The sequence below is a fragment of the Anomaloglossus baeobatrachus genome, chromosome 6 (assembly GCF_048569485.1).
Source record: "Anomaloglossus baeobatrachus isolate aAnoBae1 chromosome 6, aAnoBae1.hap1, whole genome shotgun sequence".
NCBI lineage: Eukaryota > Metazoa > Chordata > Amphibia > Anura > Aromobatidae > Anomaloglossus > Anomaloglossus baeobatrachus.
The window spans coordinates 101,529,155-101,601,243 of NC_134358.1; the positions used below are offsets into that span (position 1 = coordinate 101,529,155).

The 72,089-nt window shown below is 47.7% G+C and overlaps 1 protein-coding gene across 1 annotated transcript; it reads left to right on the top strand.

The window, feature by feature from the left end:
* Nucleotides 1–5,816: 5,816 nt before the first annotated feature.
* Nucleotides 5,817–50,969, top strand: ZBTB10 (zinc finger and BTB domain containing 10). The gene is made up of 5 exons (XM_075353145.1): nucleotides 5,817–6,792; nucleotides 12,225–13,116; nucleotides 40,487–40,552; nucleotides 42,857–43,029; nucleotides 45,522–50,969. The coding sequence occupies exons 1-5, from the start codon at nucleotides 6,073–6,075 to the stop codon at nucleotides 45,918–45,920; spliced, it is 2,250 nt and encodes a 749-aa protein (XP_075209260.1). The 5' UTR covers nucleotides 5,817–6,072; the 3' UTR covers nucleotides 45,921–50,969.
* The last annotated feature ends 21,120 nt before the right edge of the window (nucleotides 50,970–72,089 follow it).

Genomic DNA, 72,089 nt, shown 5'->3' on the forward strand with positions numbered 1-72,089 from the left:
TTCATCATGCCCTGTCTGTTCTGCCAGGAATCAAGCTACTGCCAATTGTCTGCCAACTCGTCTGCCTTACCCCAATACTCAAAATATAATCCCTGGGCCAATAAGTTATCCCCGATGTGCTGTGAATAACTTATACAATCCCCATATCACTACTCCCATTTGCCTCAAAACTCCTGGAACAGCACGTCCATGCTGAACTCTCCTCCCACCTCTCCTCTAACTCTCTCTTTGACAACCTGCAGTCCGGCTTCCATCCACATCATTCCACTGAAACTGCCCTGACTAAACTCACAAATGACTTGCTTACTGCCAAAGCTAACAACCACTTCTCTATACTCCTACTTCTAGACCTATCCTCAGCTTTTAACACTGTTGACCACTCCCTCCTACTACAGATCCTCTCTTCCCTTGGTGTCAGAGACCTCGCCCTCTATTGGATCTCTTCATACCTCTCCAACCGCACTTTTAGTGTCTCCCACTCCCACACAACCTCTTCATCCCGCCATCTCTCTGTTGGCGTTCCTCAAGGCTCTGTCCTGGGACCCTTTCTTTTTTCTATCTATACATTTGGCCTGGGACAACTCATAAAGTCCCATGGCTTCCAGTACCACCTATATGCCGATGACACTCAGATCTACCTTTCTGGCCCAGATGTCACTTCTCTGCTGTCCAGAATCCCAGAGTGCCTATCGGCTATATCTTCCTTCTTCTCCTCTCGCTTCCTAAAGCTCAATGTGGCCAAAACTGAACTGATCATCTTTCCTCCATCTCCCCTACACTCTCTACCTGATCTATCTATTACAATAAATAACATCACGATCTCCCCAGCACCCAAAGTTCGATGCCTCGGAGTGACCTTTGACTCAGCCTTGTCCTTCATACCGCACATCCAATCCCTCACCACCTCCTGCCGTCTTCAACTCAAAAATATTTCCAGAATCCGTCCCTTCCTCAATTCTCAATCTACAAAAATGCTAGAGCACGCTCTCATAATCTCCCACCTCGACTACTGCAACATCCTCCTCTGTGGCCTCCTTGCTAACACGCTCGTCCCTTTCCAGTCCATCCTTAATTCTGCTGCCCGACTGATCCTCCTCTCGCCTCAATACCACCCTGCTTCTCCTCTCTGCAAGTCCCTTCACTGGCTCACAATCTTCCACCGTATCCAATTCAAACTACTAACACTGACTTACAAAGCCATCCATAATCTGTCTCCTCCATATATCTCTGAACTAATCTCTCGCTACACTCCACAACGTAATCTCCGGTCCTCCCAAGATCTCCTTCTCTCTCATTCGCTCCTCATGCAACCGCCTCCAAGACTTCTCCCGAACATCCCCAGTCTTCTGGAACTCGCTGCCTCAACACGTCAGACTATCTACTACACTTGCAAGCTTCAAACGGAACCTGAAAACTCATCTGTTCAGAAATGCCTATAATCTCCAATAACCTTGCTGCCGACCGACCACCGTGCGGAGCCGCCGCCCGACCACCGTGCGGAGCTGCCGCCCGACCACCGTGCGGAGCCGCCTCCCGACCACCGTGCGGAGCCGCCGCCCGACCACCGTGCGGAGCCGCCGCCCGACCACCGTGCGGAGCCGCCGCCCGACCACCGTGCGGAGCCGCCGCCCGACCACCGTGTGGAGCTGCCGCCCGACCCCCACCCCACCTACTGTCTCCTCCCCACAATCCTATAAAATGTAAGCCTGCAAGGGCAGGGTCCTCTTCCCTCTGTACTAGTCTGTCTATTGTAACTTGTATATGTGTTCTGTATGTAACCTTCTTCTCATGTACAGCACCATGGAATCAATGGTGCTCTATAAATAATAATAATAATACAATGCTATGTACAGAGATTGATTCCATGAGCCACAACAGAGCGGGCTCACGTTTTCTCATGGCTCATTGATTGCACACTATCATTTTAATTATGTTTTTATTGTATTAAAATACCTCCAGCATATCGCACAGCGCTGCCCTCACTCCTGTCCCCACTGGGGCTCACATCTCTACCCCTAATGTAAGATTTTATAGGCTTTTGCTTTTTTCCTCTAATTCTAAAAGTCATGACATGTTGATCAGCATACCCATATAAAAGCTTCATTTTTGCGGGACGACTTGTATTTTTGCATAACACCATTCACATTACAATATAATGTACTGATAAAAAGGGAGAAATCTCCAAGTTGAGTGGCATTATGAAAACATGCCATTTCCACTGGTGTTTTGGGGGGTTTTGTGTTTACAGTGTTCAATGTGTGATAAACAGGACCAGGAACATTATTTTCCAGGTCAAAATGAAGACAGCAAAACTAAATTTGTTTGTAAAAAAAATGGAGAACTTTGTAAAAATTGTTGGTTTGTGTCACAGTTTTTGGAGACCCATGACTTTTTATCAGCCCTGTGTGAGGACGGGTTTTTTGTGCCGAGCTGAAGTTTAATTGGAACCATTTTTTTGAGTACATAAGATTTATTTTTTCAGGTTTGTTTGTTTTTGACACTTTTAAGCGGGCTTTACACGCTACGATATTGCTAGCAATTTCTAGCGATATCGAGCGTGTAAGTACCCGCCCCCGTCGCACATGCTATATCGTGTGATCCCAACATTATCGCTACGGCAGCGTCACACATACTTACCTGGTCGTCGTCGTCGCTGTGACTGCCGAACAATCCCTCCCTCAAGGGGGAGGGACGTTCGGCGTCACCGCAACGTCACTAAGTGGCCGGCCAATCAAAGCGGAGGGGCGGAGATGAGTGGGACGTAACATCCCGCCCACCTCCTTCCTCCTGCATTGCGGCCGGCGGCAGGTAAGGAGACGTTCCTCGCTCCTGCGGTGTCACACATAGCGATGTATGCTGCCGCATGAGCGATGAACAACATAGATAAACAACCCTTACCGATTTTTGAGTTTGGGACGACCTCTCCATGGTGTACGATTTTCACCATTTTTGAGGTCGCTTAAGGTCGCTGGTCAGTGTCACACGCTGCGATATCGTTAATGACGCCGGATGTGCGTCACTAACAACGTGACCCCGACGATAAAACATTAACGATATCGTAGCGTGTAAAGCCCCCTTTAGTCTTCTCAGAGGACTTGAATCTCTAACTGTATAGCACTAATGGCGCCCAAGATAGCAGCGGGGGAATCCTACAAATGGAGCAAAACATACGTGTTTATGAGGGGGGTGTCGTTGTGTGCGTGTCTATGGGGGGGTCACTGTGTGCCGTTGTGCACAGAGGTTGCTGTGCGCGCGTGTATACGTGGATTGCTAAGTACGTGTATACCGGGGTCACTGCATGCGTGTATAAGGGGGCGCTGTGTGCGTATATACAGAAGATGCTGCGTGCATGTATACGGGGGTCAATGTGCGTGCGTGTATATACGAGGATCAATGTGAGCGTATGTATCGCTGTGTGTGTGTGTGTGTCTATGGGGAGTCACTATGTATTATTATTATTATTTATTATTATAGCGCCATTTATTCCATGGCGCTTTACATGTGAAAGAGGGTATACGTATAACACTCATTAACAGTACCTAACAGACTGGTACAGGAGGAGAGAGAACCCTGCCCGCGAGGGCTCACAGTCTACAGGGAATGGGTGATGGTACAGTAGGTGAGGACAGAGCTGGCTGCGCAGTGGTCTACTGGACTGAGGGTTATTGTAGGTTGTAGGCTTGATGGAGGAGATGGGTCTTCAGGTTCCTCTTGAAGCTTTCCACGGTAGGGGAGAGTCTGATATGGTGTGGTAGAGCGTTCCAGAGTATGGGGGAGGCACGGGAGAAATCTTGTACGCGATTGTGGGAAGAGGAGATGAGAGAGGAGTAGAGAAGGAGATCTTGTGAGGATCTGAGGTTGCGTGCAGGTAGGTACCGGGAGACTAGGTCACAGATGTAGGGAGGAGACAGGTTGTGCATGGCTTTGTATGTTAGGGTCAATGTTTTGAATTGGAGTCGTTGGGTGATGGGAAGCCAGTGAAGGGATTGGCAGAGAGGAGAGGCTAGGGAATAGCGAGGGGAGAGGTGGATTAATCGGACCGCAGAGTTTAGGATAGATTGGAGGGGTGCAAGAGTGTTGGAAGGGAGGCCAGAGAGCAGGAGGTTGCAGTATGTGTATATACAGGGGTCGCTGTGCACAGGGGGTCACTGAGTACATGTATACGGAGATCGCGGAGTGCGTGTATACAGGGGTCACTGCATGTGTGTATACAGGGGTCAGTGAGTATGTGTATACGAGGGTCGCTGCGTGTGTGTATACGGGGGTCGCGGAGTGCATGTATACGGGGGTCGTTGCGTGCGTGTATACGGGGTCGCTGCGTGCGTGTATACGGGGTTTGCTGCGTGCGTGTATACGGGGGTCGCTGCGTGCGTGTATACGGGGGTCGCTGCGTGCGTGTATACGGGGGTCGCTGCGTGCGTGTATACGGGGTTCGCTGCGTGCGTGTATACGGGGGTCGCTGCGTGTGCGTGTATACGGGGTTCGCTGCGTGCGTGTATACGGGGGTCGCGTGCGTGTATACGGGGGTCGCGTGCGTGTATACGGGGGTCATTGCGTGTGTGTATACGGGGGTCGCTGCGTGTGTGTATACGGGGGTCGCTGCGTGCGTGTATACGGGGGTCGCTGCGTGCGTGTATACGGGGGTCGCTGCGTGCGTGTATACGGGGGTCGCTGCGTGCGTGTATACGGGGGTCGCTGCGTGCGTGTATACGGGGGTCGCTGCGTGCGTGTATACGGGGGTCGCGGAGTGCATGTATACGGGGGTCGTTGCGTGCGTGTATACGGGGTCGCTGCGTGCGTGTATACGGGGGTCGCGTGCGTGTATACGGGGGTTGCTGCGTGCGTGTATACGGGGGTCGCTGCGTGCGTGTATACGGGGGTCGCTGCGTGCGTGTATACGGGGGTCGCGTGCGTGTATACGGGGGTCGCTGCGTGCGTGTATACGGGGGTCGCTGCGTGCGTGTGTACGGGGGTCGCTGCGTGCGTGTATACGGGGGTCGCTGCGTGCGTGTATACGGGGGTCGCGGAGTGCATGTATACGGGGGTCGCGGAGTGCGTGTATACGGGGGTCGTTGCGTGCGTGTATACGGGGGTCGCTGCGTGCGTGTATACGGGGGTCGCTGCGTGCGTGTATACGGGGGTCGCTGCGTGCGTGTATACGGGGGTCGCTGCGTGCGTGTATACGGGGGTCGCTGCGTGCGTGTATACGGGGGTCGCTGCGTGCGTGTATACGGGGGTCGCTGCGTGCGTGTATACGGGGGTCGTTGCGTGCGTGTATACGGGGGTCGCTGCGTGCGTGTATACGGGGGTCGCTGCGTGCGTGTATACGGGGGTCGCTGCGTGCGTGTATACGGGGGTCGCTGCGTGCGTGTATACGGGGGTCGCTGCGTGCGTGTATACGGGGGTCGCTGCGTGCGTGTATACGGGGGTCGCTGCGTGCGTGTATACGGGGGTCGCTGTCAGCAGGGCCATCTGTATATGGAGGGGGCACAGATCACAGTAGGGTCGTGTATACTGCGGTCCCCAGGATGCTGTATACACTATATACATGTACACTGTGGGGCAGACGGCCTCCTGCCGTGTGTGTGCCCACTGCTGCTCTCCGTTATCAGCCAGCACTGTGCGCTCTGGGCCGGCAGTGACAGCACCTGCTGCAGGTGGCCGCGGTGAGATGGGGCGCGGGGCCTCGGGCGGCAGTGGGGTGAGGCGGGGTGTTGTGTGCGCACGGCCTCCCCTCCCTGCTCCCCCACCCCCACCCCCACCTCACCCGCCCCCCTGACTCCCCCTCTCCGGACAGCGCCCCGGTGCATTGTGGGCGCAGTCCGTTGTTCATTTGCCATCCGACCTCGGCCGTGCAGGAGCCGCCGCGTCTTGTGGCGCCATCCGTCCCGGAGCCGGTAGTGGCAGAAGCCGGAGCATTTCAGGGGCCTGAGTGAGCGGCTCTGAGGCGGCGGTACCCGGCATCCCCCGCGGCGGCACACAGCGGGCACGTCACGTCTTGTACCGGGGGCGGCAGCGCGTCCCCCACCGGAGCTCCCGGCCCCGGGCGGACTGTGTGCGAGCGGCGCGGACATGGCGGAGATGAACCGCAGGACCTTGGCCTTCCGGGGCGGCGGAGGCCTGGCGGCCGTGACGGGGGCCCTGGTGAACAATAACAACAATGGCGGCAGCTCGCACCCTGCGGACGACGCCGCGGCCTGGGCTATGGGCCGCCAGCTGAATGGCGGGGGCAGCGGAGCTCCTGCCGGGGACGAAGAGGAGGTGGAGGTGGAACTGGAGCCCGAAGGCCTGCTGGACGACGACGAGGAGGAGACCGAGGCCTACCCGGGGGTCGTGCTGGCCGGCCGGGCGGAGAGCCGGCAGAACGTGGCCGCCGGCAACGCGGTGACCGGGGCCTCAGGCAGCGGGGACAGCAGCGAGGACGACGACGAGGAAGAGGATGACGACGAGGAGGAGGACGAGGAGGCTGCGGGCGGCCGGGGGGAGGCGGCGGCTGCGGAGGACGAGGACTGCAGCATCCAGGGAGACGGGCCCCGGCGCTACGGCCTCCTGCCCGCCGCCCGCAGCCAGTCCCTGCTGCCCAGCCTGCACTGCTCCTTCCAGGGCTCCTGGCTGCACGAGTTCCCGTGGCTGCGCTTCTGCCAGGAGACCGGCCTCATGTCCTGCGCCTGGTGCCACAAGGAGGCGGGCGGCCACGACGAGCTGGCCAAGGGCACCCGCTCCTACAAGAGGGCGCTGCTGGTGCGGCACTGCCAGTCCGCGGAGCACCGCCAGGGGGACCCCGCCGCGCAGGTGAGCCGGCCGTGTGTGTCCTGGGGGTCAGGGGGTGGGAGGCCGGCCGTGTATGTGTCCTGGGGGTCAGGGGGGTGGGAGGCCGGCTGTGCAGGGTAGCCGGCCGTGTGTGTCCTGGGAGGGGTTTGGGGGACCCCGCCGCACTGGTGAGCCGGCTTTGTATGCACTAAGGGAGTGGGAGGCCGGCTGTGCAGATGAGCCGGCCCTGTATGTGTTCGGGGGGTGGGGGTCGGTTGTGTACGGGACACATGCACTGGGACTTGTGGTCCGCCTGGCAGTAATGGCGGCCCCAAACATTGTGATCACGTGTGTGCTCGTCCTTGGAGATCAGTGATCGGCGCCTCCCCGGGTGTAAGCTGATTACTGCTGCTGGGGGGGGTGACCTACATTCTCCAGAGGGGCCGGAAGTTGCTCCCCGCCCCCCTCCCGCGCCCCCTCCCTGCTGCCCTCAGGTGGGCGCCGCCTCGGACTTTCCCGGGTGAGAGGACGTGTGACTACGTGGCTGCTCCCCAATGTGTCCCCTGCCAGTGCTGCTGTCATGTGCTGCCCCCAGAGGTGATGCCCAGGGATGGGAGTACCCCCGATCTGCACATTACACTTCTGGCCATGTTGGAGCTCATCTGACTGTGGGAGGGGGTCTAACCTCTGAGACACCCCCTGATCCTGAGGACATCCCCCACCCTCCCCCCTGTGGGTGCTGGGGACCACTGAACCCTGCACAGCTGGGGGATGGGGCGTCGTGTGAAGGGCAGACATTGCTGGATCTCGTCCTTTCTCCCAGTCATATCATCCTATCTGATGGGAGTGCCCCTTTAATTCTGGGCAGGTTTTTGCCCAGGGCACCAGTCACGTTTGGTCACACACAGTTGTAGCAGTGCTGCGCTGTCTGCCGTGCCCCAGTGTTATAGGCAGCATCACCCTTTCACATACAAGATATTAAGGCTGCGGCAGTGCTGCTCTCCCCGGTGACTGACCGGCAGCTGTGCCCGGTGTGGAGCCCCCGGCTGGGGATATCACCAGGGTTTGCTTTTTCTGAATGAAATTGGATCCGAAAAATGTAGAGAAACTGAAAGAAAGCCTCTGATGCCCGATGGTTCATGTATGTGGACCGGCTGTCACCGGGGTTATGGAGCAGTTTTGTCAATGTCCATTTTCACAAGCTGATTTTCTTGTATGCAAAAATAAATATTGCAAAGCTTTTGTTACCCATTAGGCTTGTGCCCACAATCAATGATGGCAGCGTATTGGACCCAGCAAGCTTCACCTGCGTCCAAGACACTGCGATGTTCAGTACAAGCAGTGTGGATGGATTTCTAGAAATGCCATGCCTAATGTGCGTGTGCAGCCCACAGCAAAAACTGACCTGCGGTGCTGCTTTCCTGAGCCGCAGCATGTCAGTTCTTTGTTATGGAGTCGCATGCGTCCTCCGTGAGGAGACCACAGTGCACTGGACCCTGATCGTGGGTACGAGCAGCCGCGGTGAAGACTTGTGGCCCTTCGGTTTAGGACCCGCCGCTTCCAGGACGCTGCAAATCCTGATCGTGGGTACGAGCAGCCGCGGTGAAGACTTGTGGCCCTTCAGTTTAGGACCCGCCGCTTCCAGGACGCTGCAAATCCTGATCGTGGGTACGAGCAGCCGCGGTGAAGACTTGTGGCCCTTCGGTTTAGGACCCGCCGCGTCCAGGACGCAGCAAATCCTGATCGTGGACATGTATACTTAGGGTGCTGTCATACACAGCGACGATGACGACGACGTCGCTGCTACGTCACCATTTTCTGTGACGTAGCAGCGACGTCCCGTCGCTGTGTGTGACATCCAGCAACGAGCTGGCCCCTGCTGTGAGGTCGCTGGTAGTTGCTGAATGTCCAGCTTCATTTTTTGGACGTTGCTCTCCCGAAGTGACGAACACATCGCTGTGTGTGACAGCGAGAGCGCGACGAACTGAAGCGAGCAGGAGCTGGCAGCTGCAGTAAGCTGTAACCAGGGTAAACATCGGGTAACCAAGGGAAGACCTTTCCCTGGTTACCCGATATTTACCCTAGTTACCAGCGTCCGCCGCTCTCACTGTCAGTGCCGGCTCCCTGCTCTCTGCACATGTAGCTGCAGTACACATCGGGTAATTAACCCGATGTGTACTGTAGCTAGGAGTGCAGGGAGCCAGCTCTAAGCAGTGTGTACGGCTCCCTGCTCTCTGCACATGTAGCAAAGCGACGCGTGTCGTTATGATCGCTGCTGCTTCTGCTGTGTTTGACAGCTAAGCAGCGATCATAACAGCGACTTACAAGGTCGCTGGTGCGTCACAGAAAATGGTGACATAACGGCGACGTCGCTGTCGCTATGTGTGAACCCAGCTTCAGTGTTCACATCGGGCACCGCATGGACGTTGAGTGAAGGTCACAAAGTCATTAACTTATATGGATGGTTTTGATCTGTAACTTAACAAAAACTGACCTGTCTCCGTGATCTTTTTTTACAGGCGCATAATTCACTAGAATAGGAATTTCTATTCTGGGTTCTGTTGAATGTACCAGTTAGTCAGTATAGCTATGTAGTCAATGTCTGAGTCTTCATTTTGCTTAAATACAAGAAAATTGAGGAAACCGTTGGGGTGCGTGCCCACGATCAGTATTTGCAGCGTTTTGGATGCAGCCTGCTTCAGCTCCAAAGCGCTGCATTGTACAGTTCAAGCACAGTTGATGGATTTCTAGAAATCCCATGCCCACCGTGCTTCTTTTTTCCACAGCAAACACTGACCTGTGGTTTGTGTTTCCAGACCGCAGAATGTCAATTGTTTGCTGCGGGTTCCATGCGCCCTCCGTAGGGAGAACACAAGCGAGAGACCGCAGCACACTGAACCCCGTTCGTGGGCACAGTCAGTAGCGGTCTCCTGCCTTCTCCTGTGAAGGAGACTTGCGGCCCTGCAGGTCAGGACTCGCGTTCTGAACGCATATACCCTTACTGTAAAAAATGGACCAAACACTGATCATCTGTGTTTTGGATCAGATTTTAATGTTTCCATGTTTTGTTTTTCACGTACATGAAACAATCGGACACCTGAATAAGGAGCTTCCTCGCTGCATTTTGTCCCCTGTTCAGTGGTCCCGTTGAGGCTTGCATCAAAACCTCCAGCAAAACTGAATTGGCACATATGTGCTGATGGGGCCATTGACTATAATGGTGCAAATGAAGTCACTACGTACCTTGTCATCCACCATTTCGGGTGTATATTCCTGCTGAAGGGGGACGCCCAGATGCCATCTACGTCTGGGTGTGCGCCCCCAGTAGGTGTATATGTCTGAAAATCATGCACTACAAGGTATACGGTGATTCTGTCTATGCCATTAGTCACTAGCCCCCGCCGGTGCATGCGTCCAAATCCCATTTTGCGGGGGCTTTGGACATAAGTTCCGACGGGACCACTGACTGTGGGGAAGAACACAGTGTGAGCACCTAAGGCCTCGTACAGACAAGAGTATATTGTGTAAGGGCACCAAGCAGATTGCGTATGAACCAATGGAAGTGAATGGGTCGGTGCCCAGCTTGCATTAGAACTTGTTTTTTGGATCAGACTTGTCCATTAACCTCAGTGGATGATTAAAATAAAAAATGACATGTGGACACTGCCATAAAGATGTCAGACAGCTCGCACTGCAGCTCCTCTGAACGCAGGCTGAGAGGGATTTAGTAACACATTTGTTAGATTTCTGCAAATTTTGGCATTATTCGTAATTGTGGTAACATTTGGCAGCATTTTCCCTTCTCTCTACTACTGTAAAGTGCTGCTAATGAGCAGCGCCCTCCGGTGTAATGCTGCTGAACGCCGATTGTTGGTGCGCCTAAGTAAATTTCACTCTAGGATATAGTTTGGCTTGTGTCAGACGCCGGTCTGTGTAACAATCCCGGTAATGTGGCATTTGGGCATCCACAGCCTCTAACGCTGCTTTCACACATCCGGTTTTTGCTGAGCGGCACAATATGGCGCTTTGCAGCAAAAACACAACAGTTTTTTTTTTTTTGCCACCGATTGCTTTTTTTCCCCCCATAGACTTGCATTAGCGCCGTACTGTGCCGCATGGCCTTGCGTTGCGTCCGGTTTTTGCCGGATGCGGCATATTTAGCCCATGCGACGGCCGGATGGAACATTGCCTGGCATGTTTTTTGTTTTTTTTTTTTTGTGCAACGAAAAAACCGCATCGCGCCGGATTTGGCGCGATTCACAATGCAAGCCTAAGGACGCCAGATGCGGCGTCCTGCGGCAAAAACCGCATCCGGCCGCCAGATGCGTTTTTTTGCACTACGCATGCTCAGTATCAAGCCGCATCCGTCAAACGGACGGGCCGCATGGAAAAACTTATGCAACGGATCCGTTTTTTTTGCCATATCCGTTGCATAGGTTTTTGAGCCGGATTGAGCCGCACTGCAAAAAACCGGATGTGTGAAAGCAGCCTAACCGAGCACCGATCTGCTACATGGGGCCGCTCGCTAATGTCCTGTGTAGGCTGGCCCATTGCATCTCCATGTGCACACAGTGATTGGTAATGTTCTCTGAGCGCAGGTTATCAGCAGCACATCCTCCGCATGTCAGCTTGCTTAAAAATCAACTCTCCTAACAAGTGTTTTTCTTGCTCTTCAGCCGATAGGTGACGGCAGGTTCAGATGGGCCAATAGTTGGGAAACATGCGCCTCAGGAATACGCTTTCCCGATTTATTACCATGTTTAAGTGCATTATTTGTATTAGAGACTTAGAGCCAAATGATGACAAGGTCTCCGCTACATAATCCCCTTATAAATAACTGACCATCCGGCGTATATCAGATTTAAAGGGAATCTGTCACCAGGTTTCTGCTCTCCTCTTCTGAGAGCAGCATGAAGTAGAGACAGAGACCCGGATTCCAGTGATGTGTCACTTACTGAGCTGTTTTTTGTCATTTTGATTATCAGTGTTTTCTTTGCTGCAGATCTAGCTGTTATACAGGGATCATGAATATGTTGGACTACGTGCAGCATGCCAAGTAGTCCTGTTAATGATGATCTACTGTTCAAAAGCGCTGTGGAATTAATAGCGCTATATAAGTGAATAAATATTATATTATTATATTATATCAGTGATTTTATCAAAACTACATTAAGTAGCCCAGTAAGTGACACATCACTGGAATCAGAATCTTTACCCCTACATTATACTACTCTCAGATTAGGTAGCATAACCTGGTGACAGATTCCCTTTAAATAGAAATTTGGGGAGGAAGTGAAGATGGTCAGATGGTCAGTGACAAGTACCCTGCTTGCTTTATATTTCTTATAATCTATTTGCAGCGCTGCCCTCCTGGTCAATGTGCAGACCGTCTTATAAGATGGGTGGTGTATGTAGGAATTGTATGTTGCTGATGACTTTTTGCCCAAATCACTTACTTTTGCTTTTCTTTGCAGGAGCTGGAGCTGAAGCAGGAAGCGCCAGATACGTACAGTGACTATAGTATAAAGCCAAATGAGAATTCCTACTGTTACCAGCTTCTGCAGGAACTAAATGACCAGAGAAAGAAGGGCATTCTCTGCGATGTCAACATCGTGGTAAATGGCAAGGTTTTCCGAGCTCACAAGAACATCCTGGTTGCAGGCAGCCGCTTTTTTAAAACCTTATACTGTTTCACAAACAAAGACAGCCGTGACCAAACCACTGTTACGTACTTGGACATCGTCGCTGTTCATGGGTTTTCGGTCATCTTGGACTTCATGTACTCTGGTAATCTTGTACTCACAAGCCAAAACGCCATAGAGGTGATGACCGTGGCTAGCTACCTCCAGATGACCGAGGTGGTCCAGTCGTGTCGCAATTTCATCAAAGATGCCTTGAATATAAGCATAAAGTCTGAAGCTCCAGAGTCTGTCGTTGTCAGCTACAACAAAAGGAAAAACAGCGAGGGGAACTCTTCCCGGGAGCAGAAGTCTGGCAGCTTCTGGGCCACCCGCAACCTTACCAGTTTAGCCAGCAATGCAAAGCTAGATACAGAAGGGTTCAGCATTGAAGAAGCCTCCACCGAAAACTTCCAGGGCAATGATTCGACATGGATTCAGGATAGTTCTCCAGAGGTTACGGAAATCGAGCCCCCAGCTCAGGGAAAGGTGTTTGTATGGAATGAAATGGCTTCAAATGCAGTTAGCATGCAAGAGGCTAGTAAGCCAAGGAGGAAAAACCAAACTACAAAGAGATTTGTGTATAACATCCCTCCAAACAGTGAACTTCAGGTAGATGGTAACACAATGCTGCAGCAGCCGATCCCTTACCAAGAGGAGGATGTGCAATGCTTCCAGGACGGAGCGGGTAGGTACCGGGGACCTGGAGCTTTGACTGATGTTGTTTTTTTACATGTAGAGAATATATTGTCGTTTGTATATATTCATATAGAGACTGAATACATCTAATACATACTGTATTTTTCGGTTTATAAGATGTACTGGATTATAAGACACACCCTAAATTTAAAGAAAAAAATGGGGATCAGTCTTACAATCCGGTGGTATTTTACGTGACCCAGATGCTGTGACGTAGGCAACTTCCAGAAACTGAGCAGTGCGGGCTCCAAAGAATTGGCACCCAGAATCGACATGTGTGCAGCTTGAGCTGTTGGCTCACTGATAAGCTCAGGTGTCATCTGTGCACGCGCCACCTACAGGCGCCATTTTTCTTAAGTCAGCTGCTGTGAAATCAATGGGCCGGATGCGGCGCATGCGCAGATGAGATCTTGAGCCGAGAGCTCCATCTGCGCACACTCCACCTCCTGGAGCCATTATTTGAAGCCCGCACCGCTGACATTTTCAGGATGCCCCTGCCTCACAGCGCCCCGCAGGCCCCAGCACTGCCCCTGCCTCCTGCGACCGCTCTCCACCTTCTCCCGGTAAGGTGCATTCGGATTATAAGATGCACCCCTCATTTTCCTCCCAAATTTTGGGGAGGAAAGGTGTCTTCTAATCCGAAAAATACGGTATAGTAATCGGATTAAACGGGGATCCTTCAAATGTTAAAATTTGCACAAAGCGACCGATGTGATTTCAGCTCCAAATTCTCAAAGGTCTTTGGAGAAACGAGAGCAGCCTCAGGAGGTTTTGTCCAAGCAGAGATCTCAGGCAACATGTCAATGTATAGCCAAAAATATTCTTATTTACATCGTTCTCCATCATAAGAGCAGAAGAATGAAAGTGACAGGAGTACTGATTTATTCACGATGGATATCAACGATACAGAACTTATCCCAGTGGCTTAACGACCAGACAAGGCATTTCTAGGGACATGTTGCCAAGTTGGTTCATAGACTGGAATAGTGATGGAAAATACTAATATTAGGAAGGATCAAGTTCAAATATCACATTGTTACTGGTTACGTCTAGGTACATGTGGCATTCATAACTTTAACGGGAACCTGTCAGGAGCAATATACACCCAGAACCATGAGCAGTTCTGGGTGCATATTTCTAATCCCTGTCTAACCATCCCTGTATCTAGTAGCATAGATAGAAATACTTTTTCTGAATATCTCTAACGATCCTTTATGATATGTTAATGAGCGCAGGGACTAGTCTCAAGGGCGTTCGTTCCTGCGCACATTCTGCCCTCTTAGCATGTTAGTACATCCACAGGGGTGTGCTAACATACTTTTCAATGCCCATTGCCCAGCATCATCAGCGGCGATGTGCGGACCTGTGTCTTGGTCGCTTTCCAACATCGGGCTTAGGCTCAGTTCGCATGATCAGAATTACCCGACACTTCCAGTCATGCGCACTATTAAACCGGGTGTATGTGTCCCGACTTCTGGGAGGTGTAGTGCACATGACCGGAGGTGTTGGGTATTCTCATCATGCACACTGAGCCTAAGCCCGGTGTTCTGAAGCGATGATAACGGACACAGGTACGCGCGTCACCGCTGATGGCAGTGGACAAAGGGCATTGAATAGTATGTTGGCACACCCCTGTCGGCGTGCTAAGATATTAAGAGGTTGGACTAGTCAGGAGATATAACGTCCTTGCGACTAGTCCCTGTGCTCATTAGCATATCATAAAGGATCTTTAGAAACACTTTCTAATGATCTCCTTTATGTATGCTAATAGATGCAGGGATTAGCAATATGGTCCCAGAACTGCTCGTGGTTCTGGGTGTATTGCACCTTACCGGTTCCCTTTAGCCATAAAATCTCAAATCTTTCTAGATGGTTCATCAAAAAACGATTGCCCTGGTGGTGAGTGGATCAGAGGCCTGGCTGCTCCAGAGGAAATGCGGCATCTTCCAGTGAAGACAGTATCATTGTGTCCTCTGCAGTGCCACATCTCAGCAAATATTGAGTAGTTATAGCTTTCGTGTCTGTTACTTCCTTGGATGGCTGTTAAGGTGGTGTCACACATAGCGACGCAGCAGCGATCACGAACATCGATCTGACCTTATTAGGATCGCTGCTGCGTCGTTACATGGTCGCTGGTGAGCTGTCAAACAGGCAGATCTCACCAGTGACCAGCCCCCAGCCAGCAGTGACGCGGAAGCGTAACCAAGGTAAATATCGGGTAACCAAGGAAAGCACTTCTCTTGGTTACTTGATATTTACTTAGTTCCTAGCGTCCGCCGCTCTGACGCTGCCAGCGCCGGCTCCATGTTCCCTGCACTCCTAGCCAGAGTACACATCGGGTTAATTACCCGATGTGTACTCCAGCTACGTATGCAGGGAGCCGGCACTGGCAGTGTGAGAGCGGCGGACGCTAGTAACTAAGGTAAATATCGGGTAACAAAGGAAAGGGCTTCTTGGTTACCCAATGTTTACCGTGGTTACAGCTTACCGCAGGCTGCCGGACACCGGCTCCCTGCTCGCGTCAGAGCGTTGCTCTCTCGCTGTCACACACAGCGATGTATGCTTCACAGTGGGGGAGCAACGTCCAAAAAATAAAGCAGGACATTCAGCAACGACCGGCGACCTCACAGCAGGGGCCAGGTCGTTGCTGGATGTCACACACAGCGACGGGACGTCGCTGCTACGTCACAGAAAATAGTGACTTAGCAGCGTTGTCGTCGTCGCTATGTGTGACACCACCTTTAGACATTGTATTCCCACATTAGTTACTGTACGTCTCCATAAATCACTGCTCACCGTGATATAGCTATTGAAATGATATAAGTCGCACTTTTTAGGCTTTTGCTAACAGTAAATCTATCCAAATTTTCATATATTTGTAATAGTTTGTCCATCCTTATACCCAGTAGTCGGCGGGCCGGCCACTCCAGGAGTCTCCTAGAACTGCTGTGTGTGGCCACATGTATGAGGTCTCCCATTGGCACCTTGCTTCTGGGATTATCCAGCCCTGTGACCATACTACGGTGGCTGTAGTGTGAATGTGTCCTCTGTACGGAGTGCAATGCTCTGCAGGATGGTGCTCCTGTGTGGGGGAAAGCAACAAATAAGGCTTGTGTAAAAACAAGTGCAGGCAAAGTGTCCAGGTACATATGGCGAGAACACCGAATCCAGGGGGAAATCTGTATGAATACATATGTAGTGCAGGTGCTCTCCTCTTGCCCGGTGCCAGCTCCAGTCTGCCATCTTCTGGGTCACGTAACTGAGGTTGTGACTCCGCCGCTCACTCTGCACTAAGTCTATGGAGCCTCATTCTGACGCCAAAGACTTACATTTTATAGCGACTTCTGGGTCACATACAAACCCCGGTGTTTTCTGGATTGTTGCGTTGTTGTCACGAGAACCAGAAGATGGCGATTGGGGCATTTATTATAACGCCTACACTACAAGTGCATTCACACAGGGTTAGCCGATATAATTAAGTGCTTCTTTAATCCAAGACAGGCCTAAAAGTTAGTGCAAAGCAGAGACCTGGCCGATGTGGACCTGCCTTCACTGTGAACACCTTTTTTGTTGTGACTGTAGTATGTCGGGGCCTGATCACGTACCCTATAAAAATCTGTGTTTTGTGCCATTTTGTTGCAAAACACAAATGTATGCAGTTGAGGTTTGGTTGTAGGTACATGTGGCTTCTTCCATCCTCCGCAGTATGCATAGAGCTTAAGGCTCGTCAGTGGAGAGGAGTGACCCTGAGGGTCAGTGTTTGTACTGAACGCAGACTTGGCAAAGAACAGAGTTTTGGTTTGGAGTTTGGGAGCGTTACACATGAAAACCACTCTCTGGAGCATCGTGGTGCTCAGGTACGCTCAGTGACAGCCGCTTTGTAGTGTTTGTACGGCTCACACTGGGGGTAACGAATGTAATTGGGTGAAGTGTGTACAAAAAAAAATAATACTGGAAAAAGTCTGCCCCCAGAAGTGATCTGTTTGTCTGGCTGCTTGTAGGTGGAGACCTGAACTGCGGGTTCAGATTAGGTCAGGGTCCCGAAACGAACTTTATCCAAAGTGCAGCTGAACCAGCTGAGCCAAACATACACGGGTCCTATTCTACTGGTCATAGTAAGAATTAAATGGCACTTCCTCTGTGTAGTTGTTAGTGAGTGTCTGGGTGCACTTTAGGTTCCAAGGCCATATGTTACAAGAAGTAAACAAGGCACTCCCAAAATTGGCTGCAACGTGTATTTATTCAATGTGCAAAAAAAGAATGTTTTCAGTCCTACATGGACCTTCCTCAGTAGCACATTGGTGGAGTGGAAGTCAGCGTGGGATGGCTGGTGCGGTATCCACCGCCGCATGGGAGCCGCCATCAGCGGATCCATTGAAAAAAATGGAAAACATCAGGTTTTTTTTTTTTTTGTTTTTTTTTTTCCCTGATCAATTGCTAAGAGCCCATGGATAAAGGAAGTTCAGACTGACTGGTTTAAAAAATCAAAACCAAAAAAAGAGCTGGTTACATGGGGCAGCACGTACATAGCGGTATCCCGGAGCGGTGCTGCAGGTGAGGACCTAGGACAGTGGCTGCGATTACAGGACGGTCTGGTGGGGAGGCCTGTGACTGCTCGGGAAGTTGTAGGTCAGCTCTGACTAGAAATAAAGGGTAGTGTGAAGGACACAGCAGCACAGTCACTGCTGTGACTTGTACAGAGCTGTTCTGATTATTGGGGGAGGGGCAAATCACAGCGCTGGTCAGTTTATAAAGTCATCTGTCAGTTTGGAGGAAATTTCATAAACTCTCCTCCCCAGTGCTGGTACTGTAATAGGTGTCCATGCACACATGACAAATTTGTTGCAGAAATTTTGGTTCAATAAATCTGGTGGTTTTGATGTCGACATCTGCGGGAGCATGAATGGGACCGTCACACAAAATTGTTAAAATCTTTGTGTGTGAATTGACAGTTCTGCGCCTTTCTGCAGCAGGCGTGCAGTTTCCATTGTAGAGCAGGTGCTGCGTCACATTGTTGATTCTCACATTTACTTATCTTTTTGAACAGTGACCAGATGCGTAAAGGGCCTTTTTCAGCACAGGTTGACTATTCACACCAAGCACAGGCACTCTGTGCACCATGGCGGGGCTGATCATTTATATTCACCTTCCCACCTGTTGGTTTTCTATCTCTACCCTCCTCTCTTCTTTGACAGCTCTGGCTTCACAGAGCCAGAAAAAGGAGGTGATAGAGAACCAGCAGATGGCAAGGTTTATATACCATATTTTTTGCTTTGTAAGATGCATTTTTTTTTTCCCCCCAGTTTTAAATGCATCTTACAAAGCAAAAAATATGGTAAATGGGGGTGCGTCTTACAAAACTGATATGGCTTACTGGGCGGCGGTTTAGTGAGGTCATAGGAGACGGGCTCGCTGGACTGAACACGCTCAGGGTGTGTCTCGGTGAGTGGTGCATTGATCGGCGGGTTTCTGGCAGGCAGGCTGCGAGGGTGTCTCGGCGGCGTGTGCATTGAGCTGACTGCCGGCTCAATTGAATCGCCCGTGGTTCATACGATGAACTTCAAAAAAAATGGCCGTGAAGTGACGCTTGCGCAGATTGGCGCAATGGATTTCAAGAAAATGGCCGCGAAATCCTATCTGCACACGCCGCCTTCGCAGCCATTTTCATTAAGTCCATCTTGTCAACCACGGGCAATTCAATGGAGTCGGCAGTCAGTTCAATGAACCTGCCGCCGAGACACCTCCACAGTCCGCCCGCCGATCAATGGTGGCCTCCGCGACACCCTCTAGCCCATCTTTTGACCCTGCCTCCCATGACCCCGCTCCCCACCGTCGCCCTGGTAAGCCATACCCGGGGGATTCAAATGCGCCCGCCACTACACCGCAGCATTGCCGACCCTCCTGGGCTGCAACACCCCCTCCTCCGAGCCCATAGCATCGCCTACCTGGCCTCCTGTGTCCCACCTGAGCCGCTCCACCCCTGCTCCCCCTGGTGAGCATTAGGATTAAGGCGCACTAGGCTTATAAGACGGACCCTCTTTAACATCAAATTGAAACAGGTGATCGATAACAGGTGATCAAAACAGTGCTTCTGCCCAAAAATGGTTCAATTAAAAACGTCAGCTCAAGATGCAAAAAATAAGCTGTCATTGAGCCCCAGGTCCCAAAAAATATGAATCTCGGAAAATGACGCATAAAGTGTCTTTTTATTTTTTTTTATTTTTTTTTTTAACCCGTTAGCAAACCTGTATAAGTTTACTTTTATCGATCTATGAACTTGTACTGACCTGAGGCATCACACCAACACAACAGTTTTACCATATAGTGAACACTATGAATAAGGTATCCCAGAAACAATCATGCAATTTATTTTTTCCACTTGGAATTTATTTTTTGCTGTTTTCCAGTACACTCACTCTATGGTAAAGCTTTTATGTTTTCTTTTAAAAGTACAACTTGTTCTGCAAAAAATAAGCCCTCATGGTGATAAGGCCGTAATTTAGGTTGATGCAATCTAATCATGCATCCCTCTTAAACTGTCTGCAGTCCAAATTATGAGTCACTCGTGGTAGCATGCATTACCCTCTCTTTCACTCACACCAGAGAGACGTGCTCAGATATGAATAGAAAGTAAGACTGATTTATTTCCGGAAGTGTTACAAATATATATAACCTTATTGGCTAGGTGCCAAGAATACGTAACACGTCTCCTATTGGATAAAGTAGAACAGCTTTTCTTCAGCGCTCTATTGGGAGACCCAGACAATTGGGTGTATAGCTACTGCCTCCGGAGGTCACACAAAGTATTACACTAAAAAGTGTAAGGCCCCTCCCCTTCTGGCTATACACCCCCCGTGGGATCACGGGCTTACTCAGTTTTAGCTTTGTGTGCGAAGGAGGTCATACATCCACGCATAGCTCCACATTGTATAGTCAGCAGTAGCTGCTGACTATCTCGGATGGAAGAAAAGAGGACACATATAGTGTCCCCAGCATGCTCCCTTCTCACCAGATGGTGTTGCAAGGTTGAGGTACCTATTGCTGGTACAGAGGCCGGAGCCCCACATGCTGTTTTCCTTCCACATCCCCTTGGAGGGCCCTGTGGAAGTGGGATCTGTCGGCCTCCAAGCCCTGAGGCCGGGCTCCATCCACAGACCCAGAAGAACCTGATGGATGTGGAGCACGAGTACTATCAGGGACAAGGCCCTGCATCGGTCAGGTACTCGGTGTCCCCGGCAAGCACAGCACGCTCCGGGCTTGCTGGGCGTTATAGTGCGCCGGGGACATTAGTGATGGGCTTATGTTGCTGCAGCCATGGCTGAGCGACGGGTCATGTTTAGGAACTTGCGCCGACCGCTCATACGGCGGCGGCGCTGATGTGACTTGTAGTGCGCCGGGGACTTGGCGCCGGCCGCGCTTTTACGGCGGGGGCGCCTGTAACTTTAGTCCCCGGCTTCTGAGGCCTGGCACCGCTTCGTTCCCGCCCCCAGCCCTGCCAGTCAGAGGAGGGGCGGGACGCTGTACAGATCTCAGCGCAGGGAGCTGGAGTCTGCTTTGCATTCTCCAGCCCCCTCTCACTGAACACAGTGAGATGCCGGGTTCCCGCTCTTGGCTGGGGCTCGCCCACGGCCCGCCCCTCTGCACAGGACGTGGAAGAGAAGCCGGCAGCCATTATGGTTTCCACTCTGGGAGAACGGAACCAGGCACAGGTTTTTGAGCGACCTCATACTCGCGCTGGGCGGGCGATAGGCAGTACTGGTCCCACTAATACTGATGTGGGCTTTTGAACTGTGTGCGGATATGCGATGCAGCACTGTACTGTCGCTATTCTGGGCATACTCTCCTAGATGGCTAGACAAGTGTTCAATGATTAGTCTGCAGTGTTTGTTGGCAGATTTGGCAACAGCAAAGTGCCAAGGCACAAGCTTTCATTGCCGCTTCGTTTGCAGGTGCTGCAATTGGGTTTATTGTCATGCTATACATGCACTATATGTCGTTTTTCTTGGATAATGCACCTAGTTAAACAGACAATAGCAGCAGTAAGGCAAGGCTGCCAAGGCACAGGCTCTCAATGCTGCTTGATTTGCTTGTACTGCAGTGTTTTCTGTCATGCTTGTCTGCTATACATTTCCTGTATGTCGCTATCCTTGCCTCATGCTCCTAGTTAACTAGACAACAGCAGCAGTAGAGCAGTGGTGCCAAGGCACCAGCTTGCAAGGCTGCTTCATTTGCATGTGCTGGCAGTGTTTACTGTCATGTTTGTATGCGATACACTCACTGTATGTCGCTATCCTTGTCTCATACTCCTAGATATATAGACAATAGCAGCAGAAGGCCTAATGTGCTAAGCCACAAGTTTCAATGCTGCGTGTACTACATGTGCTGAAGTGTTTACTTGTACTTCAGGCTTGTATGCTATACATTCACTGTATGTCGCTATCCTTGTCTCATACTCCTAGATATATAGACAATAGCAGCAGAAGAGCTAATGTGCCAAGCCACAAGTTTTCAATGCTGCGGGTACTACAGGTGCTGAAGTGTTTACTTGTACTTCGTGCTTGTATGCTATACATTCACTGTATGTCGCTATCCTTGTCTCATGCTCCTGGATAAATAGACAACAGCAGCAGAAGAGCTAATGTGCCAAGCCACAAGTTTTCAATGCTGCGTGTACTACATGAGCTGAAGTGTTTATTTGTACTTCATGCTTGTATGACTATTCACTGTACGGTCGCTATCCTAGGCTATGCGCTTAGATAGCTAGACAACAACAGCAGAAAAAGAAAAGGCCAATGAGGACTTTATATGTTGCTTGTACTGCATGTAATACGAGTCTAGGACCCCAGTGCGGGCAATTGCTTGACCGGGGTTTTCGGCTATATGTGGTTAAAAGAACCACCTGTGCTTCCTGTCCAGAGACAGGGACGAAATTGCAGTTTCTTTCCGCTGTTATATTGGCTGTGACTATGGCTGACATCTTACAGTCTGGCAGCCCACGCAGACCTTGGGCAATATAGTTGCAATGCCCCTGGCCACCATGATTTGAGGAGCAGCTCAAGGCTCCAGGGTGGTTTTCACGCGTCCCAGGGGGCAGGCTCCGACACGGACGTCAGTTCAAGAGGGCCTAAGCAGGCTCGCTGGGAATAGCCCTCGACTCCATCAGTGAAAGAGTCAGCTTCACAGCAGGGGAGATCTCTTTTCTAATATCGCAAGCAATTGCGTACTCGTCTGGCCCTCTGATCCTAGAGATGCAGTCCAGAAACGCAACGCTTTTCAACGATAAGCGTTCTCCGACCGTATTAATGAGACACTCTCCTCCCTGATTGGACAAGCGCTAGCCCAGGTCCAAATGTGGATCTCCCGATCTCCAGGCTTGCAGCTGGATCTATAGTTGTAGTGGTGGATGGGGCTTCACGTCAAAATGCCATTGACAGATAGATAGGTTCTGGCCGCAATCTGTCTATGAAGCTATCGGCAGGTCGGTTGCTCCGGCAGTCGCAGCCGTGAAGGCACTCCAAGCTATTTCAGATAGTGTTGCGCAGAGGGACGCTGTCACCGGTACATCTCGGTCTCAGCAGCGTCTTTAATCTCGCAATCGCCGCATGGCGAACCATGCTGTTAAGGCTGTCCGAGACTCTACGAGCCGGACGTCGGTGGCATCGGCCATCTCCGTATTTTTTACGCAGAGCCTAGTGGTTAACAGATTGGATCAGATGCTTCTTCCAACAAAGTGCTTAACCAGGTTGCCTTTATCTAGTGATAGTCTGTTGGTAAGGGTTGAATGAATTCATTCAACTGTCCAAAACGACTCAAAAGGCCCAGAAGGGCATAGATTCCTAGCAGGCTCAAGTACGCCCGGGGAAGGCAGCCGGAGGAATCGCTACCAAAGCGTTTTTTTCTCATAATTTTCAGCCCTCTCACTCCGCAACCGCGGGGAGCAGACTCCCCCGCTTTAGCGACATTTACCTACCACAGGTCAAAGGCCTGTGAGAGAGAGTCAGTTTGTCTCAAACTACCTCTCCGACCGAGCCGAGGCTCTTCTGCAGGCAGGACGAGTGGTAATCCCTGTTCCTCTTCAGGAACCAGTTACGCCTTTTGCTTCGACCTGGTCGTGGTGCCAAGATAGGACGGCTCCTTCCGTCCCGTTCTGGAATTTAAACTGCTTAACAAGCACGTGACAACCAGGCGGTTCCGGAGGGAATCACTCCGCTCCGTCATTGCCTCACTGTCTCAAAGAGTTTTTCCTAACATCCATAGACATTAGGATGCTTATCTCCACGTGCCGATTGCTCCAAGGCACCGGCGTTGGCTACGGGCATATTTCGTTTTGTAGCCCTACCCTTCGGCTGGCGACAGCCCCACGGGTTTTCACCAAGTTCATGGCAGCAGTGGGAGCAGTCCCGCGCTCTTACGGTCACTCTGTGATCCCTTTCTTGGACAATCTACTTGTCAAGGCACTCTCTTTTAGAAGCATGCCAACACAACCTGAACATGGCGCTGGACCCTTCCCAGAGTTTCGGGGGGGTCTTTGACTTCTTCTAAGTTGAACCCAATCGCTGGCATATCTTGGCATAGAGTTTTCACACTCTCTCAGTGATAGTGAATTCCGCTGGACAAACAGCGTTCACTACAGACGAGGGTGCAGTCTCTCCTTCAAGGAGGCGCCTCATCCAGAGGCGAGCCTTTTCACGCAGTTTCATCTGCGTCCGCATCATTAGAAGATTCTTCGCTAAGGGGAAGGAAGTCGATGTTCCTACACAGTAACGTCCCCCTTTCACAGACGGTCAAAGACCGTCTTCAGAGGAGTCCACTCTTCAACTCAGTGGTCTAGAGCTCTGGGCAGTGTATCTTGCACTGCAAGCTTTCCTGCAGTGGCTGGAATGCAATCAGAACCGAATTCAGTCGGACTATCCACAGCGGTGGCGTACACATTCCGGACGTACAACACTAGGAAGCAAGTCTTCCTCAGTCGCGAGGACGTGGACGCAGGGGAATGGGCCCTGCTCCCGTTTGGCTTCAAGAAATCGGTAGCCGCGGGATGAGGACGGACGTCGACATCATGGCGTCTCGGCAACTACAAGGTCTCGATTTTCATGGCGGGAGCTCTGGCGACAGGCGCCTTGGCTCAAGATTGGTCGCAGTTCCAGCTTCCGATTGCTGCCGCACTATTCTCGTCGCCCCAGACTGGCCGAGGAGGTTGTGGTACCGAGATCTGTGGCATCTCACCGTCAGTCGACTGTGAGCATTACGTCAGGGTCATAATGAGACGGGCTCGCCAGCCGCGGTTTGCCAAAATATTCCACAACTCGTGGAAGATATTCTTATCTTGGTGTTTTGCTCAGGGAGTGTATCCCTGGCCATCGGCTTTGCCTACTTTGCCTGCCCTCCTGCACTCTGGTCGGGAAAACGGTTGGTCGCTCGGCTCCCTTTAAGGGCAAGTCTCGGCACTATCCGTGTTGTTTCAGAAGCGTCTAGCACGTCTTCCTAAGGTGCGCACGTTGCTACAGGGAGTGTCATATTGTGCCCCCGTACGAGCGGCCGTTAGATCCATGGGATCTGAACGAGGTACTCGTTGCTCTCCAGAAGCCGCCTTTCGAGCCTCTGATGGGAGTTTCCCCTTTCTCGCCTGTCACAGAAAGTGGCCTTTCTAGGGCGATCACGTTTCTTCGGCGAGTGTATGAGCTGGCAGCTCTGTCATATCAGGCTCCCTTCCTGGTGTTTCACCAGGACTAGGTAGTGTTGCGCTCCATTCAGGAGTTTCTCCCTAAGGTAGTATCCGCGTTTCAGCTTAATCAGGATATATCATTACCTTCATTTTGTCCTCATCCGACTCACCGGTTTGAAACGGGTTTACATTTGTTAGATCTGGTCAGAGGACTCAGAATCTACTTTTCCCGCACGGCGCCTATGCGCCGATCTGATGCACTGTTTGTCCTTGTCGCTGGTACGCGCAAGGGATTGCAGGCTTCTAAAGCCAACATGGCTCGATGGCTCAAAGAACCAATTCTTGAAGCCTACCGTTCTGCTGAGCTTCCGGTTCCATCAGGGCTGAAGGCCCATTCAACCAGAGCCGTGGGTGTGTCATGGGCATTAAGCCACCAGGCTACGGCTCAACAGGTGTGCCAGGCACCTACCTGGTCGAGTCTGCACATTTTCACCAAACATTATCAGGTGCATACCTATGCTTCGGCGGATGCCGGCCTAGGTAGAAGAGTACTGCAGGCGGCAGTGGCCTCCCCGTAGGGGAGCGCTGTCTTGCAGCCCTATCAAGAGGTATTTATTTACCCACCCAGGGACAGCTTTTGAACGTCCCAATTGTCTGGGTCTCCCAATAGAGCGCTGAAGAAGAAGGGAATTTTGTACTTACCGTAAATTCCTTTTCTTCTAGCTCTTATTGGGAGACCCAGCACCCGCCCTGTTGTCCTTCGGGATTCTTGGTTTGTTGCGGGTACACATGTTATTCATGTTGAACGGTTTGCAGTTCTCCGATGTTATTCGGAGTGAATTTGTTTAAACCAGTTATTGGCTTTCCTCCTTCTTGCTTTGGCACTAAAACTGAGTAAGCCCGTGATCCCACGGGGGGTGTATAGCCAGAAGGGGAGGGGCCTTACACTTTTTAGTGTAATACTTTGTGTGACCTCCGGAGGCAGTAGCTATACACCCAATTGTCTGGGTCTCCCAATAAGAGCTAGAAGAAAAGGAATTTACGGTAAGTACAAAATTCCCTTCATTCTGTGATATACAATTTACTGTAATGTGCTTGGTTCCTCATTTATATTAAGCAATGTCAGCATTATTCACTTGTCACAAGAATAGCCCAGACTGTCTGTCTGAGTCTTATGCCAAGAGATATGTGGGGTACAGTTCAAACAACATCTTAAATCTTGTTCTTTATGGATATCTCCATGTAACTCCTATATACTCATAATAATGATAATCACATCCCTAACAGTCCCCCCTTTGGAGATAGCCAAAAAGTCTTTCCTTACGTTTCCAGGTCTATTGATCTGTCCTAATGCTGATGGTTACCTCACTCACATACGAGATACCCCATCCCTTGTGGATGAATCTCCCCACCCAACAGACTATGCATAGGAAGCCAGATCCTGACCGTGTTCTCTAGACTGTCCTCATGGCTATGTTCCCCTGGCCCACGTTATTCAGGAAGGGGAACGTGGCACTAGTCCTTTAATTGGCTAATATTTATCAGGGTTGGGTTCACTCAGAGTCTCATGCTCCTCAGTCCTCAGGCGGTAATGGTGAGACATCAAAGGTGAGATGTAGAGTCGTCTTCCAGTCCACATGCTTAGATATCATCATCCTGGCACGAAGTATCGGGTAGAAGAGGGAAGACAGCCATCTCCTGGTCTCAGGCAGGTCCGACATCTCTTTGTAGTGGAATGCATGGATCTTCGTCCGAAAGAAAAAGAGTGAGAGAAGAGAGAGAGAAAGAGAGAGAGAAAGATTGAGAAGAGAGGGAGAGAGAGAGAGGAAAAGAGAAAAGAGAGAGAAAAAGAGAGAGGAAAAGAGGAGAGAGAAAACTAAAAGTTACAGCTCTCTGAAGGGGAGCAAAAAACCCCCCAAAAAATGGAAAATCACCCAGGGGTGAAGGGGTTAACTTTATCACAAGTGATGAGTGCTACATTTGGTCCAATTTCAGAAAACCTCCTTCCCCAGGAGCAGTTTGTTTTTGAGAGAAAAAACCCCTCACTCCCGGCTTTACTCTTTCCTTGGGTCCAGCACTTCGCCTCCGATGCTCCGGCTGTCTTACTGTCTGCAGCACTGACTCTGAGAGACACACATCGACAGCGCTGTTGCCTATCGGTGAGTTCAGTGGCTCTGCCCGTATAATTGGTACAAGTCACTCCGAGCTACTGAACAGATGAGACCCAGTGAGCAGCAGCTGGTTAGAGATGGACCTTTCCTTCCACCTCTTAGGGTACCTTCACACTTTAGCGATGCAGCAGCGATCTGACCTGGTCAGGATCGCTGCTGCATCGCTACATGGTCGCTGGTGAGCTGTCAAACAGGCAGATCTCACCAGTGACCAGCCCCCAGCCAGCAGCGACGTGCAAGCGACGCTGCGCTTGCACGGAGCCGGCGTCTGGAAGCTGCGGACACTGGTAACTAAGGTAAACATCGGGTATGGTTACCCGATGATTACCTTAGTTACCAGCTCACACCGCTTAACTTAGCGTGTGCAGGGAGCAGGAGCCGGCACTGGCAGCGTGAGAGCTGCGGAGGCTGGTAACGAAGGTAAATATCGGGTAACCACCTTGGTTACCCGATGCTTACCGCAGGCTGTCAGACGCCGGCTCCTACTCCCTGGACATTCAGGATTGTTGCTCTCCCGCTGATAAGCACACATCACTGTGTGTGACAGCGGGAGAGCAACAATAAAAAAACGAACCAGGGCTGTGTGTAACGAGCAGCGATCTCACAGCAGGGGCCAGATCGCTGCTCAGTGTCACACACAGCGAGATCGCTAATGAGGTCACAAACGTGACTCAGCAGCGATCTCAGTAGCGATCTCGCTGTGTGTGAAGCACCCCTTACCTAGATTATGCTTGGAGCAGTAGAAGTCTCCATTTCTTGTTACAATGTATAGTTCCTGTTTAAAAAAACAGTTCTCCGGTGATGGTGGAACTGGATAAATTTGCATTATTTAGCTTAATGTTTTTTTCTTAAGACTTGTAAATATACTTTTGCCTGTCTCCTTCCCAGTAACACCAGCTATTCTATTTTTATACTAAATTTTTGTTTGTGGTCTCTTTCGGTATTTTTTTTATTTTTTGTGCACATTTTAATATAAACTATTCAGCAGCTTCCAAGAGGGAAACCCTGTGTAGGGTGGTCCAGTCACGGCTGAAGCGGTTAAGAGGCGCAGAAAGCCTGAAGATGTGCGCAGGAAGTACCGTATGTTTTGCATTATAAGACGCACTTTTGTTCCCCCAAATTTGGGGGAAAGTATGGGGCGCGTCTTATAATCCGAATATACGGATTATATACTGCAGGGCCCAGGGGAGGTGGGTGCCGCTCTGGAGCGGTCCTGGTGGCTGAGGCAGGCTGGTGGAGGCTGCAGGAGGCAGCGGGAGATCTCCTGCTCCCACTCATATAATATGCACTGCCGCTGTCCATCACTGTGGTGCTGAAACCGCACCAGGGTGATGGGCTGGGGGAGCGGCGCATATTAGATGTGCCTGTGCCCCCTTTGATGGAACATGCCCCCCCTGTGTTAGATATGGCCCCCATGCTGCTGCCCATCCTAAAATAAAAAAAGCTTTACTTTCTGCCTCCAGCGCTGGTCTCCCGGTGTCTCCCCGGTCTCCCTGCTGCCGCTGTGATCAGGCACGCAGAGATGATGTAACTCTGCTGTGCCGATCACGACTGGCAATGAGAAGCAGAAAGTGCAGGAGCTCAGCAGCATGAAGGGAGACATGATGGAGGACAGCGCTGGAGAAGGTAAGTAAAAAGTTTATTTTACTATGGGCAGCAGCATGGGGGCCATAGCAAACATGGGGGGACGTGTGCCATCCATAGGGGGCCATGGGCAGTACGGGGGGACGTGTGCCATCCATAGGGGGCCATGGGCAGCACAGGGGGACGTGTGCCATCCATAGGGGGCCATGGGCAGCACAGGGGGACGTGTGCCATCCATAGGGGGCCATGGGCAGCACAGGGGGCCATATCCAGATTAAAGGGGCTAATTTTAGGATGGGGGAGCTATGAGGGACATATACCCTATATGATTTGTTAGACGGACACTGGCATTATAAGACGGACCCCGGCAACACCGTCTGAAAAGGTCAGTGTGCTTATCACCTTTAGTGTTTTGGTTTTGTTTTTTTTTCTCCTGAGGGGCAAAATCACAAGTCATTTTGGCATTTCTGTGCATATGTTTATTCATTTTAACATTTTAGTGCTTTAGGGTATGTGCGCACTAGGCGTTTTTTTCACGCTGCGTTTTTATGTGCGTTTTTGTCTAAAAAACGCACCCGCGGCTAAATAAACGCGGCAAAAACGCATGCGTTTTTGCCGCGATTTGGTGCGTTTTTTGCTGCGTTTTTGCTCACTGCGTTTTTAATCAGTGCACAATGCCATTAAAGATTGTTGATGAAAAAAAAAAAAAAAGGTCTGATGTCATTTCCTTCTTCAAAATGTTCATTGTATGCAGGAGAGCAGACAGCTGCAGAACTAGTGTATGCAGGAGAGCAGACAGCAGCTGCAGAACTACAAGTCTCAGCATCCTCCATTCACTAGTGTATGCAGGAGAGCAGACAGCAGCTGCAGAACTACAAGTCTCAGCATCCTCCATTCACTAGTGAATGCAGGAGAGCAGACAGCAGCTGCAGAACTACAAGGCTCAGCATCCTCCATTCACTAGTGTATGCAGGAGAGCAGACAGCAGCTGCAGAACTACAAGGCTCAGCATCCTCCATCCAGGACTGTATGCAGTTTTTTGCCCAAAAAGAAAAAAAAATGACATGGGCTTCGCCATATTTTTGTATGCTAGCCGGGTACAGCAGGCAGGTACGGGCTGCCCCCAACCCCCAGCTGCCTATTTGTACCCGGCTGGGAACCAAAAATATAGAGAAGCTCTTTTTTTTTTAAATTATTTCATGAATTTCATGAAATAATTTAAAAAAAAAATGACGTGAGCTCCGCCTAATTTTAGTGTCCAGCCGGGTACAACTAGGCAGCTGGGGATTGGAATCCACAGTGCAGGGTGCCCATGCTTTCTGGGCACCCCCACTGCGAATTGCAGTCCGCAGCCACCCCAGAAAATGGCGCTTTCATAGAAGCGCCATCTTCTGGCGCTGTATCCAACTCTTCCAGCTGCCCTGAAGCCGGGTGGCTAGCCGGGTAATAATGGAGTTAGGGCTAGCTGTATATTATCAGCTAGCCCTAAGCCCGAAATTCATGGTGTCACGCCAATATTAGACATGGCCACCATGAATTTCTAGTACAGATAAAAAAACCACAACACACAGAAAAATATTTTTATTAGAAATAAAACACAACACAATTAGTGACTCCATCTTTATTGAAATAAACCCCCCTCCGCAGTAATCCTGGGTTAGGGTCCCGCGCCGTCCAATCCGGATCCAATATCATCTGATCGGTTTGCTGGAAGGCAAAGCGATCAGATGATGTGTCAGGTTCAAGGATGTGAATCACATGACACATCAGCTGATTGTATAAAAGCCGATTATACAATCAGATGATGCATCAGTAGAAAAAAAAAAAAAAAATAATACTCACTTATGTGCTGTGCTGATTACCGGCAGCTCCTGGAGCGATCGATTGGACAGGAGTCTGATCCCGTCCGATCGCAGCAGGAGCTGCCGGTAATCAGCTGATGAAGTCTCCTGACGGCAGGATCAGCTGATAGCCGGCCGGGCGCGAAAAAGCCGGCGAGACTACGATCAGCTGATGCGTCAGGTGACTGCATCAGGTGATCCACCGCCAGGTCCTGCAAGCAAGGTCCTGCCCCGGGGAGACTGCACACAGCCAGAGCGGCGGGACCGGGAGGAGATGGGAGCGGGCATGGCACCGGGACCCTGCGGACAGGTGAGTATATATGACATTTTTTTTTTCTACTGTTCACTTTGGTTTTCGCCGCTGCCTCCACCTCCCGCCCGGACATGGCGCCGCACGGAGCTGACATGCACAGGACGGGAGGTGGACGCAGCGGTGACGGTACCGGGAGGATTCACGCTTCTGTGTTTACCAACAGAAGGAATCCTCTTCCTGTACACGTCACTGTAGTACCCACCCCTTGCGTTTTATAGCTGCGTTTTTAGTCATAGAAACGCGGCTATATGCATTTTTCATTGCGTTTTTAACATCTAATTGAATTCAATGGGTGAAAAACGCAGTGAAAAACGCAGAAATAATTGACATGCTGCGTTTTTGTGGTCACCACAAAAACGCAGCTAAAAAAAAATGCTGTGTGCGGACAGCACTTCTGAAAACCCATTGACATTGCTGGGGAAGCAATGTCACTGCGTTTTCAGCACAAAAACGCGGTAAACGCCGCTAAAAACGCGGCAAAAACGCCTAGTGCGCACAAGGCCTTAGGCAGAATCCACTGGTGTGCACATTCTTAGGCCTTGTGCACGCGTTGCATCTATCCCGTGATTTTTCCATACAATTGTCACAAAACCATAAGAACTTCCTAGTGCCAGCAAAGTCCATGAGAATCCTGAAGTCTCGTGCACATGTTGCTTATTTTCTCTTTGCAGAAGAATTAATCCTGCAGTGTCAATTCTCCGTGTTTTTAAAGGGAATGTCACCAGGTTTTTCCACCTAATCTGAGAGCAGCATAATATTGGGGCAGAGATCATGATTCCAGCGATGTCACTTACTGGGCTGCGTAGTGTAGTTTTGATAATCTACTGCTAATTAATCAGTGATTATCATTAGAGGACTACTTGGGGTGCTGCCAGGTAGTCCAGCATATTCATGAGCTCTGTATAACTGCTAGATCTGCAGCGGTGAAAACATTGATTTTTATCAAAATAACAGCTCAGTAAGTGACACATCGCTGGAATCAGGGTCTCTGGCTCTACATTATGCTGTCCTCAGCTGAGGGAGCAAAAACCTGGTGACAGATTCCCTTTAAGGCAGAGCTTAGCCATACTAAGTCTATGTTCACACGTTGCAGTTTTTGCATTTTTTTTCTTTGCTGTTTTTTAATGCAAAGTAAAAGCTGCTTATTACAGTATCTGCAAACCAGAGATTTCAGAAATCTTGAGCCCACAGTTGCATTTTCCTTCTAACTAAATTGGAAAACTGTAATATGAATTCTTCCCTGGTTTTTTTTTTTTTTTTTTTTTTTTTTTTGCATTCTTTGCTGTTTATTGGTGAATCAAGCTAACTATTAAAACTACTGTAGGCAAATAACACATCTGCACCAAAAAACTCAACCATAACACAACACAAAAAGCTGCAAAAAGTCAGCAAAACCTGTTTGCTTGGTATTTTTTTTTTTTTGAGAAGTTTCTTTACTGCCTAGAGTAGGTTTTGCCTGCAGGTAAAAAGAAACCTATGAATATGGCCTAAATTGGAAAACGAATGTCAATTCTTTAAGGTTTGTTTTTTCACCATAGAAAGCAATGAGAGAGTGCAAAAAATGTAACTACGCGTTTTATTTTTGGTGGATAAAACTACGTTTATTAAACATGTGGCCAGAAAATAATATCTTCACTCAAAAAGCAGAAAAACTTGTTTGGGTTTTTTTTGAAGGTGGGGGGGGGGGGTGTAAGCTACCTCTTTACTGCCAAGAGAGCAGGTTTTGCCAGCAGTAAAATGCAACATGTGAGCACAAATGTGTAGGGGAAAAAAATCTTTTACGAAAACATATGTAGAAATTGTGGCAAAAAATGTACAAATTTTAATTTCTATCCTTTACTATCAAGATGTTCAGATTTAGCTGCAGAAATTTCTGCGTGTGCACACATACCCTTTAGGCTATGTGCCCATGCTGCGGAAAATGCGCGGAATTTGCCGCGATTTTTTTCGCCGAAATTCCGCGGATTTTTCAAAAATCCGCAGTACAGCGAGTCCCCAGCCATTTCTATGGCATTTGGGGATTGCTGTGCCCATGCTGCGGTTTGTTCCGCAGCGGAAATAATGCGGATTTCCCTGCGGAAAAAACTGCAGCATGTGAATTATTCCTGCGGATTTCTCCGCAGGGTCCCATACTTACCTGCCTTGATAGCAGACACCGAAGTCACTTCCTCCAGTGAAGAAGAGCGCAGTGGCGCCAGGAAGCAGGAGGTGGGCGAGCTCCGGTCATGTGACAGCCAGAGCTAGTTCAGGCCTGCCCACCTTCTCCTGCAATGTGCAGACAGACACGGCCGGAGAGCGAAGTGCTGTGTGATGGAGGTAAGTATGAACCCCCGATCACTGCAGCACTTGTTCTGCATTGAGAATGCAGTGCCAAAGCCATGGTACTGTATCCTCAATGCATAATGCCTGCAGCATATCCACAGGACAATCCGCAATAAAATTGCAGCATGTAAGACAAACTTGTGCTGTGGTTTTCTGGGGGCCCCTGTGGAATGTCCTGCCGATATATCTGCAGGACACTTTCCCCGTGGGCACATAGCCTTAGGGTATGAACTACATTGCAAATCTGGGTGCAGATTTTCTGCACCAAAAACCACATCTCTTGGCAGGAAAAAAACGTGTAGTGTTTTTTTTTTTTGTTTTTTTTTTTTTTTTTTCATGGTGATAGGAAAAACGCTGGAAAACAAATGTAGAAATAATTAACATGTCAATTATTTGCAACGTGTGCACATCACTTCAGAAATCTCATAGACTTTGCTGGGATGTGGTTTCCTTTGCAGATTGAATCTGTAAGAAAAAAATGCATCAAATAATGACTCAAATAGTAGTGTGTGCGCAGAGCCAGATCACTGCTGGAGCAGAGGACCCCCTTGCGTCTAATAAATGTTTTGGTAATTACCTGAATGGTCAGTGGCCTTGTGTCATTGTGAATCATATACCGTATATGCTGGCGTATAAGACGACTGGGCGTATAAGACGACCCCCAACTTATGCCCTAAAAATATAGAATTTGGGATATACTCACTGTATAAGACTACCCCGCTCCCAAATGAAAAAAAGTCTGCTTTGATTGCAACATGTTAATTTTAATTCCGCGAGAGCCGTACAATATGTTTTTAAAGGGCCATTGACAGATCAATCGCTCCAATGTTCACTTAGTACAGCAAGGAATGCTCCTCCCTGCTGTATAAAGCCACAACTGGACTGAAACAATGGTACTACACTCTGCTACAAACAGACACACACAACTCTGCTACAAACAGACAAACACACACAACTCTGCTACATACAGACAAACACACACAACTCTGCTACATACATACAAACACATACAACTCTGCTACATACAGACAAACACATACAACTCTGCTACAAACAGACAAACACACACAACTCTGCTACAAACAGACAAACACACACAACTCTGCTACATACAGACAAACACACACAACTCTGCTACAAACAGACAAACACACACAACTCTGCTACATACATACAAACACATACAACTCTGCTACATACAGACAAACACATACAACTCTGCTACATACAGACAAACACATACAACTCTGCTACATACAGACAAATACACACAACTCTGCTGCTCTGTGGGGCCTGCACCCGCGGCTCGGCGGGTACAGCACCCGCGGCATCGGCGGGGGGGGGGGGATTGGCAGGGCATACATCTGGGGGGTTAGAAGCAGCTCACCGGGGCCCATAATGGGGAGGCGGGGAGGGCATTTACCCGATTAGGTCACGGTGGAGAGGGGGCCCACACAGCGCCGGACAGAAGCTCGCCTCCTTCATCTGTGGGACTGAGAAGGCGGTAGCTCCGCCCACAGATGAAATTCAAAACAGGATGTCTGCGCGCCTTAAAGTGACGGCGCCGCAGATTGCTGCCGAAGACTGCGGTACCCGGAACTCGGCCGGGGGCAGCAGAACTATAAAGGCAAGTGGGCCCCAGCCAAGGAACAGGAGAACTGACGAGGCCGAGTGGGCCCCCCCCGGCTCTCCGGGGCCCCGGCATTTGCCCATAGACAGGTAGGAGCCCTGTCTGCGAGCCAGATACGGCCATCAAAAGAGCCATATCTGGCTCGCGAGCCATAGGTTCCCGACCCCTGCTGTATGATATATACCGTATTTTTCGCTTTATAAGACGCACCTGATTATAAGACGCACCCCCAAATTTGGTTAAGGAAAAGAGAATTATTTTTTTTTTAATGTTAAATGGGGTCCATCTTATAATGCCAGTGTCCCTCTAACAAATCATATAGGGTATATGTCCCTCATAGCCCCCCATCCTAAAATTAGCCCCCTTAATCTGGATATGGCCCCCTTATATTGAATATAGCCCCCTTGTGATGGCACACGTTCCCCTGTGCTGCCTATGGTCCCCTATGGATTGCACACGTTCCCGTGTTAGATAACGCCCCCATGCTGCTGCCCATGGCCCCTATAGGTCGCACAAGTCCCCCTGTGTTATATATCGCCCCCATAGTGCTGCCCATGGTCCCTATAGATCGCACAAGTCCCCCTGTGTTGGATATCGCCCCCATAGTGCTGCCCATGGCCCCTATATAGATCGCACAAGTCCCCCTGTGTTAGATATCTCCCCCATAGTGCTGCCCATGGCCCCTATATAGATCGCACAAGTCCCCCTGTGTTAGATATCTCCCCCATAGTGCTGCCCATGGCCCCTATATAGATCGCACAAGTCCCCCTGTGTCAGATATCGCCCCCATAGTGCTGCCCATGGCCCCTATAGATCGCACAAGTCCTCCTGTGTTAGATATCGCCCCCATAGTGCTGCCCATGGCCCTTATATAGATCGCACAAGTCCCCCTGTGTTAGATATCTCCCCCATAGTGCTGCCCATGGCCCCTATATAGATCGCACAAGTCCCCCTGTGTCAGATATGGCCCCCATAGTGCTGCCCATGGCCCCTATATAGATCGCACAAGTCCCCCTGTGTCAGATATCTCCCCCATAGTGCTGCCCATGGCCCCTATATAGATTGCACAAGTCCCCCTGTGTCAGATATCGCCCCCATAGTGCTGCCCATGGTCCCTATAGATCGCACAAGTCCCCCTGTGTTGGATATCGCCCCCATAGTGCTGCCCATGGCCCCTATATAGATCGCACAAGTCCCCCTGTGTTAGATATCTCCCCCATAGTGCTGCCCATGGCCCCTATATAGATCGCACAAGTCCCCCTGTGTTAGATATCTCCCCCATAGTGCTGCCCATGGCCCCTATATAGATCGCACAAGTCCCCCTGTGTCAGATATCGCCCCCATAGTGCTGCCCATGGCCCCTATAGATCGCACAAGTCCTCCTGTGTTAGATATCGCCCCCATAGTGCTGCCCATGGCCCTTATATAGATCGCACAAGTCCCCCTGTGTTAGATATCTCCCCCATAGTGCTGCCCATGGCCCCTATATAGATCGCACAAGTCCCCCTGTGTCAGATATGGCCCCCATAGTGCTGCCCATGGCCCCTATATAGATCGCACAAGTCCCCCTGTGTCAGATATCTCCCCCATAGTGCTGCCCATGGCCCCTATATAGATCGCACAAGTCCCCCTGTGTCAGATATCGCCCCCATAGTGCTGCCCATGGCCCCTATAGATCGCACAAGTCCCCCTGTGTCAGATATGGCCCCTAGGCTGCTGCCCAAAGTAAAATAAAACCCTCTTTCCTTATCTCCTCCAGCGCTGAGCTCCCTCCTGTCTGGCTCCGTGCTTCTGTTCTTCCACTTCCTGGTTCAGTGCGGTCATGTGATCGGCACAGCAGACTGAGATCTCTGCCTGCCTGATCACAGTGGAAGCAGGGACACGGGGAGAAACGCTGCAGGGGTAAGTAAAGCTTTTTTATTTTAGAATGAGCAGCAGCCTGGGGGCCAAATCTAACACAGGGGTGGGCATGTGCGATCACACTGGGACGCAGGCTCATATAATATGCACCGCTGCCCCAGCCCCTCACTGCGTGCGATTTCAGCACCATTGGAGATGGACAGCGGCTGTGCATATTATATGAGCGGGTGCAGGAGATCAAAGGCTGCAGCCCGCAGCGTTCCCCTGTGCTCCAGAGCTGCTGCCCCCACCTCCCCTGGACGCTGCAGTGTACATATATATACACACACACCCCCCTTCCCGTATATCCGGCGTATAAGACGACCCCCCACTGTAGCCATTATTTTAAGGGGGTAAAAAGTCGTCTTATACGCCAGTATATACAGTACATCCTTCACTTTAATAGCGCCCAGGACGAGGTAACCTCCTTGTGCTTTGTTTCCAATTGTCCTTCATAACTAGTACAAATACACAGGGTTGGGGTCTCTGCGACTGAGATGAGGCTTGGATTTTCCTTTACCTACCCCTCTATAATGTATGAAATATGAGATGGAAGCACAAAGGCGCTGGTTTAAAATGCCAGTTCCATTTTCCCCCCCCAAAAAATTGCCCTCATTGTCAACTCAGAATTTTTGGTTGCTGTTAATATAAATTTTATTAAAGGAGTACTCCCATCTCCAAGATCCTATTCTAATATGTAGTAGGTATAATATTAGCACATACTTCCAATTACTAATGTAGTATAGTTCTGTTTCACTTTGTCACTTACCTCATTTGCAGGGCATTGCAGGACCTTCGTTATCCATGTTTATGACTATGCATGACCATAACGATAGATACCTAAGGTCCTGCAATGCCCTGCACCTGAGGTGAGTGGCATATTGAATTTGAAGAACTAAATTTCTAATTGGAAGTATTTGCTAATTATTATTAGGTTAGGGTCTTGTAGACGGGTGTACCCCTTCACTTCCAGGCGACTTTCAGTTTTTTGTTTTGTTTTTTTCCCTCCCCTTCTTCTGAGAGCCGTAACTTTTTTTTAGTTTTCCGTCAATCTTGCCATATAAGAGCTTATTTTTGCGGATTGGGTTGTACTTTTGAATAAAACAATTAGTTTTTACACATAGTGTACAGGAAAACTGCAAAAAAATGCCAAACAAAAGTGCGACTGCCTGAGTGTTTTGGGTAATTTTCTTCACTGTCTTCACTGTATGGTAAAACTGGTGTGTTGGTGTGATGCCTCAGGTTGGAACGAGTTTCTAGACACCAAACATGTATAGGTGTACTTTTATCCAAGGGGTAAAAAAAAAAAATTGCACTTTTTGTTCCATTTTCAGCGATCTGTGGCGTTCTCATTTTTCGGGGTCTATGGCTCAATTACGGCTTATTTTTTGCGTCTCGAGCTGTCGTTTTTAACTGTACCATTTTTGTACAGATGCTACATTTTGATCACCTGTTATCGCATCTTGTGCAAAATATGTGGCCACCAAAAAATGTAATTTTGTCATCTGTATTATTTTTTGCAGTTTACTGATCAGATTAATTTTATATTTTGATCGGGCATTTCTGAACGTGGCTATCAAATTTGGATATTTTTTTAACCCTTTTAATTTTCAATGGGGGGGGGGGTGATTTGAACTTTTAGGGTTTTTTTGTTTTTTTTTATTATTTTTCTAGTCCCCGTAGGGTCTATAAGGATCAGCAGTCTGATTGCTCATTCTTTCCTGTAGATTGAAGCAGCATTACTCAGATGTGCAGAAAAGCTCACCTCTTGTCACTGGCAGCAGTCTGCTGAGTGATAGTGGAAGTGACTCATGCTAGCTAGTGATCACATGACTCTGTGCTACCATAACCATCGGATCCACATGATCACATCACGTGACTTCCGATGGCGCCGTGTAAGTGAATGTTTACCGTGGCCGGCATGTACAGCGCGCTGTGATATTTTCACAGTGCGCTGTAAGAGGTTAACAGGCACAAGTGGAGAGCGAATCCACTCATGCCTGATAGCCGCACATGTCAGCTGTTCAAATCAACTGATGTGCAGAAGTCGGTGCCAGAGGTAGCAGGCAGGCATTAATCTGACACGATCCATGACGTACCCAGTACCTCATGTCATGAGGTTAAATAAGGAATCTGAATATTTTGGGTAAAGAGGATCTTTTATTAGTTTGAGCATTGCCACATCCTTGAATAGAGGCTGCAGAGCTTAAAAAAAAAAACCCCAAAAACAACAAAAAAAAAACCCCAAACAACTGAATTTTGTTAATTTTCTCCTCTCTGTTATGGAAAAATAACTTGTAAAGTTTAGGCTATCATTTTCCCTTCAACCAAGCGATTCGTTTCTAGGGACATGTATTTTATCCCCTGCATGATGTGGACCAATCGGAAAAAGGAAGTGTTACGGGAAAGAAAGGGACGTCTGCAAAGAATGTCAGACCCAACTTTCTGCGTGATATGGAAAGATTTGTCAGCCCTGCCGTCCTCACTGATCTTACAGCTGGCAACTACTAGTTCCAAGCAGAGCTGGGCGTCATTGCAAACACCTACATTTGCAGCTTTCATCTTGCAGAGCTGCCAGTGTGGGGAATGAGCACACAGAGCTTGACACTATGAGAGGACACCTGTAAGTCTTTTTGACGCTGCGTTTTTGGCCGCTAAAAACGCACCTGCGTCAAAAAAATTGCATCAAAACGCATGCGTTTTTGGCTGCGTTTTGCTGCGTTTTTGATCTCTGCGTTTTGCTGCGTTTTTCAAATGCATTGCATGGGTGGAAAACGCAGGAAAGAACTGACATGTCCATTTTTTTTTTTTTAACTCAAAAAACGCAAGTAAAAAAAACAGATGTGTGCGGACAGCAAAAATGAAAACTCATAGACTTTGCTGGGGAAGCAAAGTCCTGCAGTTTTGAGGCCAAAAACGCACCCGAAAAACGCCGCGAAAAACGCACTGTGCGCACATAGCCTAAGGCAGGTGCGTTTTTAGTGGCCAAAAACGCAGCGTCAAAAAGACGCAGTGTGCGAACCTAGCCTAAGAGGTGGTTGTAATTATACACTGCTCTGCTCCACTTCCCCTGCCCCATGTGTAATCACAGTAGATGCCGGCAGTGAGACAAGTGAGGAGAGCAGGGCTGTGTGTGGGGTCTCCACCCTCCCACATGACCCTTTTTCCTTATGATTGGTCAATGTCAAGTAGGGGTAAAAGTGAGCTCCCATAGAGATGGTCGTCTGTTACACCCCTTTTGGTTTAAGGGGAAATTTCGAATCTAATCTTTACAAGCAAATATCTCTACAACAGATTAAAAAATATTCCCCCTCCCCCCCCCCCCCATTGCCCCAGCTCTGCAGGCACTACTCCGCAATGTGACCAGTTTAACCATCTAAATCTGTTGAAATGTAACAGACAAGTTAGGCTGAGGCCACACGAGGATTTGTGCGAGTAGTCCCATGCACAGCGGGAGCAGAGTGTCATGCGACTGTGGTCCGATCGTGTGATCAGACCACAGCTGCGGAGGGGAAGGCAGGCTCTGAGGATGCGAGGAGGGATTTATCTCCCTATCTCCTCTGGTGCCGGCTGCTTTGAGAATCGCATTGCTCTCGTGTTATCACCGGTGTAACGCGAGAGCAATGCGATGTTTCTCTCGCCCCATAGACTTGCATGGGTGCGAGAGGAACAGGATCGCATTCCACCTGCAGCATGCTGCGACTGTTTCCTCGGTCCAATCAGGACTGAAAAAATAATTGCTCATGGGAGCGGCCCCATAGAGAGTAATATTGGTCCGAGTGGAATGCGATTTATTTTTTTTCTTTTCTCTAAATTGCATTCCACTTTCACCATTTTTCTCGCTGTGTCCTAGGCCTTAGAGTAAAAATATTAAATATTGAATCACAATCACAGAATGACTCCATTTTTCTAATGTTTCTCTTCTGTTTTTTAGGTACCTCAAATGAATTTAAATTCAGTATGTTTCCAGAGACCTGGCAACGGGAAACGTGGGAAAACGGTAATCGCTCTCCTTTCCTCTCACTTGGATTGCTCTAAATGTCGTGCTCATGGATGATGCTGCACAGACTTCAGTCGCAGTTGAAGACACAATGGCAGCTCCTGCTACAGCAGCGGTGTCTGAACGGCAGCGATCACACCAGCAGTTCGCCATTGCTCATCCCTGTTGCAGCGCACTTTCATGAAGGCTGAAAACCATCTTTTAAATAAAGTATCCAAAATGAATAGTAAAAATTAAAGTGCACCAATCACCAGGATTTTCGCATGTAACCTAAAGCCAGTGCTATACTGGCATTATGAGGCTGATTCTATACATACCTGTAGTGGTCAGCTCCGATGTATAGGTTTTGAAATCCAAGAAAGTAAAGTTTTTATAAAATCATCAGTTTGTTGAGTGACAGCAGCTGAGGAGCAGATAATATCTGGGGGTATTCATAGTTATCTCTTCCCTCTGTTAGAATTAGCATAAGTATGATACAAGTATTGTACAATCGACCTATCAGGACCTGTGGTTAGGTCATACCCAAGACCCACGAAAATCCTGGTGATTGGTGCCCTTTAAGGGGATTATCCACTATTGAATAACCCTGCTTAAAAGCAGCTCACGGTGTGTGTGTTTTTTTTTTTTTGTTGTTTTTTTTTTTTTGTTGTTTAACCACTGCAGCGCTTCATTAACACCTTCACCCCTTCACCCCCGGGCGATTTTTTTTTTTTTCTGGTTTTTTTTTTTTTTTTTTTTTTTGTTCACCACCCCCCCCCCCCTCCCTACCTTCTTCTGAGGCCATTACGTTTTTATTTTTATGTCAATCTTGCCATACTTTTTGCGGGACCAGTTTTACTTTTGAATAAAACCATTAGTTTTACTATATAGTGTACTGGAAAATAGCAAAAAAAATTCCAAAACAAGTGCGACTGCCTGTTTGTGTTTTGGGATATTTTATTCATCGTGTTCACTATATGGTAAAAGTGATGTGTTGGTGTGATGCCTCAGGTCGGTACAAGTTTCTAGACAACAAACATGTATAGGTGTACTTTTATCTAAGGGATTAAAAATAAATAAATTCACAAGTTTGTTGTAAAAAAAAAAAAAGCGCACTTTTTTTTTTGCGCCATTTTCTGAGATCCGTAATATTCTCTTTCAGAATCTATGGCTCAGTGACTGCTTATTTTTTTTTTTTGTGAACTGACGTTTTTAATGGTATCATTTTTGCACAGATGCTACATTTTAATCGCCTGTTTTCGCATCTTGCGCAAAATATGCGGCAAGCAATTTGGATTTTTTTTTTTTTTTTTTTTTTTGCCGCTACAGTTTACCAATCTGATTTGATTTTAGATTTTGATAGATCGGGCAATACTGAACGCGTAAATACGTGCATATTTTTTTAACCCTTTAATTTCCAATGGGATGAATGTAGTGATTTTAACTTTTAGGGTTTGGTTTTTTTACATTTTTTTTTTTTTTCTTCTATTTTACAAGTCCCCATAGGGGACTATAAGGAACAGCAGTCTGATTGCTTATTCTATTGATCAGAGCAGCATAAATCTGATTTGCAGAAAAGCTCCTCCTCTCTCACACACTGCCAGCTGAGAGAGGGACCGGACTCTTGACGGCTACAGGAGTCATCACATGACCCTGTGCTACCATGACAACCATCGGATCCACATGATCACCTCATGTGACTTCCGATGGCGCCGGGTAAGTGAATGCTTACCACGGCCGGCATGTATAGCGCACTGTGACATTTTCACAGCGCACTGTAAGGGGGTTAACGGGCATGAGTGGAGAGCAAATCCACTTGTGCCTGACAGCCGCACATGTCAGCTGTTCAAATCAGCTGACATGTGCAGAGATCGCTGCCCGCAGCAGCAGACAGGCATTACCCTGACCCATTAGCTTGTTTGACTGCCCTCCCTCCATCACAGGCACACTTTGCCCTTCTTATGTCTGCAGAGACACACAGGATCACAGAGTAGTGGGCGGCCGCACGGAGGAAAGGAGGAGGAATGCACACGTACCGAAACGGGAGCGCTGTCACTTAAGCTAAGGGCAGGAGTGGAGGGGCTGGTGCACGGGGTCTGTGGCACACCAATGGTCCACTGAGGACCCCTTATTTGCATATGCAATAAAACATTTGTGTGAAACTAAAGTAATTAAGTCTATATATTGAATGTGTGTATTTTAATATGGCTCAAGTGACCTACATGACTGTAAGTGGTTTAGAGTTTTAGGGCCAACAGACATAACATATGTAAAAAAAAAAGTGTAAAACTTGTCCTTAAACTTGCGATTTATCCTCTTCCTTAGGAGACGCATCGGCGGGGCTCAACAAACTAAAATGTCCTCACTGCAACTATGTAGCAAAATACAGAAGAACGCTGAAAAGACACTTACTCATTCACACAGGAGTGCGATCTTTTAGCTGTGATATCTGTGGAAAACTGTTTACTCGAAGAGAGCACGTCAAGAGACATTCCCTGGTATGTTCCTCCCCAGCCACCGCACTACAGCTATATTAACTATGAATTACTAGGTTTGACAGTTAAGTTTTATTATCTCTGCCTAACAGTCCCTGCTTTTACTAGCACACATAAGAGATGCTAATGAGGGCTGTGACTAGTCACAGGGGTGTTAGTTCCCTGGCTAGTCAGTCCACTTAGCATATCTCTGTAGGTGTGATAACATGCTTTACAACAGCCAGCCTCATAGCAGTATGATACAAAGCCGCACATGCACGCGACTTTGTACCCGCCAGCTTCTTTGACGTCGGGTGTATGCGTCCCGGCTTCAAAGATGCTCACAGCCCATGCTCAGAAGTCATCCACACGTCCACTCATGCGCATTACTCCTCTCTTAGGCTGCTTTCACACATCCGTTTTTTGCTGAGCGGCACAATACGGCGCTTTGCAGAAAAAACGCAACCGTGTTTTTTTGCCGCCGGTTGCGTCTTTTCCCATAGACTTGCATTAGCGCCATATTGTGCCGCATGGCCTTGCGTTGCGTCCGGTTTTTGCCGGATGCGGCATATTTAGCATTTGCGGCGGCCGGGTGGAATGTTGCCTGGCACGTTTTTTTGTGCGTCGAAAAAAACACACAATTTGCGATTTACGATGTGCTCGATTTACAATGTAACCCTATGGACGCTGGATGCGTTTTTTTTGCACTGCGCATGCTCAGTATCAAGCCGCATCCGTCAAAAAATGGACGGGCCGCATGGAAAAACTTATACAACGGATCCGTTTCTTCGCTGTATCCGTTGCATAGGTTTTTGAGCCGGATTAAGCCGCACTGCAAAAATCGGATGTGTGAAAGCAGCTTTAAGCTGAACACATACACCCGACATCTGAGTAGTGCGCATGACTGGAAGTGTGGACTACTTCCGATCATGGGCAGGGAGCATCTCTGAAGAAAAAGTTTGTTGTGTGTTTGGTGTTTTTTTTTTTCCCCCCCTTTGTATTTACTACTCCCCTTAGGGGACGTGAAACTGCCATCATTCGGTTGCTTTGTGCTGTACACAGCAGGGCATCAGCAGCACAATGGACGGCAGAAATCCCCTATGAATGCTGGTTCGCAGCTGGCGTTCACAGGAAGAGTGTCGCGGCCAACACACGGGTCATCATCTGCCCCCTGTCTGTCATGCCAGCCCCTCTGCGCCTTTCCATCATATTATTGGAGCCAGCGGGGAATGACTTGCTCCCCTCAGGTGCGGGTTAAATCCCACTGTCAGAGATTGACATCAGGATTTAGCTAATTAGTAGCAAATTGTGGATTTGTTTGAGGGATTTCTTAGAACTCCCTGATTGTCACCTCAGGTAAATAAGTCATCAGTGAGGGGCATAAATATTAAAATATAACCTAGCTATAAATCAATTTTGTTAAAAATTAGTGTAAAGTGCAAATAGTTTTAATATAGTCCCAAATAACTCCATGCTATACTGCGGACTAATTCTCTAGTCTATGCTTACAGTGTTCTTTTGGGCAATCTTTCCAAAACTTGGACGTTTGCCACCATCTGACCTGTAATACCTGAATGATTTGATTATAGGCCCCCCAGGTAGATAATAAGAAGTTGCTAGATCAGTTATAATTGAGGCACAAATAAGTGGGGGGTGGGCAGTGTGCTGTACGGGGAGCGCGACAGTGGGGAGGGCAGTGTGCTGGGGGGGCAGTGTGCTGTGGGGGGGGGGGGGGGGGACAGTGTGCTGTGGGGGGGGCAGTGTGCTGGGGAGGGGGCAGTGGGCTGGGCAGTGGGGGGGGGCAGTGTGCTGGGGAGGGGGCAGTGGGCTGGGCAGTGGGGGGGGGCAAGGTGCTGGGGGGGGCCGCAGTGTGCTGCGGGGGGGGGGGCAATGGGCGGGGGGGGGCAGTGTGCTGGGCGGCAGTGGGGTGGGCAGTGGGGGTGGGCGGCAGGTGGGGGGGGCAGTGTGCTGGGCGGCAGTGGGGGGGGGCAGTGTGCTGGGCGGCAGTGGGGGGGGGGGCAGTGTGCTGGGCGGGGGGGCAGTGTGCTGTACGGGGGGGGGGGCGGCAGTGGGGGGGGAGCAGTGTGCTGTACGGGGCGGGGGGGGGGGGGCAGTGGGGGGGCAGTGTGCTGTACGGGGCGGGGACGGCAGTGGGGGGGGGCAGTGTGCTGTACGGGGCGGGAGGGGGGTCAGTGTGCTGTACGGAAGCACAAAGTGGATTCTATACTTAGATTTAATTGATAACACAGTGAGGTTGGGCTCGTCATGATCACACAGGAGAGGGGGAGGTGTGCAGCACTAAAGAGAAGAAAGTGCTGCTGGGAAATTTTAGATTTAGCAGGTAAGAATACGATCACAACCCATTCTGCTTTGTGAGGCTGGATGCTCTGAGGGTCAGATAAAAATCGTTCCAAAGATGCAATAAAAAAATAATTTTGGGCTTTGTATATTAACTGTTATGGGAAAAAACTGTGTGAAAAATGGTGTCTAAACTACCTTTCTCTTTATTTGTCCAGGTGCATAAGAAAGACAAGAAATACAAGTGCATGGTATGTAAAAAGATCTTCATGCTGGCAGCAAGCGTTGGCATTCGGCATGGCTCCAGACGCTATGGAGTGTGTGTAGACTGTGTGGATAAATCCCAGCCGGGCTTTCAGGAGGCTGGTGTAGAACAAGTGACAGACCAAGACTTTCCCAGGGATGAAGAATACGACGATAATGACCCAGTGGAGACTGTTGATGCAGATGATGACCTAGGTGATGAAGGAGAAGATCAGAACGACCATTCTCGGTGGTCGGAGCAAAATGACCCATCACGCTGGGGAGAACAGAATGATCCATCACAGTGGGAGCGACAGAAACCTCAGCCGCGGTGGGACGAGTCGGGAGACGTTTGTATGACTATAGATGACTGACTGCCGCTTGGCATGTAAAACTCAAGGGTGCTGCAGCTGGACGGGACATTCACGTCACTTACTGAAACATTATTGGACTGAAGGCTTACAATACATGGTACCGTGCTGGACGATAGTTGTTGCTGTGAAAACTGTAGGGTCAAAGCCTTATAGCAAACAAAAAAAAAAGTTTTATTTTTATTTTATTTTTACTTTAATTTTTTTTTTTTTTTTGCACAGGACTGTACATAATACAACCATTTGGTTGACATTTACAGAGTCCTAACATCTCCAATCAGTTATCAAAGAAATGTATTTTTATTTATAGAATATAGCTACGTCGGTCCTATCGGAGCCTAAAAACTACTATTGTAATGTTACTGCGTGTCTCGGTTCCGTTTTGTTAGTATGAGGAGGGCTGATGAGTCGGGGTGTGTATGTGATGTTCCTTACACTACTAGGGTGTCAATAACGGTCACTTTTTTTTTTTTTTTTGGCGTTGCTAACCCTTCTTTCCCTGTAAGGACCCATCTGCACTGCTTTCAGCTAAACCGCAGGTCTCTATCCGATGGGTCCGGGGAAACTTATCAAATTTTTCACTGCAAATTTGTGATGAAAACCAGGCCATGATAGTGTTGGGTCACATTTCTGCCACGTAGAAAATATATATATATAATTTTTTTTAAATTTTTGTATAATTCACTGTGATTGTATTCACATTTTTCTTTTTAATTTATTGTCTGTAAAGTCAATCAATTTCATTACTGCTCTGTCCCCGGAGGTCGGGTCGAGTGCTGAAGTCACAAGCTCTACACTTCAGCAATATGCGTCTAAAGGGATTCCTGAACGGGGGAACGGCGAGCCGCTCAGGATTAGAGGATGCTTTCTATGTTGTCGTTCAGTGACTTGCTCCTGAATTGCTGCTTTTCTTATTCTCCAGGACACATGGCTGAATGTAATCTGTTCTAGTAAGGCAGTGCTCTCCATGTTGTCTTCGTCCTCTTTTATTGTGGCAATATTTTCCCATAATATGCCCTGACTTTAGCACTTGGCCGTTCACGCAGCTTTTAATTCTCACCCTTTTTAAATTTACATTTTGTTATTTTGATAAGCGAACGCTCCATGTCCCTGCGTCTCCCAAATAGTTATTTCAGATGAGGACACACACACACACACACACACACACACACACACACACACACACACACACACACACACACCTCTCCTCTCTGCAAAAATGGTTAAAACCGAATGTTCTTGCAGAGTACAGCTGCAAAAGGGAATATATTTCTGTATGTATCTGATGTCGGTGAGTGCCGAATTGCACAACTTGTCCTGAGGAGGGTAAAGCCCGCTTTACACGCTACTATATATCTTACGATGTGTTGGCGGCGTCACGTTGTAAGTGATGCACATCCAGCATTGTAGCATGTAACAACTACGTGCGATTGAACGGTAAAACGTTCATCGCATACACGTCGTTCATTTCCTAAAAATGGAACGTCAGGTTGTTCATCGTACCCAGTGTAGCACATATTGCAGTGTGTGACACCCCGGGAACGATGAGCAGATCTTACCTGCGTCCTGCGGCTTCCGGCCGGCAATGCGGAAGGAAGGAGGTGGGCGGGATGTTTACGTCCCGCTCATCTCCGCCCCTCCGCTTCTATTGGCCGGCTGCCGTGTGACGTCGATGTGACGCCGAACGTCCCTCCCACTCCAGGAAGTGGATGTTCGCCGCCCACATCAAGGTCGTATGGACGGGTAAGCACGTGTGACGGGGGGTTATTCGTTTGTGCGGCACATTTAACAAATTGAACGTGCCACACATACGATGAGGGCGGGTACGATCGCATACGATATCGTATGCTTAATTGCAAGGTGTAAAGCAGGCTTAATATTGCGCTCCACAGATGTGTCCTCATCCTGCCGTCTACGATCACGTAGTAGTTGTGCTGCAGCCTTCAGCTAAGAGCCAGAGCGAAGGCTAGCCTGAAGCTCGTGTGTGGTCCTTTGTTTCCCTCTGTATACATTTACTGTCTTTTTTTTCTTTTTTTTTTTTTGTTTTATAATTTTATTTTTCTTTTTTTTTATGGGTTGAAACTGAATTATCCTAGCTGTTTGGAGTTTTTATGTAGAGCGCCCGGCGATTCTTAGTTACTCAAACCAGTTTCCTATTTGTTTAAATAAATGCTTTATGATTGTCTTTTCTGTTAATAGGAATACCATGTCAGGTCGAGATTTCAGATGTGTACAAACTATTATCTTTACAGTTCTATTATTTATTTTCTATATATATATATTTTTTGGGGAGCAATATTGCATTGACTATCTACTAGAAGAACAATGAAGTCGGTTTTATTACATGCTACCATGTGTTTAATTCTTTTGATTCTTACTCCAGAACATCAGGTATTTCAATACAGCCCCAAGCAGTTTGCAGGTTTTTTACTTATATTCCTGCTGTGAAATTGGCATTAAAGGGGTTGTCCAGTCTTCTGCTGATAGTCTGCAGTTACGCCGCTGTGACTGCAGACCTCTGAATCCTTACAGACTATGCAACGGGCATTGTCCGCAAGGTTGATCACACGATTTGCATACTTCTGGCTTGGGCTACTTTCACACTTGCGTTAGTCGCAATCCACCGTGTTGAAAACTGCGTAATCCGTTAATGACTGGCACTGTCTCCCATAGACTTGTATTCACAACGCATTGCGACTAATGTCTCTGCGTCTCATCCTCCGCTTGACGGATCAGTCGTGGAACTACTGACCGTCAAGCGGCAGGAACGCAACATGGCAACGTGTTTTTTGAGCAGCAGAATCCTTTTTTTTTTTTTTTTTCACTGCGAATGCTCAGCTCTTATGTTTCTCTCTCAGCGGTCGAAAGATCAGCTGATCGGCCGGTGGCGGCTTTTGAGTGCGATCAGTTGAACGCCCGACTTTTGTGAAGGATCAGCTGATTAGCCGCCAGGTGATCAACTGATCGTTCACAATAGCCTGCCGCCTGTAAAACGGTAAAAAAAAAAAAAAAAAAGTTGATGTAGCATCAGTTGTGCCACTATCTGCAATGCATCTGTTGCATCAGTCACACAACTGATTGTGACAGATGCAAATCAACGCAAGTGTGAAAGTAGCCTAAGTCCGACTAGACGTGCACGGCCGCATTCCAACTAGACTTGCACAGCCTCGGTCAGTTCACTTACACTAAGCAACACTGAGCATGTCTAGTCGACATGTGACCGCATATATGCAAATCACATATATTACTAGAGAATCCTGACTGCATGCACTGTAAGGCTATGTGTCCACGGTAGAATGTTGCTGCGGATTTTTCTGCATGAAAATCCGCGACTTTCGCGGCAAATCCGCACCTTATTTTTGCCGCCAATTTACCGTGGATTTTGATGCAGATTTTTTTTTTTTTTTTTCCCCATTCTATAGCCAAAATCCGGATCAAAATCCGCAACAATAATTGACATGCTGCAGATTTTTCCGGATCAAAATCTGCCGCGGAAAAATCCGCAGCATGGACACAGCATTTCCAAAATGCCATTGAAATGGCTTGGAAGTGCTGCTGCTGCAGATTTTCGGAAAATCCGCGGCTTTTCCGCGAGAAATCCGCGGCAAAATCCGCGCATTTTCCGCAGCGTGGACACATGGCCTAAGGTTTCAGGAGTCTATTGTCATATGGTGACTGCAGACTTTTTTTAGGGGAAGACCGGGCAACCCCTTTAAAGGGAACCTGACAGCTGATTCATGCTGAAACTATGAGAAGAATGAATCCGAGTCCGATTCCATTATTTTAGCGAGGTATTCTTTTTTTTCTCTGAAACAGTGTTTGAGAGGAAATCTACTTTTTGAAATCCAGCTGGGAACTATGCAGCTAAGACAAGTCCAAGAAGCCTCTCCCCGATGGTTGTATGATGAAACACCCGTCAGTCAAGGTGACACGCTGGCTCCTGGACCAGGCTTCCAGTTGGATAGTTCCTAACCGGCTTGTCAAAATTATATATGTTTTTGGGGTTTTTTTTTTCTGTAAAGCTGCAGTGTTTCAGAGAGAGAATGTACATTTGAAAAATGACCGTCAGGTTCCCTTCGATCTCCCATCTCCGTACTGTCTACTTGCCTAAGGTCTATGCTGCTGCTATTGAGTGTTTTGTTGTAGTGGGTATTGTGGCCATTAGTTGGCGATCTCCGAGGTGCATAAAAAACATGTCATATACTATCGTAAGGGCAGCCAGCTAGTGCCGTGAGTACCCATTATCAATAAATCTTATTGTGGAAATCAATATGAAATGTCACCTGAATCTAGATGAGTTCCCCTTTAAGTATTTTATAAGCTACTATAAACTCTGTATAAAGGACAAAAAAAAAAACATTTTAGGCAATGTTCATTGTACCGTGTCACTGCATCCTGTAATGTCTCCTTAAAACAATATTGCTGTCTAAATTGGAATATATTTATTAAAAATCCCCCAGAATACTGGTCGATGGCGTATAATGGGATTCTGTAGTCAGTATATTTTCATTATATATTGGAAAGCTAATACCTCCTAAACGTTAAATGTTTTGTCATTTTTTCTTTTTTAAATCTTCTTTTGGTGGGGTCCAAAATAGATTTAGGTTACTGACAAGAGTATTTTTAAACATGAAAATGTATGTTTCGCTTTGTGAATATGTAAGTAGTGTATGTCTCATATTTTATTTTGGTTTTTTTTCCCCCTTCTATTTCTCATGTAGACTCCTATAAATAGTTTTAAAAATTGCTCCATATAGATCTGTCAATATATACATATATATATATAAAAAAATATAATATATACATTTCACAAAAATCTGCATTTATATTAGGAGCAAACTCACTCAGAAGCGTAGACCCTTGGACCTGGCTTTAAATTCTTGTATTTTTTATTTTTATTTTATTTTTTTCTTCCCCATTTCTCCCCACAAATTCTTATTCTATTGAAAATGAGTTTTTATTACTTCAATCATTTATGTATATTCGATAAATTATGACCAAATGTGATGTTAGATTGCATACAGTAAATTGAAATATACACTTGGTACACTACAGCATTGTTGTGGCATTTATTTCCCTTTTACATGACAGGTGCCTGCTTGATTCGTTGGAAGTTTTGGTCTTCATCAGTAGAAAACATTGTGTGCACCATAAAAGAGGCCAACACCTCACTGCATTGGCAAAATGAAGAATCTGCGCTCTCAATTCACCTATGATGAATTCTCTCCTGGTACTTTTTTGATAGTCTGGTCCATGTTGCAACTGGTTACTAAGAGGTCCCCCAAATGTGAACATCAGTCTTGTGTAGAATTTCTAGTTATGAATGTCTGATATTAAAACAAAAAAAACCAATCTAATATACTCTCCTCACCGCTAACTTCTTTGGATGCCAACCGGTCCTGTTTCTGCTGCCATGTGCCGCATCTCCGGCCCAGGACAAGTTCACGTAGTCGTCAACAATCTTATGACGTAAGCGGAGGGCACGATGTGGCCGGACGTCCTGCTCGATAGTAGAGATGTGGCTTGCCCGACAACAGAAAAATAAAAGAGGACTAGTCAACGAGGTGAGTATTCATTTGTTTTTCCCCACCAACACCCATCTCTGTCTGCCCTGCTGCTTGCTGTCTGGTCTTCTCTCTTAGGCCAGAGTCACACTTGCGAGTGCCTCGCGTGTAACTCGTGTGAGTCTCTCATTGAATCACCCGGCATGGACTCTCACTCTCAGGACAGGAGCATCTCAGCTGCATAGAAATACATGCAACCGACCCGCTCCTGTCAGGAGAGTGCGAGTCCGTGCCAGGTGATTCAATGAGAGACTCGCGCGAGTTACACGCGAGGCACTCGCAAGTGTGACTCTGGCCTTAGGACAAAAGTAGCAAAGGGGTGATCACAAAGTCCCAAAAAAACCAAAAAACTAAAATATAACTTTTTAATAAGTGTACCAAAAAAAAAAAAGACAGACGTCACTTAGTAAAAACGTGAATCTAAAAAGACACACTATCCACTATGCCACCAAACTCGCATGGGCCAGGGAAGTGTGTCAGGCACATAGAACAAAGCACATCCCACAAATACAAACTCCAAATAAATGGGTACAGGACCCCAAATCACCAGCGAAAAGGAACCGCCTTAGGATCAGGTGGTTGGGTTTCATGTATTGGGATTAAGTCGGTACCGAACCCTCTTATTAATATAGGATCCTACCCACCTCACAATTGAGTGGGTCCCAACAAAGAAAAGGAACGGTCTTACCGCATTCAGATGGGCATATACAGATTACAAGCCAAGGCTCCGCTCATTGGTTACCATCCAGTGGTTTCACAAATACCAAATGTCGCCTTATTCTTGCTTGTTAACAGCAGAATAAACGCATCCTCCCTAGTGGATAGTGTCTTTTTAGATTCATGATTTTACTAAGTGATGGGTTTTGTTTTAGGTACACTTATTAAAAGTTATATTTTAGGTCTTTTTTTTTTTTTTTTTTTTTGGACTTTGATCACCCCTTTGCTACTTTTGTCCTTACTCCTTGTTGGGGTGTATTTAAGGTATTTTTGCTACATATTGACTGGTCCTCTCTACCATTGGGTGCCACCACATCTCCAAGAACGTCCGGCTGTGACCAGGTCCCAACAGTAACTGTACATAATAAGGACACAAAATTTTAAGTTGCAACCTTATGACAATGTAACCTCCGAGGTCTGAATACATCTTATTCTGAATAGGCCAGAGATGTGGCACACCCAATGATGAAGAGACTAGGACTGGCGAGCAGCAGGGCAGGCAGAGCAATAAGGTAGGGCTTTATTTATTTTTCTGTGTTGTAACTTGCATGCATATCCGGGCTATGAGCAAAGCTACAGAACATATCTAGTTAGTATCCAGAGGACGGCCTGTAACTTTGTATGTTACGTGTAACTAAATTTCTCTCCATTTTCATTCTGGTCACTAGGTCTAATACTATAGGCTTTATATTTGATAGTATAGTTATTCTTCCTGACTCTACAAAACTTTGTACTTGCCTGGCTAAGGCTACTTTCACACATCAGTTTTTTGCCATCAGGTTCAATCCGGAAAAAAACGGGTAAAACGGATCCGGTACCGCATCCGTTTTTTTCCCCATAGACTTGCATTGTTACCGGATTGTACCGGATGGCTTTGCGTTGCATCCGTTTTTTTCCGGATGCGGCAAAATTAGTTAAAGCGGCGGCCGGAGACAACGTAGCTTGCAACGTTTTTTTGTCCGGCAAAAAAAACCGCATCGCGCCGGATCCGGCGCGATACGGCGTGTTTTACAATAGAAGCCTATGGACGCCGGATCTGGCGTAATGCGGTAAAAAACGGATGCGGCCGCCGGATCCGTTTTTCTAAACTGAGCATGCTCCAATGTAATTAACAAAACGGATCCAGCCAAAAAACGGACGAAAAGGATGCAAAAACGGATGCAAACCGTATCCACCGGATCCGTTTTTTAACGGATCCGGCATAACGGATCCGTTAAAAAACGGATCCGGTGGATACGGTTTTCACTTTTTTTTCAGGATCCGTTGGATCAGGAAAAAAAAGGACTGTGCCTGAATACAGAAAACTGATGTGTGAAAGTAGCCTTAGCCAAGTATATGTATGTGTTCCCAAGGGGTTGGGGAATAGCATACATACACATATAGCTGGTGGTAATTACCTACCATGAGAAAAAAAAGAGGATTTGGGAATGTTTGAATTCACCAAACCCAATCACTCTTTCCTCAGCATCTATCTGCTTTTGGAATAACATTGGAACATATTGGCGTGGTCAGCCAGGTTTTCGGCTGACATTCATCTGTTGTACACAGCCACCTTTTTAAAGTTTTTTTTTCACAGACTAGAAAAAGAAACTAAATAATGTCATTCTAAATGAATTCCTGAATACCAAATCCTAATTGTTTTGTCGAGGGAGGTAATGGCTAAACTAATGGGAACCTCTCACTAGAATGATTATAGTGGAGGTGCCTGTCTGTATGTGCAGTGGGAAACTTTGGTGTTGTGACCTTAAGAAACCTATACTATGCATAGACATTCGAAATGAAGAAGTGGACAGCAGTGTGAGCCGCCTCTGTCCTCAGCACTTCTGGTATTTGCAGTGTTGGAGACCATACGATTATTTAGAAAAGACGCTGTTCACACTGCTGTCCACACTATCTGATCTAGTATTGGCACGGTCAGTGTTAAAGGACTGGCAGGGCACAGCCCCACACTTTAAGAGTGACCGTGCCGGTTCAGGGTAAAGGGGTGCGGGGCTGCCTGGCACTGTCGCTGCCAAAGGGCTGGTGGGCTGGCATGGCCCCACACTGTAAGCCAGAGTCCAGTACTCAGGTCACAAGAGGTCATACCGTGGGAACCCAGGTATGACCTGTGGTGAACTGAATGATGTCACTGCTGCCAGCTGTGTCTCACTTGTCAGTCTTTCCCGGAGCCTGGAATGATCAAATGTGTTTTTGGTCAGTCTAGGCTCAGATGTAGAAAAGCCACATCATGTGTATTTGCGGTTACTTCAAGGTCTTTTTGAGGTTAATAAAGGTGGTGCTGTATTTTATTTCCAATAAAGGATTTTTTTTTGTTTGTGTTTTATTTACTTTCACTTACAGATTAGTAATGGGGAGATGGACTGAGACCCTCCCCATTACTAATATAGAGCTTTGTAGTAGCTGTGGGCTGTGATTAACCCCTTATTACCCTGATTGCCACCAGGGCTGTGGAGTTTGAGTTGGAGCTCATATTGGTGGAGTCGGTATAAAATGCACTGACTCAGACTCCTAAAATCTATATATATAATTGCCTTATTCTGTCTGTCTTGCTCCAAAATTGTGTCCTTACCGTGACATGTCCTTACGGTGACAAACAGCGGATTGGCCGCTGGCCTTGCCATGGCCCCGCCTCCCCCGCACGGATTGGCCGCTCGCCTCGGCTCCTCCCCCCGCACGGATTGGCTGCTCTCGGCTCCGCCTCCCGCACGGATTGGCCGCTCGCCTAGGCTCCGCCCCCACGGAATGGCTTCTCGCCCCGAGGTGAGCGCATCAAGGTCCTGCAGCAGCGGAACACACGAACACACATGAACACACACACGAACACACACACACACACGAACACACACACACAGCGTAACTGCATGTATTTACACAACGTGCGCACATAGCCTCACTCACACACACATCAGATCGCATCCACGTCCTGCAGTGGTGGAACACACACACACACACACACACGCACATCAGATCACACTCACTCTCACACACACCTCACACACACATCAGATCGCATCCACATCCTCACAACATCCTGTGATATCGCTTGCTTCTCGGCGGCGATATTGTGCTGTGATCTTCCAGGACCTGCCGGAGGATCACATGGCCGGAAGCCTGTGGTATCTCCGGATGTTGTGATTGTGTCAGCGCGTATGTGCGATATCGTCAGTGTGAGTGTATGCGATCGGGTGTGTGTGTGTGAGAGTGTATGCGATCGGGGTGTGTGTGTGATCAGATGTGTGTGGGTGTGTGTGTGATCAGATGTGTGTGAGTGTGTGTGTGTGTATGCGATCGGATGTGTGTGTATGCGATCGGATATGTGTGTGTGTGTGTGTGTGTGTGTATGCGATCGGATGTGTGTGTGTGTGTGAGTGTATGCGATCGGATCTGTGAGTCGGCAGAGGAGCACGGCGTGCAGCACAGCTGCTGGGACCGCCCACCGGTGTGTGTGTGTGAGTGTATGCGATCAGATGTGTGCGTGTTTACTGTCTGATGTGTGACTGTGGAGCACGTTTGGGAGTGCGCAGCGTGGGGGATGGAGCACGATGGGGAGTGCGCAGCGTGGGGGATGGAGCACGATGGGGAGTGCGCAGCATGGGTGATGGAGCACGTTTGGGAGTGCGCAGCGTGGGGGATGCAGCACGATGGGGAGTGCGCAGCGTGGGGGATGGAGCACGATGGGGAGTGCGCAGCGTGGGGGATGGAGCACGATGGGGAGTGCGCAGCGTGGGGGATGGAGCACGATGGGGAGTGCGCAGCGTGGGGGATGGAGCACGATGGGGGGTGCGCAGCATGGGGGGATGGAACACGATGGGGAGTGCGCAGCATAGGGGATGGAGCACGATGGGGAATGCGCAGCATGGGGGACGGCGCACGATGGGGAATGCGCAGCATGGGGGATGGAGCACGATGGGGGGTGCGCAGCATGGGGGATGGAGCACAATGGGGAGTGGGGATGGAGCACGATGGGGGGTGCGCAGCATGGGGGATGGAGCACGATGGGGGGTGCGCAGCATGGGGGATGGAGCACGATGGGGGGTGTGCAGCATGGGGGATGGAGCACGATGGGGGGTGCACACCTCCCCCCAAAACACACACACACTGCCACACACGCACTGCACAACACACCACACACACACTGGGAACCACAAACACTGCCCTACAGACACCCACACACACAACGCCGCACACACACACAACACCCAAACACCGCAGCACACACAAATATACGCACATACCGCACAACACACACATTGCACAAAACACCTCCCCCCAAAACACACACACCCCCCCACAAACCGTGCAACACACATACACAACGATACACACACACAGCGCTCAACAAATAACGACACAACGCAACACACAAACAACACTGCTCTCACCCCCCGCCACACCCAGACAACACCCAGAACATGTACAGTGCCCTACACAAACACTTGGCAACTACACACAACAACATATATATAACAAAAATCATACATTTACACAATACGTAAATTCTAGAATACCTGATGCGTAGAATCGGGCCACTTTCTAGTATATAATAAATTGGGGACAGTAGTGCAATGAAAATTTTTTCATAGGAATTTGGGAAACTTATGAAATGTCCTATAAATGTCTGTTCTATTCCTGATCTAAGGCTGCATTCACACACAGCGTTTTTGAGGATACGTTTTTCAACTGCAAAAGCAGATCAGCTTTTTAAAAAACCGCATCACCTGAAAGGTTTTTGAGCTCATAAATAATGCTTTCAATAGAAAAAGCAGATTAGAAAAACACCACAAACTGACTGCTCATACTCTGTGAGGATCCTCACAAAATGCTGTGTCTGAATGTCCGATCTTCAAACCTATTGCCTTTGCTGGGATACCCATAGTCACCCCATTTCACTGAATTATTTTGCCATCAATGTTCGATATGTTTGTGACAAGAAAGAAATTGTTAGTAAGACACTGGCAGTAAAAGATACTAAAGCTCATCACACCGGCCAGTTTCTCCAGGCCTTAAGTGGGCTTTACACGCTATGATATAGTTAATGAATTATCATCGGGGTCACGGTGTTTGTGACGCACATCAGGCGTCATTAACGACATCGCAGTGTGTGACACTTATGTGCGACCTTAAACGATCGCAAAAGCGGTCAAAAGCGTTTGCCGTGGAGAGGTTGTCCGGAAACAAAAAAATAGTTTAATGCTGATTAGCAATGTTGCTCCTCGTTCCTGTGGCACCACACATTGCTGTGTGTGACACTGCAGGAGCGACGAACATCACCTTACCTGCGTCCACCAGCAATGCGGAAGGATGGAGCTGGGCGGGATGTTACGTCCCGCTTATCTCCACCCCTCCGCTTCTATTGGACGCCTGCCGTGTGATGTCGCTATGATGCCGCATGAACCGCCCCCTTAGAAAGGAGGCAGATCGCCGGCCAGAGCAACGTCACAGGGCAGGTAAGTGTGTGTGATGCTGTCGTCGCGATAATGTTCGCTACGGCAGCAATCACACTATCGCACGTACGACGGGGCGGGTGTTTTCGTGCTCGACATCGCTAGCTGATGCTAGCGATGTCACAGCGTGTAAACCACGCTTTACTGGGAAAAGTTCTGCAAGATTAGGAACACAAAAAAGAACAGGTTCTTGTCATTGTAACGAACAATGCTTCAAACAGAAGTACAATTAAACTGATGAATGAGAATAATGAACAACAGCTAGAAGAAAATGTAGGATTCAGTATGTGTGAGATGGAGCCACAGCGCTGTTCATGTAACTGAGGAACAAACAGATATTACAACAGAAGAACCGCAAAATGATACTTTAGGATTAGATGATCTTGTTGAAGCTGCTTCAAAACACTTTCATATTCATCACATGCGCTGTGTTGTGCACACGCTGCAGCTGTCAATAAGAGAGAGTCTGCAAGAGGGACCCTGGTTTCACACATCAGTTTGGCGGATGCGGCGCACTCCAGTACAGTGTATACAGTACAGTGGCAGCGCGACAAATGACGGTCACATGCTTTCATGTGACCGGAGCATGTGACCCGGAAGGTGTGGCACTGCCACTGTACTGTATCGTACTATACTGGCGTGCGCCACATCCAACTTTTTGCCGGTTTGGCGGATGTGTGAAACTGGGCGGACATGCTGGAAATCTGATTGGAAAAGGGAGGAAGTTTGTTATTGCCGCCAGAACCCCTAAAATTGATTCCATCTTGAAGAGACGTGCTGGGAAAGGGGCAATTGTTGATCAAGCCACTTGGTGAGGCAGCACTTATTTAATGGACTGAGCGATTGCGTGAACTAAAATCATTTCTTATACATATGGTGAACCCTCAAGTAACCTTAAATGAAGGTCAATGGACACAGGTGGCTGAATTGAAGGAATTGCTTAATCACCCATTTACCGTGACTAAAAAATTACAAGCTGAGGATTTAACTCCTGGCATTTTCATAAGGTAGTGGAAGAACTTGCTATTTTGCCTGTCCCAAAGAGGAGGTTTAATCGCAGATGGCATTTCTGCTTCAATGAATAAGAGAGAGACACCGCTATTGGAGAATAAAATTCTTCTGGCAGCTGTTTATGTGGACCCAAGTCATTGTATACTGCTTGATGATCAACAGCTTACTAAAGGAAAAGAAGCTTTGAGTGAGGTAGCAGTTAGGATGAGCGGCTACAGGACTGCCAGAAGCAAGAGGACTTGGGGCCTGACAGTGCTACTGCTGCCATATCTTCAACCTCATCAGATCAGGAGTTTAACTTTGACAAGTATTTGGCTGACATGGATCAGCAAAGTGTTACCGCAAGGAAAAAGATTTCACTCCGTCTCCTATAGCAGCAGATTGACCAGATTTCAGTAAAATTTTTCACTTTCTCTCAAAGAAATAGAAAAATTCAACTGTTTATCAAAACTGACTGTGCATGAGGCAATTCCTTTATACCCGGAAATTGTTAGAGATGTTGGCCATGTGGTTACAGCTTTGCCTCCAACCCAAGTTGCTGTAGAGAGGTTGTTCTCTAGCCTTAAAATTATTAGGTCAGATTTGAGGTCATCTATGAAGGAGGATCTGATGGAAGCTACAAATTCATAGACTGCACAAATGTTATTTAGTATGTTTTTGTTGAAAACTTTTTTTGCCACTTACATAGTGTATTACATAGCGTTATATATACAGTATATATTGGGTTATATATAACACTATGTAATACACTATGTAAGTGGCAAAAATCAGTTTTCAACAAAAACATATACTAAATAATAACATTTAGTATATTGCTTATATTTAAGTGAAAAATGTATTAGAGTACAATGTGAACATTAGACATTTAATCATTTTTATGATACAATAATCAAGATATAACATGAAATATATTTATTGGAATACAACTTTAGAACACAAACTGTAATAAATTGTAAATATGTAATACAATATGTAATATATATATATATGTATATATAAATTATACATGCACACAAACTATATATGTAATCTACTGTATATTACATATTGTATAACATTTACAATTTATTACAGTTTTTGTGTTCTAAAGTTGTATTCCAATAAATATTTCATGTTCTAAATATCTTGATTATTGTATCATAAAAATGATTAAATGTCTAATGTTCACATTGTACTACAATAAGTTTTTCATTTAACTATAAGCAATATATGTGGAGTTGGTGCAAGGGAAATTGAGGAGTCTGAGTCGAAGGTTTGGCTTACCGACTCCACAGCCCTGATTGCCACCGCACCAGGGCAATCTGGAAGAGCCGGGTAAAGTGGTGGGATTGTCGCATCGTAACAATCCTGGGAGGCTGCAGGCTGCTATTTTTAGGCTGGAGGGCAGCCAAATAAGCATGGCTCTCCCCAGTCTGAGAATACTAGCCCCCAGTTGTCAGGCTGTATCATGGCTGCATATCAAAATTGGGGGGACCGGATGTGTTTGTGGGTCTTTTTTCTTTAAAAAAAAAAAAAAATTGTTTACATTTTTTTTTTAAAGCCACATGCGGTTCCTCTTATTTTGATACACAGCCAAGATAAGCACACGGCTGGGGGCTGCAACCTGTAGCTGTATGCTTTTTATACTGGGTATTGTAATATGGGGGAAGCCAATGCCAATTTTTTAAAAACATTTTTATACCATCATAGTGACCCACAGATAGTGCCTGCGCTTGAAGCAGTCAACTGAAGCGCAATGTGGAAACGTGTCAGACTGCAACCAATCACAGGCGTCTGTGGGGCGGGGGAAAGCAGTGCATATACAATGAACGGAATGCACGGCCCCGGAAGCAGTGTACAGTCGCAACGGAGCCTCGGTAAGTACAGCGTGCTTGCTCCTATCCTTTCTACCACCATTTTAATCGCTGGATTCTGGTCCCCATAGACTGATATGGGGACCAAAATCCAACTCTGAATCGAATTTTAAAAACTAGAGAACCAGGACCCACCAGTGAGTCAGTTCATCACTAATGACACAATCTTACCAGTTTCCACCACAATCTTCACGAGATCTTTTGCTTTTGTTCTTCGGTTGATGCACATGTCTGACCAAAGCACGTTCATCTCTGGTACACAGAACCCATCTCCTTACTGAACGGTATGATGGTTGGACATTCCCATCTTATTTGTACAGATAAACAAGGCACTTTCAGGTATCTGGAAATTGCACCCAAGCATGAACCAGACTTGTGCAAGTTCCTAATTCTCTTCCTGAGATCTTGGCTGATTTCTTTTGACTTTCCCATGATGCTACCCAAAGAAGCAGTGTGTTTCATGTGTGCATTAAAATACATCCACAGGTGTGTCTCTAACGCATATGGTGCCAATAAACCTATCAGAAGCTTCTAAAGACATGACATCATATGGGCTATCCCTTATTGTTTAACCCCCTTCACCCCCAGGCAATATTCTTTTGCAGGGGTTTTTGTTTGGTTTTTTTTTGCACCCCTTCTTCTGAGAGCTGTAACTTTTTTTCTATCAGTCTTGCCATATGAGGGCTTATTTTGTTGCGGGATGAGTTGTACTTTTAAATGAAACCATAAGTTGTTTTTTTTAATGCAGTGTACTGAAAAACGGCAAAAAAATTCCAAGTGCGGGAAAAATTGCAAAAAAAAAAAAGTGCTATTGTATGATGGTTTCTGGAATATTTTAGTCTGTGTTCACTAAAAAAAAAAAAACAAAAAAAAAAACGGATGAGTCGTGATGCCTCAGGACAGTACGAGTTCATAGACACCAAATATGCATAGGTTTACTTTTACCTAAGGGGTTAAAAAAATTCAGAAGTTTGTCCAAAAGTGGTGCACTTTTTTGCGCCATTTTCCGCCACCTGTAACGGTCTCACTTTTCGGGATCTAGGGGTCAGTGATTACTTATTTTTTGCAACTCAAGCAGACGTTTTTAATGGTACCATTTTTGTGAAGATACTAAAGTTTGAACGGCTGTTATTGCATTTTGCGCAAAATAAAACAACCAAAAAACGTAATTTTGTCATTTGGAAAATTTTTGCCACTATGCCATTTACCAATCAGGATAATTGATTTTATGTTTTGATGGGGTGTCTCTGAAAGCGACGATACTAAATGTGTGGGTTAAACTCTAATTTTCAATGGGGCGAATAGGGGGTGGGTAACTTGAACTTTTAAAAAAAAAAAAAAAATTTACTTTTTTTTTTAAACTTTTACTGGTTCCCATAGGGACCTATAAGGATTAGCAGTCTGATCCCTCATTGCTTTTGATTGGAGCTGCACAGCTCAGATCAACAGAAATGCTTGTCTTCTGTAACAGCCAGCTCCGCTCTCTTCTGGCTGAAACAGGAAGTGAGTTGTAATAGCACAGGAGTCATCACATGACCCTGTGCTACCATGGCAACCATTGGCTTCCCATGATCATGGCACGGGGCTTCCTATGGCAGCTGATCAAATCAGCTGACATGTGCAGGGATTGCTGCAGGCTCATCGCAGCAGCTGGTGGTGATTACCCTTCATGATTTAGAACATATGGGTACGTCCTCGGCCGTGAAGGGGTTAAAGGCATAATACTCTTAGTGTATGTAAACTTGACTTTCCGGAAAGTAATAAAAATGCCTTAAAACCTTCTCATTATTCTGCCATTTGACAGATATAAATAATTTTGGTTCCTAATTGACCTAAAACGGGAAAGGTTTATTCTGACTTCATGTCAGATAGTGAGAAAAACATGCAGATGTGTCTTCTTTTTAGATAGTGGATGGTAACTTCTGGTTTCATCTGTACATGTGAAACGTAAATGGTACAGGTTCATCTCAGTAAATTAGAATATCATCAAAAAGGTAATTTATTTCAGTAATTTAATACAAAAAGGAAAACACATATATAGTCATTACTAACAGTAATCTATTTCAAGTATTTCTGTTAATGTTGATAATTATGGCTTACAGCCAATGAAAACCCAAAAGTCAGTATATCAGAAAATTAGAATAATTTTCGCAAAACACCTGTAATGGCTTCCTAAATGTTTATAATGGTCCCCTAGTCTGGTTCAGTAGACTACACAATCATGGTGAACACTGCTGACTTTACAGATGTCCAGAAGGCATTGACACATTCCATAAGGAGGGTAAGCCACATAAGGTCAGTGCTAAAGAAGCTGGCTATTCACAGAGTGCTGTATCCAAGCATATTAATGGAAAGTTGTGTGGAGTGAAAAAGTGTGGTAAAGAAAAGGTGCTCAAGCAACCGGGATAACCACAGCCTTGATAGGATTGTTAAGAAAAGGCTATTCAAAAATTTTGGGGAGATTTACAAGGAGAGGACTGCTGCTGGAGTCAATGCTTCAAGAGCCACCACACACAGACGCATCCAGGACATGGGCTACAACTGTCGCATTCCTTGTGTCAAACCACTCATGACCAATAGACAATGCCAGAAGCGTCTTACCTGGGCCAAGGAGAAAGAGAACTGGACTGTTGCTCAGTGGTCCATGGTGTTGTTTTCAGATGAAAGTAAATTTTGCATTTCATTTGGAAATCGCGGTCCCAGAGTCTGGAGGAAGAGTGGAGAGGCCACAATCCAAGCTGCTGGAGGTCTAGTGTGACGTTTCCACAATCAGTGATGGTTCGGGGAGCCATGTCATCTGCTGGTATAGGTCCACTGTGTTTTATCAAGACCAAAGTCAGCGCAGCCGTCTACCAGGAAATTTTACAGCACTTCATGCTTCCGTCGGCCAATACCAAGCCCCACCTATTGGGCTTTATCAGGCCCGGGTATCAAAACCGGGGAGTGGGGGGGGACCGCACACATGCAGTTTTTTTTAAAAATGTATTTAAAGCAGCCTGTAGCCATAAACTTTATCTGTGCTGGATCATAATATGAGGGCCCTACACCAATTGTTTTATTTATTTTTACACCATGATACTAAATTGCAGACCGGGTCTGTGATTGGTTGAAGTCAGACACCGTCACACTGGCTATGGGCACGTCTGACTGCAACCAATCACAGACGTCAGGATGGTCGGTGGGCGAGGAAAGCAGTGCATATGGATGAGCAATAATGAGTGGCCCAGGAAGTGAATGGGAGCAGTTACAGCTGCGCCGAAGCCTTTGCAAGTATGAAGCGCTTGCTTCAATCTTATTTTCTTTAATTTTCCTTTATTTTGTTTTTTCATTTTCTGAGTGCCAGATCTGGATCAATATCTGGAATCCCGGGCCCGGCACTTGGGTACCTTTGAAACTTTTACAGTCCGGGTTCACCCATCACTAGTCAGTATCCACAGTGAAACAAGTACTGTATCAACGTGGGCTGAAAGGCCACTCTACCAGGAAGAAGCCATTAGGCTAAGTTCACACAGGGCATCTTTTGATGCATCTTTGGTGCTGTTTTGACATCACAAAGATGCACCAAAATGCATGCATTTCCTTCCTCCAGCAAAGTCTATGAGATTGACCTTTGTCACATTTGGAGGGTACAGGGAGAAGATTTGAAGCCTAAGAACACCATCCCATCTATGAAACACGGGGGTGGCAACATCATATTGTGGGGTTGTTTTTCTGCATAAGGGACTGTTGCACTTCACAAAATAGATGGCATCATGAGGAAAGATGATTATGTGGCAATACTGAAGAACATCTCAATACATCAGCCAGGAATTTAAAGCTTGGGCAGAAATGGTTCTTCCAAATGGGCAATGACCCGGAGCATACTGCCAAACTGGTTACAAAGTGGCTCAAGGATAACAGTCAATGGTTTGGAGTGGCCATCACAAAACCCTGATCTCCGTTCTATTGAAAATTTATGGGCGAAGGTGAATAGGCCGGTGCAAGCAAGGCGACCTACAGACATGGCTCAGTTACACCAGTTATTTCAGGAGTAATTAACCCAAATTCCTACCAACTACTGTGAGCGGCTTGTGGAAGAATATCCAACATGCTTCACCCAAGTCATAGGGTTTAAGGGCAATGGCACCAAATGCTAATGAAATGTATGTAAACTTTTGACTGCAGAAAGTAATAAAAATGCCTTAAAACATTCTCTCTCTCTCTTTCATTTACTAGGTTGTGCCAGCTCAGGACTAGGCTCCCTGACACTTTTCACTTCCCCCTTCTTCTAACTGTTACCCAGCTACCCACTTCAGGGTCTTAAACTTCTCCACCTCCACCCTCCTCCATAGTACTGGCCCAAGCCAGAGCATTCTCAGTGAGATCTAAACTCCTCTCCAGGTTTGCAATGCTCCTGAGTGTTGTGAGCTGCATATTTAGATCCAATACTTGGGCTTCCAATTATGTAACACGCTGACATCAAGCGCAGACATAGTCACCCTCGAACAGCTGTTCAAGGCATGCATATATCTCACAAGATACACATTTGGTGGCATTGTCCATACTAAATTGGGATATACAGTACAGTTAAAAAAAATGGAAAATTAGAAAGGTAACTATGATATTATGTCCAACTATGCAATATAAACACTTTCCTTGCAGCCACACTTGAATTGCAGCCTCGCCCGCTTTGAATACTTGCTTGGTGTGACTTGAATTTCTAAATCACTACCAAGCTAGCAAAGCAAACATAATTAATCACCTGACACAAATCACAAGACCTCCCCCCTTCTTTCCCAGTAAGGCCTGTTTCACAGTGATTCTGGTACGATACGTACCAGAATCACTGACATACGCAGACCTATTATAACCAATAGGTCTGCTCACACATCAGTGATTTTTCACTGACTATGGCTCCGTGCGGCATACATGCGTGTCCGTGATTTCTACATGGAGACATGTCCGTTTTTTTCTGGCATCACTGATGTTCCACGGACCACACTATGGTGTGATCTGTGAAACACGTGCTAGAAAAATACGTACATTGAAAATAAAAAACATTTTCAACTCACCCGTCTCCAGCGATACTCTGTGCAGCCTCTGCTCTCTGCAGCTTCCTGGCCGGCTCATTATGGTATGCATATTCATGAATGAAGCCAGAGCCGACCCGGAAGTAGCTGCAGAGGTGAGAGACAGCGGCGGCCGGATGCTGCAGAGCTGGAGACTTCAGCACCACGGACACCAGGAAAGGGGGCAGGTGAGTTTATCTCCATGTGCAATCACGGAGTATGGATCACGTATCACGAATTGCACATGGAGAACACACGTGTGCCGTGAATCACAGAACATGGAGGGACATAGACGTTTTTAACACGTCAGTGAAAAACGTATGAGGTTTTCACTGATGAGTGAAACAGGCCTAACAGAGATAGCACAGATAGATAATACCCTAATCCATGTAAACAGCTACACAGTTATAACAACTTTGATATTATGTCCAACTGCTATTTATACACTTACCTTGCAACAAACTTGAATTGCAGCCTCGCCTATATGTGATTTGTATACATGCAGTCATGTGCCGACTAGACATGTGTGGCTTTGCTCAATGAAAATGAATTAAGTAAGGCCGGAGACGTCTAGTCAGAATGTAGTGGTAAAGCTGGGCTCAACTGCTATATAGAACAGTTGCTTGAAGGAAAGTCTACAGATAATGTGATAGATCCGAAGCACTCAATCAGACAAAGGTAATGCAAAAAAGGGTTTTTTATTCTTGAATTATATGCAAAAAGAAAAAATGCCACTACCGATAGAGCAAAGCCAAGCCAATGTTTCGGCCTATGTTAGGCCTTTGTCAAGGTCTTGCGTTTATGAGAGACCATGGAACATGGACGGGTCAAACGTCCGAGGATTGTACCACGGGTAGGGCGTTTTTGCTTTTCAGGCGTAGTACGCCACAGTCAGGGAGAAGCAAGAGGCTAGGGGAGAGGTGGAGGAAGTGCCTTATGGGCACCTGGAATGGGGACAGAGTCCCAGAGGAGCAGGCAGGAGGCGCCCATTCCAGGTGCCCATAAGGCACTTCCTCCACCTCTCCCCTAGCCTCTCGCTTCTCCCTGACTGTGGCGTAATACGCCTGAAAAGCAAAAACGCCCTACCCGTGGTACAATCCTCGGACATTTGACCCGTCCATGTTCCATGGTCTCTCACAAACGCAAGACCTTGACAAAGGCCTAACATAGGCCGAAACGTTGGCTTGGCTTTGCTCTATCGGTAGTGACATTTTTTCTTTTTGCATATAATTCAAGAATAAAAAACCCTTTTTTGCATTACCTTTGTCTGATTGAGTGCTTCGGATCTATCACATTGTCTAGTCAGAATGTGGCAGGAAGTGAAGAAACTTGCCATTGGCAAAGGGGAATCCTACAATTGTGCAGTCGTCATGCACAAAGTAGGGGATGTCTGTATATAATGCGTGACACACGAACAGATCAACGGACGTCTGACGCACTTCAGAAAACACCACAAAAAGGGGGCAACACCGGGGTCACAATACAACGAAGGTCCCTGCCGCTAGGGAGAGGGGTGAGGGGGCACTTTCTGAACGCACCTCAAGCTGACTCCTGAGCTCCCTACCGTCCCTATACAGGTTCTTTCAACCTGTCGGCGAGCAGGATATCTTGGACCCTCAGCTGGGCGTAAACTCACCCTGCCTAGTGAGTAGGCCGACGAGTTCACTATACTCGCTACTACACTAATAACACGGAGAGAAAGGAAGGACAGACAGGGAAAAACAGAAGGATACAAAACACCAAACTTCACTGTAGCAGATGGACTCTAAAGTAGCACGTGGATGGGCACAGGACAATTCCTCAGCAGCTCCTTCCACCAGGCTGCCCAATGTAGAAATTAATTCTAACAGCAGCGAGGACTGATGAGAAGGTTCCAATATTTAACCTAAATGGGTGTGGTCCCAAGGCAGCTACAGCTGACCTGCCCTGCTTAGAGCTGCTGGCAACAAAGCCTGAAATTAACTCATGAGATGCCAAAGGAAATTAAACTTTGTTTAAGGCCTCCAACACACATCCGTGAAACACGTGCGTGTTTGGTCCGTTTCCGTATATCCCGGAGACACGGACAAACGTGCACCAATGTTAATCTATGTTTGAGGTCACACTTGCGTTTTTCATAATGTCCGTGTGTCCGTCTCCGTGATCCGTATGTGTTTCACGGCAGCATGTCCGTTTTCTGCACGGAACACGCACACACGGACACCATGAAAGTCAATGGTTATGTGCGCACAAGTACGTGACACGGATGCATCCCTGTATGCTCCGTGTACATTTTGTGCTTTTTTTCTAGCGTTGTCGGTCATTCTTTCTTTTCCTGTGTATGTTGGTCAATCTCCCTCAGTCCGTTGGTTGGTCTCTCTGTCTTGTCTGTCCCTCTCTCTGTCTATCCGTCAGTCTCCCCCCTCTCTCATACTTACCGATCCCCGATCACCGACATGGCGCTGCATGGCGTTCACACTGCTCCGGCGGCTTTTACTATTTTGAAAAAGCCGGCCGCTCATTAATCAATCTTGTATTCCCTGCTTTCCCCACCCACCAGCGCCTGTGATTGGTTGCAGTGAGACACGCCCCCATGCTGAGTGACAGCTGTCTCACTGCAACCAATCACAGCCGCCGGTGTGTGGGTCTATAATGTGCAGTAAAAAAAAAAAAAATTAAAAAAAACGACGTGCGGTCCCCGCCCATTTTGATTCCGGCCAGGGTAAAGTCACACGGCTGAAGGCTGGTATTCTCAGGATAGGGAGCTCCACGTTATGGGGAGCCCCCCAGCCTAACAATATCAGCCAGCAACCGCCCAGAAATGCTGCATCCATAGTCAGGGTAAAGTCACACGGCTGAAGGCTGGTATTCTCAGGATGGGGAGCTCCACGTTATGGGGAGCCCCCCAGCCTAACAATATCAGCCAGCAGCCGCCCAGAAATGCTGCATCCATTAGATGCGACAGTTCTGGGACTCTACCCGGGTCTTCCCAAATTGCCCTGGTGCGTTGGCAATCGGGGTAATAAGGAGTTAATGGCAGCCCATAGCTGCCAATAAGTCCTAGATTAATCATGGCAGGCGTTTCCCCGAGATACCTTCCATGATTAATCTGTATGTTACAGTAAATAAACACATACAATGAAAAATCCTTTATTTTCAATAAAAAACAATAACAAATACCCTCGTTCACCAATTTATGAAGCCCCAAATACCCATCCATGTCCGGTGTAATCCACGGAGGTCCCGCGTCGCTTCCAGCTCTGCTACATGAAAGTGACAGGAGCTGCAGAAGAACATTGCCGCTCCTAGCAGCTCCATGTAGCAACTGATGTAAGTATCGCGATCAGCGATGACGTCACTCAGGTAACTCGTGGCCACCGCTGGATCCTCCAACTGTGACAGCAAGTCACCCAGGTGACAGCGATGAAGTCACAGGTGAGTTGCAGTCTCGGGTGGGTTACTCCAGCTGGCTGCGGGTAACCTGAGTGACAGCAGCGATAATTGCGCTGCTCACTTCAGTTACTCTGGGGATTAGCGATCACCGGTGATTCCTTCATGGGTGACCGCTAATCAGGACGCGACACAGACAGAGCCGCGGTATGACAATGAAGTCTGGTGAAGTTCACCCGAGTTCATTCTCTACGCGCGACACTGGATGCTGTCAGCAGGGATGCATCAATGACATTTTACATCACACACGTACCATTTCACACGGACAAAACACACTCACATGTCAGTTATGTATCTCACGCACACACGGACATTCCACACGCACACACGGCTAGCATACGCAGTTCACAAGGATGCCACACGTACCATAAAAACGGACATAAAAACGGACCACGGACCTGAAAAACGGCCCGTATTACACGTGCGTAATTTTAACGGATGTGTGTCGGAGGCCTAAATGAGGAGTCAAGATGGAGATGGGAGGCTCCAGACCTAAGGCTGTCACTAGTCTCTAAGCAGGGAGACGACCGTGAAAGCAGTGCAAAGGCTATGAAAATTCAGAAGCCTGCAGTCACCTAGAGTAACTGCAGACTTTCATCTCAAACCTGGACAAGCTCTTTAATTATAAAATGAATCACTGTAGCATGCCCAATTCTAACAGCAAGTAATATAATCACTGTCAGGATTCAGCTCTGCTTACTAGTTCCTGCAGTTATCACAGGCTGTTGTGTCCCATGAATGGGAACAACCTGTTGTATATAATTCTTGCATTGCATATTTTTCCTCCTATCAGGAAATTCCTTTATTGTTGCTAGGTAGATTAGACTGTATGAAGTTTGTCCCTATGTACCTCCCTTAGTTGGCTTCTGTATAGAATGCTCCTCCCTTCTCCTTCAGTTAGTCTAGAGAAATCATTGCTGAAGAGACATGTCTGCAACCCTGTACAGATTATTCCTTTTCACCTGCCTTTACTTTGTACTTAATACAAGATTCTAGAAGAAAACTACAGCGTTTCTCCTTGTCTTCCTACAAGTCATCGTTGTGCTGAGTTGAGCTATCTGTGGAAGCCGTAGAGTGAGTAAAATCATACAGTTATCTAAGGGACTGATAATTAGAGCGGTTGGATTCATTGCTACAAGGCAGAGACAGAATAGTGAAAAGGATTAGCTGTGACCGGGATTAGTATACATATATCAGTAAATAACCTGTTTCCAGGAGTGCTATACTGCACACAATCCAGAGAAAGGATTACCCCAAGGGGCTGATAACAAGCCACAGCATAAAACTTTATAGCAGCTTCTTACAAAGTGCCCTGTAAAGTATTTACCTGTTATCAGAACTGTGTGCAGCTATAAACCAAGAATCTCCCATAAGCTAATTGTAAATTGCAGCCAGAGACTCAGTAAATACATCCTGCAAAACAGACTGCAGAGATTGCAACATTGTATTGTTTCCCTGACAACCAGTGCAGAGCAGCATTCACCCTTCCTGATGGAGTCATAGAGAACCCTCTCACTACCTGCTTTAAAGCAACAAGAGGAAGACATGGACTCACACTTACATTGCAGTGAAAGATCTAAGCGGTTGACCAAACCAACATGGAAGGTTAAAGAGAACCTAGAAACAGCCAGAAGTGAACTGTTTACCCAGACAGCATTATTGTGGCAAAGAGTGCAAAAACAAGTGACTGTTTTATCTGCGCCCGGTGCTCATGAGCTACCATCAGAGGGAGCCCTTGAACAACTGTACTCAGCATACCAGTCCTACAAAGAGATTTGTAAAAAATATTCCTCTACCCTGCTGAGAGCAAATACGTCTGAGTCTGAAAAAGAACTACAGGACTTCCAACAGCTTAATGCTGAACGAGACCGCACCGTGCGCGACATTGTGAGCAAGACTGAAGCAAAAATTGCGCAAATGTCAGGAGCGGCATCTTACAAATCCAGGTCCATTAAGAGCTCAAGGCACTCACTCAAATCAGGCTCATCAAGGTACTCAACCCTCAGCGAGCAGCTCATAAAGGCGCGCGCTGAAGCAGAAACAACAAAAGTACACGCCATCTTCGCCCAGAGAGAAGCAGAGATGAGAACAGAATCTGCACGCAAAGAAGCAGAGATTAAAGCAGAATCTGCACGCAAGGAAGCAGAATCTGCACGCAGGGAAGCAGAAATTGAAGCCCTTCAGAAGGAATGTGAACATGTGGCGGCCATGGCAAGGCTAAAAGTCTTCGAGCAAGCTCTGGGTGGGAGCCAGGAAGGCAGCGCCAGTTTGCGTGATCTCGACACAGAAGACTCACTTAAGCGTACAAGAGATTACGTGCTGAGCCAAGCCGACGAACTGCCAACTACCATCAACATTCCCGTCAGTGCTAACACTTCTCCAGAGCCTCAAGACACTGATCCACCTACAGCTTCCAGCCTTCCAGGTCAGTCCAATGCACCTCAGACTTTCAAGCCTGAACCAGCTTCATATTCCAATGCACAGCCACACCCTGCGCATCAGCAACCTCCGTATGCCCATGTCTACATGCAACCTAACATGCTGGCAAGGCGCTACACTCCCAACAACCGTGTAGTTCCAGACCCGCATACAACAGAGACTGTACACACCAAACCGGCGGTCACTGGTCTAAACGCCTACGCCACTCCGTACTTTCCCATGTTCCCGAACCACGAAGCTACGAACAACGCAACCGGCATCACGCAGTCAGCAAATGTGCCCCAACTATCGGAAAGATCAGACATGTCCGACTTTGCGAGGTACATGATCCGCCGAGAACTCACCAACACCGGTCTCACAAAGTATGACGACCAGCCTGAAAACTACAGAGGGTGGAAGTGTGCCTTCAAAACCGCAACGCGTGACCTCGGCATTACAGCTGCTGAAGAGCTGGACTTGCTAATCAGGTGGCTAGGGCCACGGTCTACTGAGAGAATCAAGAGACTCAGATCCGTTTACATCAGCGACCCAACAACTGGTCTCGCAACCGCATGGGACAGGCTAGAGAAAGGCTTCGGCAGTCCTGAAGCAATTGAAGATGCATTGCTGAAACAACTATACGACCTTCCCAAAATATCTGGCAAAGATGCTTCAAAGTACCAGGAAC

Excerpts from the sequence above, each read along its gene's own strand:
- ZBTB10 (XM_075353145.1), top strand. The coding sequence starts at position 6,073 with ATGGCGGAGATGAACCGCAGGACCTTGGCCTTCCGGGGCGGCGGAGGC. Across the intron at positions 13,117-40,486 it reads ATGCTTCCAGGACGGAGCGG|GTACCTCAAATGAATTTAAA; the intron begins GTAGGTACCGGG and ends TCTGTTTTTTAG. Across the intron at positions 43,030-45,521 it reads ACGTCAAGAGACATTCCCTG|GTGCATAAGAAAGACAAGAA; the intron begins GTATGTTCCTCC and ends TTATTTGTCCAG.